The sequence below is a fragment of the Danio rerio genome, chromosome 20, assembly GCF_049306965.1.
Source record: "Danio rerio strain Tuebingen ecotype United States chromosome 20, GRCz12tu, whole genome shotgun sequence".
Classification (NCBI taxonomy): Eukaryota; Metazoa; Chordata; class Actinopteri; order Cypriniformes; family Danionidae; genus Danio; species Danio rerio.
The window spans coordinates 45,073,476-45,134,423 of NC_133195.1; the positions used below are offsets into that span (position 1 = coordinate 45,073,476).

General features: G+C 34.6%; 2 protein-coding genes across 13 annotated transcripts in view; both read left to right on the forward strand.

Moving 5' to 3' along the window:
* Window positions 1-20,661, forward strand: part of fam184ab (family with sequence similarity 184 member Ab) — a 250,893-nt gene extending 230,232 nt beyond the window's left edge. Inside the window, exons 17-19 of one of the 2 annotated variants that reach the window (XM_678210.10) lie at window positions 1,101-1,205; window positions 5,080-5,288; window positions 20,105-20,661. In XM_678210.10, coding sequence (XP_683302.2) covers window positions 1,101-1,205; window positions 5,080-5,288; window positions 20,105-20,186 — 396 coding nt within the window. In that variant the 3' untranslated portion in view covers window positions 20,187-20,661. The remainder of the gene's footprint in view (window positions 1-1,100; window positions 1,206-5,079; window positions 5,289-20,104) is intronic. The other variant, XM_005170195.6, reaches the window with a different exon arrangement.
* Window positions 20,662-22,818: 2,157 nt separating this feature from the next.
* On the forward strand, window positions 22,819-60,476 carry mcm9 (minichromosome maintenance 9 homologous recombination repair factor). Of its 11 annotated transcripts, none has more exons than XR_012395532.1 (14): window positions 22,886-22,940; window positions 24,557-24,911; window positions 38,181-38,497; window positions 42,102-42,183; window positions 44,413-44,613; window positions 48,410-48,535; window positions 48,667-48,786; window positions 50,448-50,622; window positions 51,316-51,518; window positions 53,312-53,404; window positions 53,493-53,696; window positions 55,849-55,931; window positions 56,030-56,175; window positions 58,661-60,293. XR_012395532.1 is itself a non-coding variant. In NM_001346160.1 (13 exons), the coding sequence occupies exons 2-13, from the start codon at window positions 24,590-24,592 to the stop codon at window positions 60,087-60,089; spliced, it is 3,408 nt and encodes a 1,135-aa protein (NP_001333089.1). In that variant the 5' UTR covers window positions 22,819-22,940; window positions 24,557-24,589; the 3' UTR covers window positions 60,090-60,476. The 11 variants fall into 11 exon arrangements, 6 of the variants coding, with proteins under 6 accessions (NP_001333089.1, XP_073788632.1, XP_073788631.1 ...); XR_012395536.1 differs by having other exon boundaries at window positions 48,414-48,535; XR_012395533.1 differs by having other exon boundaries at window positions 24,560-24,911.
* Window positions 60,477-60,948: the final 472 nt, after the last annotated feature.

Consider the following 60,948-nt stretch of genomic DNA (forward strand, 5'->3'; position numbering starts at 1 on the left):
TTTTTCTTCTGGAGAAAGTCTTATTTGTTTTGTTTCGGCTAGAATAAAAGCAGTTTTTAATTTTTTAAAAACTATTTTAAGGTTAAATTTTTTTATTTTTTTTTTTTGATAGTCTACAGAACAAACCATCGTTATACAATAACTTGTGTAATTACCCTAACCTGCCTAGTTAACCTAATTAACCTAGTTAAGCCTTTAAATGTCACTTCAAGCTGTATAGAAGTGTCTTGAAAAATGTCTAGTCAAATATTATTTACTGTCATCATGACAAAGATAAAATAAATCGGTTATTAGACATTAGTTATGAAAACTAATTAAAACTATTATGTTCAGAAATGTGTTGAAAAAATCTTCCCTCCGTTAAACAGAAAATAGGAAAAAAGAAATAATTATATAATTTTAATAATTAATAATTCTAATATATTATTAGGCTAATAATTCTATATATTTATATATTATAATAATTATTAAAAATGATTAGCCCTTATGTGAAATTTGTATTCTTTTAAAAAATATTTCCTTGTTTATTGAAGATAATATTTTTTACTTAATCATTTTAAGGCATAATAGATTTTATAATCAATTTCTAATAAATCGTTTGTTTTGTCTTCGCCATGATGTATTTCATTTTTAATAGTTATTTTGCAGGATACTAGTATTCAGATTAGTTAAGTTAATTAAGAAAGTTATTTGTACAACATGTGTTTGTTTTGTTCTTAAGAGTGCTAATTATATTATTGACCTTTAAAAATTATATTAAAAACCAAACAAACTCCTTTTATTCCAGCCAAACTAAGACTTTCTCCTGAAGACAAAAATAAATATAGCAAAAACTGTGAAAATGCCCTTGCTGTGTTAAACATCACTTAGGAAATTTTAGTAAAATATTTAAAATTTCACAAGAGGGGTAAGAATTTTGCCTCCAACTTTACATATAATGATGCAATTTTACCTTTACCAGACTCTTACATAGAAGCTTTGAGTTACATTTGAGTTAAACTTGCAAAACACACACTGGAAGCTTCTTGTGTGAAGTGCTCTTCATGTTCTGAAGACAAATGATACTCCAAGAATACAAAAACAACTACTTCTCCTTACAGGATGACAAAAAGTTTTACCAGCTGGAGCTTGTAAACCGAGAGACCAGCTTCAACAAAATATTCAACGCAAACCCCAATGTTGGTGTCATTAACCCTCTTGTCAAGGTAAGATTTCTCCCTAAACTGTACTACTGTCTGTTCTTGTGTGTTGCGCTGCTAGTTGGTTAGTTTAAGTGAAATTTAGTTGCTTTTCCAAAACCTAGTGATCTGATTATTTTACTTTGGATGCTGTCAGTTCACATGGGATATTCTCTTTTGATGTAAAATACCAGTCTTTCATAAATAAAATGAATTAAATGCATACTTTCTCTCGGCATCTCTTTAAATATACACAAAGTAAGCAGCTCACTAGGTATTGGAAAATGTGAGGTTGGTGCATTTCTGAATGGGGCTTGATAGTTTTTCTTCAATGTCATTTATTGCACCGTATCATAACCAGGAATAACGCAATAAACTGAAAATGTTTCATAAATTGCATTTTTACGTTGCTAATCGGAGTTCCCAATCAGCCATAACAGTGACAAGATACTGAGTCAGTCGCTTGGTTTCACAGTAAATTCTCAATTCTGTTGCGCTGATGTGTATATAAACAATAGATCTGCTCTTGAAAAATGACAATCATAAGAAAACGCTGAAAATTCGTAAAATAAAATCAAGTTGTTGTGCCTGGATATGATGCAGTGCTGCTGGGGTGCAGTTAAAGGCAAGACATCTGACATGCTGGACTGGAGTTTATGCTGGAGCACACACACACACAGAGAAAGAGGTTTATCAAAGGGATTGTTCTCCCAAAAATGAATATTCCAGTATCAATACTCACCCTAATGTCATTTCATGCCTGCATGTAAAACAGACTGTATTAGATTCTACTGAATGATTGCTTCCATGCATTTGTAATAAATGCTGTATTTCTATAACATGCAATACTAATGGATGATCCATGCGTAAATTAATAGTTTTGACATGCAATGTTGCTGTATGACCTATGCTAACATTTATTTAGCATTTAGTGAAGATTACTTTTGTATTAGCATTATATCTGTAATATTTATAAATGGCTTTTAATTTATTATACCAGTTTTTATTGGAAATAATTTTTTATCTGCTTTTGTCATAATTTTATTTATTTTATTTTTTTTTTACTTAAATTGGTACTTAATTTAAATGTACCTAAACTATTACATAGTTTATTTTGGATTTTTAATACATTTCAGACTTTTCATTTATTTATTAGACTATAAATAAACTAATAAATGATTATATATTCAGTGGGTATGAACAGTATTTAATGTACACACAGCACCCCATATTGACAGAAAAACACAGATTTGTTGACATATTTTGCAGATTTATTAAAAAAGAAAAACTGAATTATCATGTGGTCCTAAGCACGCACTCACACAATGCTATCCGAACTATGCCCTGGCGCGTTTCCTGGATCGTTTGAGAAGTGCCAGTGCTCTGAATCAGGCTCAGGCGCAGTTGAGTTGGTCAGCCCTGGCCTGGTTGGAAGAGGTGTGCCACTTGGGCCACTTGAGCGCGGTTCACTTGGGCTTTTGCTTGGTACTCTTGTAGTGTGAGTGCAAAGTGCGCTTGAGCCTGAAACTGAAGACGAGACGTGACTTTTGAGGGACTGCTTCATATGGATTTATTAATCATTCTTTCCCTCGCTGCACAGCAGCTGAACTTTCAGCAAACCTTCTAATACCTGCAGCACAATGACTTTTATGATTATTTATGAGCGTCAAAGTTGGCTGACCTGTTCGGCGACAGTTCAAGGCAACTGTACATAGTGTGAGTACACCCTAAGTGTTCAGACCCTTTGCTCAGTATTTAGTAGAAGCACCCTTTTGATCTAATACAGCCATGAGTCTTTTTAGGAAAGATGCAACAAGTGTTTCACACCTGGATCCTTCCATTCCTCCTTGCAGATCCTCTGCAGTTCTGTCAGGTTGGATGGTAAATGTTGGTAGACAGACATTTTTAGGTCTTTCCAGAGATGCTCAATTGGGTTTAAGTCAGGACTCTAGCTGAGCCATTCAAGAACAGTCACGGAGTCGTTGTGAAGGTAAACCTTTGATCTGGTCTGAAGTCCTGAGCACTCTGGAGAAGGTTTTCAGCCAGGATATCCCTGTACTTTGCAGCACTAACTTTCCCTTCATTGCAATCAGTCCTTCTGTCCCTACAGCTGAAAAGCACTGCCACTGCATGATGCTGCCATCACAATGTTTACTGTTGGGACTGTAATTTACAGGTCATGAGCAGTGCCTGGGTTTCTTCAGACATAATGCTTAGAAGGCCAAAAATCCATCTTGGTCTCATCAAACCAGAGAATCTTATTTCTCACCATTTTTGCAAACTCTATGCAGGCTTTCTTGTGTCTTGCACTGAGGAGAAGCTTTTGTTGGGCCATTCTGCTATAAAGCCCTGACTAGTAAAGGGCAGCAGTGATGGTTGAGTTTCTACAACTTTCTCCCATCTCCCGACTGCATTTCTGGAGCTCAGCCACAGTGATTTTTTTGGTTCTTCTTTGCCTCCCTCACCAAAGCTCTTCTCCCTCAGTTTGGCTGGTTGACAGCTCTAAGAAGGGTTCTGGTCATCCCAAATGTCTTTCATTTAAGAATTATGGAGGCCACTGTGCTCTTAAGAACCTTAGGTGCAGCAGTTTTTTTATTTTATGTATTTATTTATTTATTAATTTTTGTTTTTGTAACCTTGGCCAGGTCTGTGCCTTGCCACAATTCTGTCTCTGAGCTCTTCAAGTAGTTCCATTAACCTCATGATTCTCATTAGCTCTGACATGCATTGTGAGCTGTAAGGTCTTGAATAGAAATGTGTGAGGCTTCAATCAGTATACTCAAACACAGCTGGACTGAAATGAAGGCGTTGAACCATCTCAAGGATGATCAGAAGAAACGGACAGCACAGAGATAAATATATGAGTGTCACAGCAAAAGGTAAAAATACTTAGGACCATGTGATATTTCAGTTTTTCTTTTTTTAATAGCTCTGCAAAATTGTCAACAATTCTGTGTTTTTCTGTCAATATGGGGTGCTGTGTGTACATTAATAAGAAAAAAAAAGAACTTAAATGATTTTAGCAAATGGCTGCAATATAACAAAGAGTGAAAAATGGGTCTGAATACTTTCCATTCCCACTGTATATATTAATCATTGTAATAAAATACAATATTAGTAGCAAAAAAATAAATAAAAATGCTTTTTTTGTGTGTGATTCTAAATATTTAATTCTTGATTGGATCTAATTCAGGAAATATTAGTAAATAATTGTCATTCCTTGCTTTTTCTTTCAAAGCTATTATAGGAGTTTAGAAGATCTGAGAGTTTATAATAATATGACTACTCTTATCATTCTCTAACAATCCATTTGTGCCTACTTGAAAGCTTGCAAGTGCACAGAAAGCAGCAACTAGTACATAATTCAAAGTCACTGAGGTTTTGAAAGCACAAAAGAGTGAGTAGATGATGACCTGTTTTTCATTTTTGAGTGAATCCTCCCTTTAACACCCAGTTTCTCCAAAGCTGAAGAAGAAATAATGTTTGTTCCAATCGACCCAGTCCGAACGCTGTCATTCTGTTTGACCGGATATCTCACTGTTGCCCTCATCTGTGTTCTATAACTTCCAAGTGTCGCTGCTTACATGTGCATATATGTATGTATGTATGTGTGTGTGTGTGAGTGTCAGTGTCTTCGCGTTCTCTCCCTGTTTAGACATCCAGTTCTTCTTTGCTTTCCAAGCCATTCTTCTTTTCAGTCTGAAATTTTCAACAGCCTCTTCTTCTGACACATCTCTTTCGACTCATGCTGGTTTTGAGCGACTGATGCTTCCGCTGCTGAGTGCTTGACTTTTAGAGGGCGTTTGATAGAAAGCAACCAATAGGAGATCAAGAGAACTTTCAAAATGGAGCATCAAGCTTCCCCCTTTTTTTTGTATGCTTTTCTTGTCGTCCTATGTAGCAAAAGCGAAAGAACGACAAATCAGCCACCCGATTCAGCAGCTCGGCCAATCTTAGGGCCAATGTGGAGGCTTCGGGAACAGGGAGCGGGCAGCCCCAACCCAACCGCCTCGAACCCCTTCCCAACTCCCCCATTCACCAGCTGGAGCCAAACGCGAGCAAACCCTTGTCCCTGCCAACCCCTCTCACCGAACCCAAGAAAGTGACGAGGTGAGGCGCACCTCCTCAGGCCAGCGGACAGACACAGCAGCACACTGAGAACTCACCATCCACTGTTATAGATGTGGTATCCCTTTTATGTGCCTTAGAAATGCACAACAACACTTGTAATGTGTCTCCCAGGCTCCTCTCTGCCTAACAGAGAGCGTGAAATCGGGAATTATGGCTCTGGCCTTCTCTAAAATAAGTAATTAACTTCAATAATGAGTGCGCCGCCCTGGTCTCGGACTAGGTTCGTGTTAGATTCCCATTGGTAGTGATGCTATTTAAAGGACTCGCTGGCCTTCTGGGGGAATATTTTATGGGTGTGTTCACACTTGGAAGGTTTGGTTTGAAATGATCTTGTGAAAATGCTCTGTTACTGTGGTTTATCGGAATAAGTGAGAACCCTGCCGTCAGAGTCTCAGTGCATACCAATCAAACACTATGTCCCAAATGACATATAATACACTTAAGCCCTAACACACTCAACAGCATTGTATATGAATTTATTGTCGTCCAAAATGGAACACTAAAATTTTTTTAACAAAAGTTTTGGAGGCCGTGTGTAAATGCGATTTACACAACGTGAGGTCAAATTTATTTTTTGTTGTTTATTTTAGGAACATTTCTGGTGAAAGTTTTTATTTCAGTGTGCAATTACCTTTAAATTGGTTCATCTGAATAACTGTAAACATTGATGCCAAACCTTGGTGAGCACCAAACAAACAGACTGAAACGGCTTAAAAAAATGGAGCTCGATTCACTTTTTAAACAATCGCTTGTATGATTCCTCTTTTAGTTCAGTTGATCTGCGTGCAAAGCTCTCCATGCGCTTTATAATTAACTCTGGTACTATTGTTAGTTTAGTTTACCTGAATTTGGACCAAGATGCTTTTCTTTAGTCTGTGCCAAATTAACAAAGGGAATCAACAATGTTACAAGTGTGAACACATCCTAAGTAGCCAAGCAAAAAAAAAAAAGTATATACTGTAAATATATATATATATATATATATATATATATATATATATATATATATATATATATATATATATATATATATATATATATATATATATATATATATATATATATATATTGGCCAAAATTATTATACCCCAGGCAAATTCTGACTTGAATGTTTTGTTGAATAAAGGTAAACAAAAGCCGAGAAATATTTTGCTCTCCACAATGATGCCTCTTGTACATTTGTCTTATTAACTTTCAGGAGAAGCCTTTGTCATTTTGGGTAAAAAATAAAAATAAATTTCCCCAATTTCTGTGTAATGGAGAAAAGATTTTTTCAACACATTTCTAAACATAATAGTTTTAATAACTAATTTCTAATAACCAATTTATTTAATCTTTTTCATGTTGACAGTAAATAATATTTGACTAGATATTTTTCAAGTCACTTCTATACAGCTTAAAGTGACATTTAAAGGCTTTACTAGGTTCATTAGGTTAATTATGGCAAATTATTGTTTAACGATGGTTTGTTCTGTAGACTATCGAAAACAATGAAGGGGCTAATAATTTTGACCTTTTAAATGTTTTTTAAAAAACTAAAAGCTGCTTTTATTTTTGCCAAAATAAAACAAATAAGACTTTCTCCAGTAGAAAAAAATATTATCAGACATACTGTGAAATTATTATTTTTATTTTTTTTTATTTTATTATAATTTTGTGGCATTTCATTGTTAGATAAAACAATATATATAGAGAGAGAGATTATATTTTATAAATCCTATTTACACACACGTAAAACACAAACACACACACAATATCAGTGAAAGTTACAATAAAAAGATGAATATTGTGAAAATTCAGTGTGTAATTCAGTGTGAATTAACAGCTCTCCTGAAATATATATTCATAATAATAATAATTATCAAGCAACGGAAATAAACTTCTTTATTGTAATAAAATTTATTAAATTTCAATTATTATTCTATTATATTCTATTCTATTCTATTCTATTCTATTCTATTCTATTCTATTCTATTATATTATATTATATTATATTATATTATATTATATTATATTATTATGTTTTTAAAGGATCACATGACAGGATGATGCTGAAAATTTGAAAGAACAATAAACTGCTTTTTATATACATTCAAATAGAGATGTTATTTTAAATTGTTATAATATTTTAGGATATTACTGTTTTAAAGGTGCTGTATGTAAGATTTTGACTCTTCTAAAGCATAAAACAATGCTGAAGTCAGATATTCTGCTTTGAAAATGTGCTTTTCGTGCCAGAATGATATCTTTGTTTTGGTCATTTTAACCCACCCAATGCCAGTTTAGCCAATTACATTTCAGCACTCCAGGTTGCCTTGGTGGAAAAACCGGGTGTTTCATTTATTCATCCAAAATGGCTCTCAAAGCATGCATCCGTCACCAAAATGTGACCTCTGGTGGACAGTGGCAGACTCCGAAATAAGACAGATTCAGTTCCACATGAGGTTATTAATTAGCAAATGGTATAAATATTACAAGTGTAAACATGTTGAGCAGGTTACAATGTAACCCTGTGTCCTAATAACACGCTTCGTGACGAGATACGCAGTGATGAGCAAATTGGCTGTTTGCACCAGATGAAACATGACAGAAATTTAAATACAGCCATTCAGAAGCACAGAATATGCATACACTCACGAAATAAGGTCTATAATCTGTTTAATACATATTAACCCTCTTTAATATTATTAAATGTACATGCTTAATCACTGATATGCATTTACTTCTAAAGCTCAATTTCAAACGGTTTATTTAATGTCAAGATCTGAGGTGAACTATCTGCTGCTGCTTTCAGTAGTTTGGCAATAAACGTCATGTAAAATGGCATTCAAACTCACATTGTTAGGATTAACACTGAATAAAATGTCAATTCTAATATATCAATTCGAGGTGTTGGTTAGGACAAAAACTCCTTTTAATATGGAAAATATTCCTTCTATCCGGTGCCGTTGCTTTTAGTTAGAACGCGGTTTAAATCTCTTGCTCTTGTCCTCAATCTGGCAACCTGCGCTTGCGTTTGTTTTGATCCAGGAGCAATACCTAGTTCAGCCGCTGGGTGTCAAACTTACATACTGCACCTTTAAATGTGTTTTGGGTCAAATAAAGGCAGCCTTGGTCCACAGAAGATACTCTTTTTTTCATGTATCAATGTACAATTTAACAGTATGTTTCCAAACTTGTGATCAGTTTTGTGTACAAAAGTTGTGGATTGATTATTTAAAATGCTAACAGCAAGTCACGGTAAATTAAACATGCAACATAATGCAACATAATTCTTGCACATTGCATCACGTTTAATAAATAAGACTTCACACAGTATGCAAAATAATACCAAAGTAAATAATAGTATTCCATTCCGAAAGCTTTATGAGGCAAATAAAAGGGATACTTGAGCTTTTTTCCTAACACAATAATGTACAGTACATGTATGCATAATGTTACTTTCTGAAGTCCCATACATGAGCTTTGGAAATGGCATTGGAATGCAAATGGGAGCATGTGTCCCCACCATCGCAGTGCATGCTGGGGGTCGCTGTCTGTCCATGTGTCCTGTTTTCTGTTTGTGTTTATGGAAGTTATATGACTCATTTGTCATGTCTTTGACTGTGTCCGCATTACATTGAAGAGAATGAACATTTGAATTCTTTTCACGCTTTGCATCTCTTCTGAATGTTTTGGAGTTTATATGCTCTTCAACTTTAATCTTCTTGCTCTTTGTCTGTAATAAACCTTTGGCTGTGCTTTTTACAGTTGGCATGTTGTGAGCGGTTTATGCATGTTTTGGCTGATGTTGTTTGAAATGACATTGATGTGCCAATAAAATTAATGTAACTTCATTTAAAAAAATGAACGTAAATTTTCTAGAAAATGTCCAAAATACCAGATTAAGAAAGAAAATAAGCTCTGAAAACAAACATGTAATCTCACCCAATATGCTTCATTTTTTTTATATGTTTCAACTTTCAAAGATTCTTTTTTACATGTTTTCTTTACCTATGCAAGCTGCTTTGACATGATCTACATTGTAAAAAGTGCTGTAGAAATAAAAATGGATTGAATTGAATTTGTTTTCATAAATCATGAATCATGAATGTGAAGCAGCAGGTTCTGGGGGGTATTCCAGAAAGCTGGGTTAACTTACCATCTGCTAAAACCTAAACTCTCGGTTGATTTACCCAAAACCTGCTTACCGCGAGTATGTTGGTTCCAAAACAGGTGACAAGAGTTAGTTAAATCAACCTCCTGAAGATAACCGCGGGTTAATGCGCGTGCACGGCACACACCTGAAGGCATTTTCAGTAGATCGCCGAATTCACGAGTCACCATAGAAAGTCACGGTAAGAAAAAAAGGGCAACGCACTTTACAGAGGCGAAGCTGGAGGTTTTAAACACAGAGATTACACATCTGCTTCAACGAAGGAAAGAAATATAGAATAAGAAATAGATAAGAAAATAAAAAATAAATAATAAGAAAATTTATTAATTGATTAAATTACACATGCCACCCTCAATTTTATTGTAATGATAAATTAAACTACTCTTTAACATCCTTTTTGAGTATGTTGTGGAACCATTCATGCATTTAATTTTCCTTCCATTAATTTCTTAAGGCCACAATATGTGTATTGACTAATAAGGCTTATAGAAATTGTAATCTTTCTGGAGCTAGAACTCTGTCCAAAGTCATTAAAGACAGAAACATTATTATAAAAGGTAATATTTAATTACTGGAGCTCTTTATTTAACACTCTAGAATATGCTTTCTGACATGCAGCTAATAGAAAGAGGCCTGTCTAACTGCTGTGTCCTATAATAAAGGCTTTTCAGTGGTTGAGTTTTTGACTTAAACCACACACTCTGTCACTGTTGTAAGTGATTGTTGTCAGGTAGCTTTAGGTTCTTTTTATTTTGCATGCAGACGAAGTTCCTTCTGCCTCAACTAACAAGCAGTGTAAGAATTTTCTGCACTTTTCCATATTTGAATATTACTCTTGGATCACAAAATCTTTTATCTACATATTTAAATTCTAAAGTAGCTGTATAAGGTCCATCTTCAAATATAAAGTCACATGAGCATCAACTTAAGGTGAGAAATGTATATGAAACATATGTTACACGTTGAAACGTGCGTGTAAAGCAGTGTAAAAAATCATTCATTTTATTTCAGGAAATTAAGAAATGAACAGACCAAACTATTTGATTAAACATAGTTTTTTGACTAATAATATATTTTTTTTAGCACTCTTCCATCTGTTTTGTCTGCTTGGGTCACTGAGATTTCCTCTGGGTCAGGCTGCAGGTACGTGTCATCGTATAAGGCAGAAAAGGGTATCTTTTGTCCTCCAGCAAGTAACAATGTAGTGCCTATGATTCTATTGTATAATACAAATATAATAAAAATAAACATTGTGTTAAGCAACATTTGCTTTATAGTTTTTTTTTTTACTATATTTGTATTATACACTTGAATCATTATTTCCTGAAAATCAGCCATTTAGCCTCAACATATAGTGATGAGGTGGGGTGTGTGATGAGCTGGTAAGTGGAAGCAGTAATGAGTTTAATAGTTGAAACACCAAAAGATTAAGGATAGAAAATTAAGTTGTACCTGCACACTTATACTTTGGACAAATTTTATATTATCAGTGTCCTTTAGTGACTGATGGAGCTTTAAAATCGGCTGCAATTAATGCACACAATAGCATTTAGAAACCCTGAAAAAAAATTATATTAAAAAATGTAGGTGTGTGTGCGTGAATGTATATATATAAGAACGACGTCCTACATCTTTAATTATATATTTTCCTACAAAAGACAAAGCTGCCACTTATAATATTATACAGAAATGTGAGGGTGCAGAAGGAGAGAAAAAACACACAATCTTTATGTGAGATTCGAACTCACTCCGTTGTGCGCTCCGTTGTTCTTTATCGACGCACTGTCCACTACGCTATTTCCGTGCTCTGAATCTTCTGTATAATGATACGCAGTAATGTATGACCAAGGAACTGTACGAAAGTGTAAAAAGCAGTTCAGTGCCAGGCAGACTGTACAGGTGGTCCTACTGCCACATTGTACAGTTGCCTAAAATGCCCTGACGCGAATACAAAGAGCTGCACTGAATGTTTTTTATGGTAAGTGCAGACCCGGGGTTTGTCACATTTGATTTCAAAAAGGTTTGTTAAATACATTGACATTATGAATTTGGTTATGAAAAAAACTATGCACTTATAACCCTCTCACAACGAAAAAACTTGTATTTGTGTGTCCATATCCATAAATATTCCCATCAAAAGAGCATGCAATGCTCAGTAAACTCTCTAAAACAGACAAACTCTAAAACATAGCAACTTACTCTCTGAACATAACCTGCTCCGGAGCAGGTTATCTTCAGAGAGTAAGTTGCTATGGCTACTTAACATACCCAGAAGTTACCTCCGATTTTGGAACCAAAGTTGAGGTTATCCACCTACATACTCTCAAACTTACCCGGGTATGTCACATAACCTGCTTTCTGGAACAGCCCCCTGCTTACACTTTGCAAATATTTGTTTCGGAGTTTTGGGACAAACCTGCCACAGGGGCGGGAATAATGGTGGTCCACTCTGATTAGCAGATGATATATAATTGACATCTTTCTGTCATTGAAGTATATATAATAAAAATATCAATAATAATATTTATATAAATAATATAAATACTAATGATAATAATAATAATAGTTTGAATAAATAATATAAATATTATTATTATTATTATTATTAATATTATTGTAAATATTAATAATATAATAATAGTTTAAATAAATGATATAAATATTAATAATAATAGTTTAAATAAATAATATAAATAATAATAATATAGTATTTATATTAAAATATTAATGTTTAATATAAAAATAAAAAGAATAATAATAATATCTATATTATTTACATGGATAATATAAACATTAGTAATATAAATAATAGTATTAATATATATATATATATATATATATATATATATATATATATATATATATATATATATATATATATATATATATGATTTTTACATGATATATCATAATATTGTAAACATTAATATTAATATAAAATGTATATAAATGATATAAATATTATTATTTATATAAATAATTTAAATATAAATAATATTGTTTACAATATTTATAAAAAATAATATAAATGCAAATATTTATATAATCTATGTAAATATTATAAAGAGTAAAAATAATGTATTATTATTTATTTAAATAATATAAATATTCATCATATGTATATTATACTATTATTATTATTATCATCATCATCATCATCATTATTATTATTATTATTATATTTGAGCTTTAATGTGATTGAAGCATACTGGGGGAGCATGTTTTTTTGTTACTGTGTACTTTTTTCATTTTTAGATTGTTTTGCTTGTTTTGTAATGACGTATCTTGGTCATTTTTCTGAATAGTTACAGTATGTTCATTTTTTTATTATTATTTAAATTTTTATTGGTACAGATATAACTCCATACTGTTGAACCAAAATGTATGATCTGGTGTGAAGGGCCATTGAGTGTTTTTGCATGATGGTGTGAAGGTAAATGAGCTTTGAGTGTTGGAAGTGTTCCAGTCTGGAAGATTTAAGCACGGTTTTGTTCTCTTTTTTCTGGTTCAGTTCATGTCAGAGTGACATTTATTTGCTCATGCACTCCTAAAACTTTTATAGTTTTGGGAAAAAATTGATTGCCAGTCACAAGATGAATTAGATTAGTTTGTAAAAGAGTTTGTAGTAAAGTGCAGTTTTTAAAAACGCATGGAAAATGAAAAGAATAGATACATCCAATGGTCAAAAACATATTTTATAAAGATTATTTTATTTTATTTATTTATTTATTTATTTTTTTTTTGTTATGTTGCTTGTGAGTAATTTGACTCTTAAGATATTCGTTTAACCAGGAAATATCAAGCATAGTTGAATTTTTAACAATTCTGTGAAAATTAAAATGTTAAAAGTCCTTTAAACACAATTTATATAACAGAGGACCTATTTTAGTATTAACTATTGAATTATGGCTTTTACTTGATATGTTTTTGTTTCAAGGCCATTTATATGTTTTTTACACCTCAGAATTGACAAAAAAAAATATTAATTGTTATTTTATTAATATTAATATTATTTTAAATAGTCCTATCAGTAACTAGTTCAAACCTCTTGTTTTAATTAGAAACAACATTTTGAAATGTTTTTAGATGTAGAAATGAACACCTATATTCATCAGTAATATTCGTCAGTAATCTTTGGATGGATGGAGATTAGAATTATGGACAGATAATATTTATGGGTAATTCTTCAACTACTGGCACTTTTATGTCCTTTGATCATATATCCAAAAATATATATCATTTTGTTCACATTCCTCTTTCTTTGTCAAACTAACAATAAAACCTACTTTTAAAAAATTACTTGCTTTCTATTATATATTATATATTATTAAACCTCTTTTTACTTGCTTTCTATTATATATTCATATTATTAAACCTCTTTTTAGGTGTCAAAATCACTGTTTTCACCTTGCCACACACCCAGAGTTTTAAACTTCAACAATGAAAATAACATTATAAGATTATTTATCTGATATCTATTAATGTATCTTAATTGAGCACTGGTGAAATAATTTAAATATTTTATAGTTATTAATGTGAGACTACTAGCAATATTATTTTTATACAAATTATAGCTGTCGCACAGTAAAGTGTCATTTCCACCACAACACTGTAACGTCGCTTTAAAAAGTTTGTGTGAAAGATTATTTAGGTGGTTTCCATGAAAATGAATAGTAACATTGGAGAACATGTTCAAGATGAGGGGATCAACACTTGAAAAATCAAGGTAAATATTGCTTGATAAGGAAATACATTTATTTTACGTAATTTCCAAACATGTTGTACCTTCAAAGATGTTTTTAAACCAAACAAAATGAAGGAAAATAAGAGTGTTTTGTATACATGAAATTCTAGTATCAATTCAAAGCTAATCGGTGAAGCTATGTTTAATTTTTTTCACAATAAACCATTGAAATATCATTTCCACCACTGTTGTTTTCATCACCACACACATTTTTAAAAAGTATTTAAAAAGTTCTCATCACATATTAAAAGTGTATTCACAATGTATAAGTTATTTAATATACAAATTCAGTTTATTTATTTTCTAATAAGCTCTTAACCAAATAGAGTGTGACAAGGTGTACAATTCAGTATACAATTAATTTATTTACAGTAATTAACAAATGTATAATTATTATGTATATTGTGGAAAGTTTGGTTAAACTAGATACAAAAATGATCTAAAACAATGTTTGACAAATATAATTTATTTCATTTTGAAATAAGCTGTATACTGAGGTGTAGTGAAATTGCCATTTGTTGAGTTCACGATGGAAAAAAATGTTTCTCTTCTGATTGAAGTTTGACCTCTTACAGATCTTAAAACTAGACAAAATGTTTTAACTTATGAGGCTATACGTTAATTTTTAACATTTTTTTTTTTACTCAAATTCATAAGGCTAAAAGTGCCCGTAGTTGAAGAATGGCCCATATATGGATGGGCAGATGATAGATAGATAGATAGATAGATAGATAGATAGATAGATAGATAGATAGATAGATAGATGGATGGATGGATGGATGGATGGATGGATGGATGGATGGATGGATGGATGGATGGATGGATGGATGGATGGATGGATGGATGGATGGATAGATAGATAGATAGATAGATAGATAGATAGATAGATAACTTTTTAAATTAAAGTAACTTAAAACACAAGCTGTCATAACTTTTTATTATTATGTTTGTGTATGTGTTTTTTGCATAAGTTTGCATAAACCAATTATAAAAGTCAAATTTGCAATTTAATAAACAGTTAGGGTTTTAGTCAGCTTTTAGTCAGCTTGTGTTTGGTGTTCACTTCAAATAATTTTTACACACATTTTTGCACTACACTACCTAAATGCTGACAGCATTCATTTTCAGCAGTTTTTAAATGTACAGTCTGAAAACATGAAGCAAAATATGTTGATTGTTTACTGTTTATTTAAATGTTTTAAATGCTCTATAAAAGGAGAGGTAGGTTGATGACATATATTTGTCTTGTTCAAACGTCATAATTTATTATAAAAATTAAAAAAAACAAATAGCTAACATCTAAAGTGATTATCTTACGTCTAATGATTTATAAAGGAGAGCTGGGTTATTTTTAAAAATATATATGATTGTTATTGTTATGATTGTTTTTGTTATTAAAAATGTGGTGTTTACTGCATGAATAAAAATGCTTGATGCATCACAATAGTCAAATGTATCCCTCTGGCACATTTACATAAACCACTTATCAAAAACAGTTTAAAAGTACTTTCTAACCTGTCACCAGAATAGATATAAACAATGTGTTATTCATAATATTTGTTTGCATACTTAAAGAGTCAATTGAGTGTGTTTGAGGTGTGCATTATCCTGTGTCTCAGTGCAGGTAGAAGTTGCTGATGAAAATGCTCGATTGAGCGTTAAATTGAGTTTGCTGCAGCTCAGGCATCAGAGAGAAAAGCACATTGATTGCATTGGAGATATAAGAGAATAGAGATGAGATTTCAAGCCACGAATGCTAAAGATTGAGAAGTTTGAATACACAAGGACTGGTAGACTGAAAATATTACATATGTTTGTATGAAGTATGTAGTGGGTTACAGTTGCCTTGTGTGGTGGCTTAGCAAACTACGTTCATAGTAGAGTATTCCATGGCATGTTAATCCATCCGTAGTCGTTGCATTAAATGGCAGAGTCATGAAACATCAGATGCTGTTTTTTTTTTGTTTGTTTTTTTAAGTTTGAACAAAATGTATTATTGGAAATTAGAAAGAAAGAAAGAAATAAGAAAGAAAGAAAGAAAGAAAGATAGAATGAAAGAATGAAAGAAAGAAAGAAAGAAAGAAAGAAGAAAGAAAGAAAGAAAGAAAGAAAGAAAGAAAGAAAGAAAGAAAGAAAGAAAGAAAGAAAGAAAGAAAAAGGAATAGGTAGAAGGACTTATGGATAGATAAAGGGAATGGGTGAATGTACAATTAGAATGATGGATATATTTTTGGATAGATTTATGAATGGATGGATGGATGAACAGACAGATGGATGAATAGATGTACAATTTGAATGATAGACCGATATGTAGAATTGTAGATGGATGATGGATTGACAAATATAATGATGTACAGATAAATAGATTTATGGATGGATAGATAGACAGATAGATAAATAGACGGATGGACGGACGGACAGACAGGTAGGTAGGTAAGTAGGTAGGTACAGTAGATAGATAGATAGATAGATAGATAGATAGATAGATAGACAGACAGACAGACAGACAGACAGACAGACAGACAGACAGACAGACAGACAGACAGACAATTAGAATCATGGACAGATGAAGGATGGATGGATGGATGGATGGATGGATGGATTGATGGATTGATGGATTGATGGATATAGGGGGTGCCAATAGATGGACAGATTGGTGGCTGAAAAGATGTATGGATAGAAGAAAAAAATTGATTTATGGATAGATAAAGAGACTGATGGATGGATGGATGGATGGATGGATGGTGGATGTTTGGACAATTAGAATGATGGACAGATTTATAGATGGATGGAGTAAACAGACAGACAGACAGTCGGTCTCCTGTAGAACTCCACTCGTCTCTCTCTGCTTCGTCTTCTCAGAGCTGCAGATGGGAAATTGTAGTGTGGAAGTAAAAGCAGGAGGCTTCAAACTTTCAGTCAGTAAGAGAATGTCAGAAACACACTGCATGCTGAAACACTTGAGAGAAGCTTTACAATGGAGAGAAAGTCTTTCCTCTGACTAAACAATCAAAGGTTCGGCAGGAACACTGAGCTGTGTTTGTGCTCAGTCTTTTAAACAGCAGAAAAGTTAAGGAGAAATAAAATGTTTCTAACTTTGACCTGAAGGGCTAAATAATCAGGACTGAATGCAGGTTTTAGTCTAGAAGAACTTGAAAAAGAGCCCAAGGTCGACAACATCACCCAAACAGCACACTTTGCATTCAAAGAAGTTTTTTTTGGGACTTGTGGTGCTGCACTTGGTTGGAGTTTCTGTTCAGGGTTTGGACTTTCTGCAGTGAAATTTAAACCACACTGAACTGAACTAAACTCTCAAATTGGACTTTACTGGAACTATGTGAAGCTGCTTTGACACAAGCTATATTGTAAGAAGCGCTAAAAAAATAAACATCAATTGAATTTAATTTTAATGAGCGCACAGGAAAGATTTCATAGACAGAACTTAAAGCAGGGGTGCCCTAAGCTTTCCTTATAAAGGGCAAAAAAACAAACTTGAATGAGGGTGGTGAGCCAAATGTATTACATTAAAGTTGCCAAAAGTCATTTCCTAATTTATTATTATTTAAAAATGTATAATCATATAAATAATTATATATTTTTATAGTTTACAATAAACCTTTTAAAATAAAAGCAAACTATCTCATTTATTGTATAACACGAGTTGTAAATGCATTGTACTCTATCCATCAAGTAGCATATTACAAGTCAAGTGTTTACATATTAACATTTTTAAAGTTCTGATACATTCAAAACATTTAATTGAAACATTTATTTTCTGTTTACTTCTTTATAACTCAACAATTAACAAACAAAAAAGGTTAGATTAGAATTTTAAATTAAAATTGACAATCTCTGTTGAAGAAATTTGCCCCAACCTTCCTCATCGTTCTCCCTGGCATGCAGGTCAAATCAAAGTTTACCCATGGGCCAACTTTGGCCCACAGGGCCTAGTTTGGGCATCTGTGAATTAAAGGTTTTACAAAAAAAACTTGAATTTTATAATAAATTGGTCATTTTTTAAGAGAAATATATAAATAAATGAAAGAATAAAATGCTCAAATAACAGATTTTTTTTCATACCCCATTACTTTGTTAATGAGTTATCCCAATGTCCATAATCATCATATATTACATTCATTTTTTATTAATTTCTTTACTGATATTAATAAAAAAATTATTATGTAATATATATGGCCTGAAATATGAAAAACTAATTAAGTGTTTATATTTAATAAAATAACAACAACTACAATAATAATAAAAATAATAATAATAATTCTCACTTCTTTTATTCCAAGTTGTTGATTTGGTTTTAAATATACTGTTACTTTTGCAATATATAAGTTAGTTTGTCGTTTCAAAAGTTTTTCTTTAAATATTTACAGTTGAAATCAGAATTATTAGCCCCCCTGTTTAAACCCCCCCCCCCCTCCCAATTTCTGTTTAACGGAGTGAAGATTTTTTCAACACATTTGTAAACATAATAGTTTTAATAACTCATTTCTATTAACTGATTTATTTTATCTTTGTCATGATGACAGTACATAATATTTTACTAGATAATTTTCAAGACACTTCTATACAGCTTAAAGTGACATTTAAAGGCTTAACTGGGATAATTAGGTTAACTAGGCAGGTTAGGGTAATTAGGCAAGTCATTGTATAATGATGGTTTGTTCTGTAGACAATCAAAAAAATATATAGCTTACATGGGCTAATAATTTTGACTTTAAAAAGACTTTAAAAAAAATTAAAACTGCTTTTATTCTAGCTGAAATAAAACAAATCAGACTTTCTCCAGAAGAAAAAATATTATCAGACACTGTGAAAATTTCTTTTCTCTGTTAAACATCATTTGGGCAATATTTAAAAAGAAAAGACTGTATGTTTGTTTCATTTCATATACCTTTTTTTAATGGTGATACAATTTTAATTGGTATGGAATTTGCATAATACTTCCTAGTAATGCCATGGTACAGTACATTTCTGCAAATAAAAATACCCCATTGACTATAAAACACAGACACACTTGTACTGTACATATGGTTTATGACGACTCTCGATAGACATAATGCATTTTTAAGAGTTCACACATAGATATTTCTATGTGCTATTAGCAGGTTTGGCATGCTGAACCAGAGAAGAACCCTGACCTCAGAGACAATTGAGCCCAGGCATCCCGCCTGGTTCATTAGCATGTAAGGGGGTCCGAGATCGGGTAGATCTCAAGAGCTCCATCTGGTATGGAGGAAAAAGGAGGAGATGGGGTGGAAGGGGGGATTCTTCCATAAACGAACATAAGGCAGTAGGGTGAAATCGGTCTATTTATTTGGCAGGCTTGGATCAATCTTGGATTATCACTGATTACGGATAAGGGACCAGCTGCGATCAATCATATCACATGCATCTCTCGAAATTAGTTTATAAAACTTCTTTTATATTGTAAAAAACACTTATTACAAGGCCTTACCCCACCCCTAAACCCAACCCTCAAAGAAAATGTGGTTTAAATACATATGTCATTGCTTAAAGACCTCCTTAAGTATTATTTTTCAGCATTTTGAATTACGAGGACACAAAGCATGTCCTCCTAACCACCTTAATGGAGTACAACTAGGCCATAACCATGTTATTATACCTATCTAGAGTACTAGGTCATACCCATGTCACTATACAATGTCTCATGTCCTTATAAACCATATAAACAAGTACACACACAAATAATAAGACATTCCAGTGTTTAATGTTTTCAGCCCTAAAATAAAAGCAGTAGCTTATCTCATTCTGCGGTTTACCGTGGTTTTGTGATTCTCTCCACGTCTCTGACTGTCTTTCCTTCTGTTTTCTTTGTGTTTTTTCCCCTCTCCTCCGTCTCTGTGTGTTTTCATCCCTCAGCCCTCCTGAAGGAGAAGAATCAGCCTTGACCTCTCCGGACCCCCAGAGACAAGAGTGGTTCGCTCAGTATTTCTCCTTCTGACTTCTGCAATTAAAGAGCATGTCGACCAAACCAAAACAAAAGAACAAAAAGACAAAAAAAACGAAAAAAGTCAAATCATTTTACGACACATCCGTTCATTTCTTCTTCTTTTTGTTCTTTTTCTCTCCCCACTGTGAATGGGTTTCTTGTTTTTAAAGTGCTGATAGGTATGTCTGACATTTCATTTTACTGCAGTTTCTAGAGTGGTGCATACGCTGCTAATTACTATTTGTTAAAAGATTGAAAAACAAAAAAGTACGACTAAAACAACAGTATTGTCTCCTGTATCTAATTTTAGAATGCCACCGTAATGACTTTGTTACAGCTGCATTATCAATTTTGGTAGGATTAAACTGTTTGTATGGATGTCTCAACACAGATATAATGATGTCTCACTAATTTTAAAAACAAATGCATATTTTATATTTATATTACTGGTGTATGCGTAAGAATAAATAACTATTGTGACATTTAACCGAGCGTGTCTGTTATGTGAGTGAACTTTGACCATTCAAGGAGCTAAAAGCAGAGGAACGTATGATTGGAAATGCCTGTATTTTCATAAACATCAACACATATTGCCCTGAAAGAAGAAAAAATAAACACTTTTATTGTCATTTGGCGTTTTCTTGATATAAGAACAATGAAATCTACAGTGAAGCAAGATCAGAGATCAGTGATGAGAGGTAAGTTCATGTGTGATAATCCAGGGAAATTAGATTTATTTTATTTTATTACTATGGAGGACTATCGTCCTTTAACCTGATTCATTTTCAACTTGAGAAAAGCATGTTCTAAAATCTACTCAATTTGTTTATCAGTCACACAAAGGGGCTGAGGATGCCACAACAACATTACTGGACTTTGTGACAGGTCACTTGGAGGTTGACAGAACTCATGTGCGATTATGCTTTGTGGATTTCTCTTCAGCTTTTAACTGTATGCAGCCTCTTATTTTGGCCGACAGGCTTTTTCAATTTCCAAGCATTAACCTGGGCACGATATGCTCGCTGGTGAATTTTTTAACACTGAGGCCTCAGAGAAACCAAGTTAAAAACACACTGGCTGCGTCCGAAACCGCTTACTAGTCTGTAGGTACTGCATTTGAATTTAAACGTACTACTCAGCCGTTAGAAAAGTACGTTCTATACAGTATGAATGTGAAAAGTATAAATGGAATTCGGACTTACTACATCCTCCATTTTGACATGTTACGTGAGGTGGCTTGTTTTTTCCAGGTTGGAGGAAAATCCTTATTCTAGGTGGAGGAGTTCAAGTATCTTGAGGTTTTGTTAAAGAGTGAGGGAAAGATGGAACGCGAGATTGACAGCCAGATTGGTACAGCGGCAGCAGTAATGCGGTCAATGTACCTGTCCATTGTGGTAAAGAAGGAGCTGTGCTCAAAGGCAAAGCTCTCAATTTATCGGTCAATCTACGTTCCTACTCTCACCTATAGACGAGTTCCTACTCTCACCGAAAGGACAAGATCTTGGAAACATGCAGCCGAAATGAGTTTCCTTCACAGGGTGCTCGGAGTAGAGCCGCTGCTCCTCCACATCGAGAAAAGTCAGCTGAGGTGGCTCGGATGCCTTATGGACGCCTACCTAGGGAGGTATTCTAGGCATGTCCCACTGTGAAGAGGGCTTGGGGAAGACCCAGGACACGCTGAAAGGACTATGTCTCTGAGCTGGTGTGGGAACGCCTCAGAATCCCCCTGGAGGAGCTGGAGGAAGTGTTTGGGGAGAGTGAAGTCTGGAGTTCTCTCCTAAGAGAACTGTTGCCCTGGCGACTCGGCCCTGGATAAGCAGACGAAAATGAGACGAGTTTTTTATTTTATTTTATTTTTTTATGTATAAATGCATTGTTTTATTGCTTTATTGAATTACTTTTAAAATCACAATTTAAATAAACACATTTAATTATGTCAATTTATTTGTCGTCCATTTAAATTGTGATTTACTTTTAATTTTAATGCTTTAATTATTGAATTATTAGTGAATTATAGTGAATTATATATAATATTTTAATGGTAATATACTATTATTTATAGTAATTTCATGTAATCTTACAAAGTAAAAATTTATTTTCTTCCACAAAGTTGTTGTATTTTTGAATATATACAGTAACGAAAATAAAATAAATAATGTGTATATCTTTGTAGCTATTTGGAGTTAAATATAAATTAAATATCGATGATAAATTAATATAAAGAGCTAGAGATAAATGGAGAGAGAGGGTTTGTTTATGGTAATTATATATGAATACATTTGTAAACATGTTTCTGTGGGTTTGTTAATTATTATCATACACATGATATGTCATCAATATACAAACAAAAAATGTATATTCACCGTCGCCTTGTTGTCCTTACAGATGTTAATTGATAAGAGACTCTTATAATGAAAGAAAGAGGGAGACGCGGCAACGTGAAACGTCTCTTTGGGTTGTACCAAATCTTGAAGTCTAGGGGTGTTGTATTTCTTACATGTTCATATTATGTGTCAGCGCCACATTTATGCAGAAAATAACAATTTTAGACAAACACGTGTGTTAAACTTTCGTATCTAATACTTTACATAGTTTAGAAGGAGTTATCTTATACTGTAATTCAGAGTTTGTCTACAAGGCTTCCCCATACAATACCGGAAGATTCTGAATATAGCGCCAAATCTGAAAACACGGACAGGAAGAGGAGGAGGAACCCACATGTTGATGTTATTAATGTAGATAAATAGCTACTGCTCGTCCAAACAGGTATGTCGCAAATAGGGAATTAAGTGTTGGAAGTGTTATTTGTTATACCGTTTTGTAGAAGTTATAAGAGAGCAATAGGCTAATGCTTAGGACGCTTGCTGAATCCATCTAACGATAACCTTAATTCAAGACTGCGTTACCCGTCAAACTGTAAAGCTGCCAGTCTAACTTTTTTTAACAGCATTTTTTTTATAATTGATTATTCATACAATTGTATGTACTCAAATTAGACACTACATGGAACATTTGTTCAGTTTATAACGTTATTTTCACTGTAACTTTAGTACTTTGTTAGTGAAAATCGTTAAAACAATAACGTTAAATAGGTTGTGCAAACGTGACACGGTTATGGTTGTTGCTACAATATTTTTAATACTATTAAAATAACTCAAATACCTTAAAAACACGTGTTCTCATACGATCACGATAAACATTGCATTTAAGTCAGAGTTTCTTGCCATTCAAATATCATAAATTATATTTGGTGTCAAATTATTATTTTGTTTATATATAAATACGCCATAATTTGAGCTACTTTTATTGCAAAACAGTTTAAGGTGAAATCACATTTAGCCCTTTTAAGATGATGATTATTATTATTATTAAATTAAGTTAAAATAAATGATAATTATAAACAACATTAAAGTTTTTTTTGTGTATAACTTTTTTACAATAATTATTGTTTTAAAGTACTTTACAAAAGGTGCACATTATTGCATTACAGTCAAACATAAGTTATTACATAATTAGTTAACCTGCAGTTTTATTGCAAATAATAGGTAATGTATGTGTACATGTTTAATGAAGTGTATATGTGACATCAAAGACAAACCATCTATGTTCAATGCGTTATTTGGACATTTTGATTGTTCTCTGTACACTGCTTTTATGTTTACAAATTGCTGTAAACATTACAATTCAGACAATGTGCATAACTTCTTGCAGACACTGATATTCATACAGCAGACGCATTTCCTCTATTATTATTCAATTAATTTACTATTATACATAATAATTAAAAATATTATTAATTTCCACAGTCTTATTTGGTCATTGTCGTCAATATTATTCTCTTGGCATCGCTTTTAACTTTATAAAATGCTGTAAAATTAAAGTGTGCCTGTTTTACAATTCAGACAGTGAACATAACTGTTTGCAAACACTGATATTCATTCAGCAAATGCTTTTACTCTATTGTTATTCAATTATAGTAATCTTATAAGTAATAATTATGAATAATATCAGTTTCCACAGCGTTATTTGGGCTGTTTTATTCATGTCATTTTAAGCTGAATATTGGTATCTTGAAAAAAATCTAGTAAAATATGATTTGCTGTCATCATGGCAAAGATAAAGAAAAATCAGTTATTAGAAATTATTTTTTAAAACTACTGTTTTCAGAAATCTCTTTATAAAATCTTATTTCAGTTAAACAGAAATTGGGAAAAATTAACAGTGGGGCTAATAATTTAGGAGGGCTAATAATTCTGACTTCAACTGTAAATGCTTGTATTCAGTGATAATTATTCAGCAGATGTTTTTCTAAATAATGGACAAGTAAAGAAAAGCTGAAGTTCAGTTTCAGTCCTGTCCCATCATGCACCGCTGTCTTCCAGAAGTCTTCATGAACTCTCGGTGATCGTCTTCAGATGACCATGATGCTCAGTCCAGATCAAGTGTCTTTGATCGGACTGGTGTTTGAGACGTACGTGATGGAGCACCACAAGAGCGACATTCAGCAGATCCTCCAGGAAAACACAGAAGACCTTCACTATCCTGTAGTCGTCAATGCCATGACATTATTCGAGGATAACATGGAGGTCGGAGAGTGTTTCAATGCTTTTCCCAGTAAGGTGCTGCCCATATTTGACAACGCCCTACAGAGAGCAGCGCAGGCCATATCTCAGTCCTCCTCTTCATCACCGCAGGACACTTTCAGGCTCAAACACAACATGCATGTTCGGATTTCAGGTAAGCAAGTATACATTTTATTTTATTTTTTTTTACATTGACCAACATTGGCTCAACAATCAGGTGATTATCCTGTATCGCGCTCTTTGTGGGGTTGGTTGTGCAGATTCCTGTCTGGTTTGACACTGACACAGAAAAACAGGGCACTGTTTAGGAACCATGTTAAGATTTTTTTTTTGTATGTGTGTGTTTGTTAGGGTTTTTTTTGTGTTAGGGTTGTTAGTGGTTTAAAAATGACACTTCAGCTTTAAATATAAGAATTTTTTAATGTGTTTAGTGTAACTACAAATCAAACAATAAAGAGGAAACCAGAAATATATAATGATAAGCACAATCAGTTATGTTACAGTTACAGCAGGGGTTTTCAAAGTGTGAGGCGCGCCTCCCCTGGGGGCCGCCAGAGCATGTCAGGGGAGGCGTGGGAAAAAATATTATATAATAAATGTATAATTATTAAGTTTAATTATTATATGTATTTTTAAACGTTTTAGTTAAACAAAGCTAAAAAAAAAAAAAGAATACGTCAAAAATAAGAAAACCTTTTTTACCCAGAAGGCCATAGCTGTGAATTCGCTTCTGTTTTGCAAGCCCACCAATACAGGTATATGCCTGCTAATACAATGGAACGTTTTTTTGAGACCCTCCGATTCAAAGCCTTCAAGTTCAGGGCTTAAACCCAAAAGACGACGATATGATCAGTATTTGAGTTTAGGATTTACGTGGACAGGACCAGCTGATGAACCACGACCTTTATGTGTGGTTTGTCAAGATATTTTGGCTAACAACAGCATGAGACCCGCTAAACTTCGGCGACACCTTGAAACCAAGCATGATGAGGTAGCAGGAAAACCTCCAGAATTTTATGTGTGTGCGTGCGTGTTTGGGAGGAGGGGGGCGCCAATGGATAAGTTGTGTCAAAAGGGAGGCCCACTGTCGTAGACTTTAAAAACCCCTGAGTTACAGTGACCATTTTATATATATATATATATATATATATATATATATATATATATATATATACACACACACACACACACACAGTTGAAGTCAGAATTGACAGTATGTCTAATATTATTTCTTTTGGAGAAAGTCTTATTTGTTTTATTTCGGATAGAATAAAAGCAGCTGTGAATTTTTTTAAAAACGTTTTAAGGTCAAAATTATTAGCCCCTTTAAGCTATATTTTTTTGATAGTCTACAGAACAAACCATCATTATACAATAGCTTGCATAATTACCCTAACCTGCCTAGTTTACCTAATTAACCTAGCTAAGCCTTTAATTGTCACTTTAAGCTGTATAGAAGTATCTTGAAAAATATCAAATAAAATATTATTTACTGTCATCATGGCAAATATAAAATAAATCAGTTATTAGAAATGAGTTATTAAAATATTATGTTTAGAAATGTGTTTAGAAAATTTGCTCTCTGTTAAACAGAAATTGTGGAGAAAAATAAACATGGGGGCAAATAATTGAGGGGGGCTAATAACTCTGACTTCAAATGTGCGTGCGTGCGCGTGTGTGTGTATATGCTAAGTGTCTATATTCATTTATTTATAAAATGTATTAAATACATTTTAATAAATATATAAAATTATTTATTAAATAAAATAATACATATGTTAGTTTTATTTATTTAATTATTTGATAATTTATTTGCTTTATTAAAGTTTGTTTTATTTATTGTTTGTTTTATATATTTGCTTTTTGTTTTATTTGATTTATTTGTTTCATTTATTTGATTTCTTAGAATTTTTTAATTTATTTTATTTGTTTTATTTATTATTTATTTTATTTAGTTATTTATTTGCTTTTATTCGATTTGTTTTATTTTATTTAGTTATGTTTTATTTATTTTATTTTTTATTTATTATTTGTTTTGTTAGTTCATTTGTTTTAGTTTGTTTGTTTTATTTATTATTTATTATAAATGATAAATGAGATATGTATAGGAGAAAAAACCCTCCTCATTTCTCGGTAGATGCAGAGATACGGTAGGTTCAGAGAATAGTGTCAAACAGTCGTTTGTGTTTAGACTATCCTATCACAAAATTTGGTGAAAATCATGCACGACGGTAATAGTTTGACTAAGGTGTTTACATTCGGAGAGCAGCATTAACGGATTTTTCAGTTTATAATATTGTAGTGATATTAATGTACTGTAAACTTTTTTAAAAGAAGATGAGTGGCAAATCTGGATTTCAACATTTTCAGATGTGAAAAGCTCTCGGGTAAAAAATGTTCCTTACAAACGTATTTTAGTTGCGTGTCGGCAGACCACTGTAGTTCATACCTCTATTATAGTGCGAAAATGGAAACCAAACCTTCGTTGTTGCACATTAAACGCAAGACTGATGACCCATGTCTGCAAACAGTTCTTCTTCCATTTGTTTTTATTACAATTAACATTGTAGCAAGTAAAAGCAGTCTTCAAAGCTATCATGCAAATTAATGAAGTTGCGCCTCATACACAATAGAGTGCGCTGATTGGTTCGAAACGAGTCTTTCTCATGAATTAATGCTGAAAACTCAAAGTCATCACGTTGTACGGGCCGGTACAGACATCTAGTCTGCAGGCTGGAATTCACAATTTACATTTAATCGCAGTGACGCAGGTTCAAAATGTATTTTCAAACCAGAAGAATGAATTTGCTTGAAATAATGCAACTAAATTTTCATTTTTTATAAACGTGTGGCCTAATAGTGTTTTTAGCAGGGTGGGACACATATATTACTGTCAACATCTCAAAAAAATGTGTTTTGATGTTTTGTGACCCTTTAAACTTCTAATTAGCACAGGGTCTTGTGCTTGAATACTTCAATCTCTCTCAAGCCTTAAAAACAAGCAAATTATAAATTTTCACTCCATTATGGTTAAACTCTGTAGTGACTCCACAGTTCTGAACTGTGACCCCTGCTCAAATATAATCCTAACTCAATATTGAATATCTATGCGATGTGACTATTGCAGATGCATACATTGCGATATCGATGCTGAAACTATATATTGTGTAGCCCTAATGCAAACACACAAGGATTGTTTTTGATGTTAATACATACTGTACATACATTATATTGACTCTGCAAAATATCATGCAAGTCTGCATTATATATTATTTCCCTCTAAATTTAAAGAAAAAGCCCTTCAGTATTTTAAAATATAACCTCAGAATTATCTCAGATAAAAACCATTAGACGTGTTTGTTCACACAACAGTAAACAGCTCCTCTGTGTTTCCAGTATGACATGTTCCTCCCAGTGTTCAGCAGTGGTTTGTATATAATTGACTGTTCCCTTTGTGCTGCCATAAAGCCACAGAGTGCCTCCGACTGTCTGTTTCATTCGCTCCTGAAGCCTTGCAGCCTATTAGTTTGTCAGTGCAACACAGAGGCTGTGTTTTTTTTTTTTTTCCCTCCACAGGCAATTAGATGGTGCCAGACAGCTCGTTTGTCCTGCCGCGAACTCTTATCTGTTATCACAGCCTCCTCCTCTGATCTGGTGTCATATAACCTGCGCGATACTGTATGCTGATGTGTTTCGGTGTTGTTATGAGCAGGAGAGAGATCAGATGAGGTGGTCTGGTGTGTGTGTGAGTGCAAACACTGCATGATTTAACAGCAAGACGAGCAGCGCCTCTGCAGGAAAACTATTGATCTGAAATCTGAGTAGAGACCAATCTCATGGGCACTGTAAAAAAAAAAAACTTGTCGCCTTAAATTTTTTTGTTGAATCAAATTAATTTTTCTATTTATCTAAACTTGCATACATCAAACTGACTAGAAATATGAAGTTAAGCTTTGGATAACTTAAAATAGTTAAAACCTGATTAACTTATTAATATGAACTTTTTTCATATTTTTCACACACACACACACACACACACACACACACACACACAAGGAAAACTATGGTGTTACCTGTTTACATTTGATTTTTTAAATTTCTGTACCTAGCTTCACATAGAAGATTATAGAAAATTGAAACTATCAGTCCAGTTTTTAGTGTTAAAATTTAGTTCAGTTCAGTGTGGTTTAATGTTCACTGCTGAGAGTTCAAACACTAAAGAGCAAATCCATCGATGCGCAGCTCCACGAGTCCCGAACTATGCAAGCCAGTGGCGACAGCAACGAGGAAAAAACTTCAATTGGCAAAAGTGAAGGATTAAAAAAAACCTTTAGAGAAACCAGGCTCACTTGGGCACGACCAGTTCTCCTATGACCAAACGTCTTGTGCAGAGCTGCAGTCTTGGTACCAGAGGCTGGACATCCATCGTGGAGAAGCTGCAGGTGGGAGCGGTTACCAGCTGGTGTGCAGGCTGGCTCTACAGGATCAGTGTGAGGACTCGTCCGTCACTAAGGTCTTACAGGATTCAGTCTCATGCTCTCCACTCCTCCATGACCACCACAGCAACTGCTCAGGATATGGCATGGTCCAGGATTATGGAAACCTCGGGAAGAATTAAAAGAAAAAATAAAGACTAACATAAGTGTAGATGCTTTTCAAATTATGATGTCTTATGGGAAGTGTTCCCGGCTTCGGTTGCACTAAATAATGCAGACTAACAATCCTTTTGAGGATTTCAATTTAAAAAGCATTTGTGTTTTGTGTATGCTAATGCAAAGAGCATTGCAAATGCAATTAAGCAATTGGATTAAAATGTTTTAAAAGCTTATGGCTCATTTCCACTGACTGGTACAGTACGGTACGGGTCGGGTCGGTACGGGTCACCTTTATCAGGCTTGCGTCTCCACTACCAAGGGTACCCTTTTGGTGGGTGTGGTGTATGACTAAGTTTCAGTCTACGTCATTTTCGCTCGAGAAAATGTCTACAGTAAAGCTGCACAGGCCGTTCACATATCATATGAAAAGCACTTCTCACAAAACAGATGCTTTACACACATAAATACTTGTGTATAAATGTTTATTACTAACTTTTCTATAAACAGGAGTTGATTATAACTGCAGATCAATGACGGTGCAAAATAGCCTACTGAAACGTCTGTATTTATATTGAATAAATAAATAAATAAATGAACATATATGAACACATACAGACCCTTACAGTCTCCGATATGTTACCAACTACAGAAGAACTACACAAAGCAGACATTTCGTCGTTAATTAGGTTTAAAACAACACAAAGTGTCGCCGACAGTCAGAGCAAACCTCTCATCCGTGTCTGTAATCTTCAGCAGCACATGAAGCCTCTGTTAGAGAGTCATTCCATCATTCCCAGTTCATATTAGTCCAAAAGGTGATAATAAAGATCAAAACAAGGCAGTTTGTTCACGTTTGCTGAAGAAATAACGTGCTCCTTGGCTTCTCCTTTTTTCCCGCGCTCCACTCTCGCGTTCGTCCTTTTCTTTCTGAATGTGTCATTCTCGCGTTTGTCAGCTTCTCACAGGATCCGGTTTCCAAAGCTTGTCAATAATCAAGTGCATCTTATTATTATCAGCACAAGAAGTTTGTTATTTCAGATAGAGACGCGCGGCGAGCGCAAGCAAGAAAGCGAAACCACTCGGGCTTCAGACTGGCTTGTTAAAAACTACGCGGCACAGGGTGAATCTGCTCTTCTCCATGGCTTTGTGGCTGTTTATCATGACAACGACAGGGTTTGTTTGCAGGATCGACCATGGCTGCATATGTATTTATAATTCCGCTGTAATCTCTCGCTGTGTATTTCAAACATGGCGGGTCCTTTGTTTACATTATGGCTTGTTGAGTCTATGAATGATGTATCTCTGTAAACCAATAGCGTTCAGCTGCGCGTGTAGCTCCACCTTTTGGGACCCTTTCAAAAGGGTCCGGAAAAAGTGGTACGGTATGGTTTGGTTCGGTACGCCTTTTGTCAGTGGAAACGGCCAAAAAAACGTACCAAACCGAACCGTACCGTACCACTCAGTGGAAACGGGCCATTAGTTTCTCCCAACACTACTAAAATGTACTCTATAAATATGAGATATTTATAAACAACATAAAGCGGGAGTCCTTTTTCCCCATATTGTGACATCCGATATTGACCTAAAATTAGAAAAAAAATATAAAGCATGTTATCCGATTGGATAATAGGAAGATGGGTGTTGCTAACAAAATGGAGGAAGATTTATGAATGGACAAAAGCTGACAGCTCCGCCCTAAAGGAATTCCATGTGACCAGAAGTTAAGTCGTTTCGAGGTGCAGGAAAAGGTTATGGTATTTGATTAAAGATTATGAGAGAAATAAATTTGACAAAATGATGAAGTGCACAGATACATAGTTTATAACAAGCACTACTACAAACATAAAAATAAGAAGAGTACATTTTGATTTCATTCCGACTTTTAAATACAAGCACACCACAAAGCATTGGTCTGGAGATGGCTTTTGTATGGGTGAGCAGCACGTAAATGTTACCTGTCTCCAGATCTTAAATGTAGCCGAGACTCGAACTGCTGTAGGGAGCGTGTCAGCAATAATCATCTGACTGACCTTTCCTGTTCCCTCGATGTTTTATCCCGTTTGTGGACAAAGGAGGGTTATAAATAGCTGAAGTGCAGACTCCTCTCATACATCCAGCGTGTGCCGCTGTGAATATAAAAGCGGTCTGAAAATAGGACACACAACCATAAAAATTACACAGACCTCTGGCTGTAACACCTTGAAAAGTCGCGTCATGCATCTAATGCTTTTACACTTTGGTGAAGGTCATTAGAGAGTAAACTAATGTCTGAGGTGTGATGTACCTGTATCATAAAGAAAGACACTCATATTTTTGGATCTGTTACTAGCTGACCTCAAATCAGTGTCTGGGTTTATTTTTACAGCCATTTTTATTTATAGTCCGTTTGTCAGTGTTTTTTTTTTTTAATCATTGGAACATAATTAATGAATGCAATCAACAGACTTTTCTTCCAAAAATGCAAATTCTGTTACTCCACTTGTTTCAAACAAGTTTCTCTCTTCTGAGGAAAATATTTTGAATATTGTAAAGCAGCAGCCAATGACAGTATTTTTTGTTTGTTTGTTTTTTGGATGGATATCATTGGTTTTCAAACAAAAATACCTCCTGGCACGTATTTGGTGCTCTCCCGAAATGTATATAGCGGTGCGTTTTAAGAATGAGTCTGGGTTGGAATTTGTTCGGTGTTCAACAAAAGAAATACATGAACTTTTAAAACCACTTGAGCGTAAGCAAATGCTGAGGAAATTTACAGCCAAAATAACTTCTGTCAAATACGTCATATGTGTGTCAGATTCTGATTTCTCACAAATTCAGTTGTCCCTTCAGTATGATTTAAATCTCTTACAAAATTGGCTTTTAGGTAATAAATCAGTGCTTGATAAAACTAAGTCTTACATTATGGTTTTTAGTTCCAGACAAAAACTTAAATCAAAAAGTTACACCTATTCTATATTACATAGTGACTGTACTTCTTTGGATGAAATTGATAAGATTAAATACCTTGGAGTGTGGCTTGATTCTGAACTTGCCTTTTAATCACGTTAATCATATTGTAGGTAACGTCAACTTTGGAATAAGTACCTTATATCGGTCTAGGCATTGTTTATTTTGCCAATTTTTGATTATTGTGATATTGTTTATCCGAGTGCGTCGAAATTAGATCTTGCTCCTCTTAATACAGCATATAATAGACTTTGCAGAATTGATCTAGGTTGTTTTTTCACGCACATCATTGTTTCATGTTTGATCTGTTGATCATAAGACATATTCACTGGCTTCAATTTAAATTTATTCATATTGATTATCCTTATTATTTACAACATTATTTTGTATTTTTTTTCCCTTTAATTTCTAAAGTTAGACATTGTGTTCAGACTTATTTTTTTGTTCCTCGTTGTAAAAAATTCTTGGGTTAAAGAGCTTTTATCTTTAGGGATCCAATAGATTGGAATAATTGCCCTGCTAACATTCGATCCATTGCATCATTTATGGTTTTTAAGCAAACTTTATCATATTTTTTTTTGATACTTGTTTTTTCTGAGGTTGTTAATTTTTATTTGATGATTGGATTCACTGATCTGTATAGTTTTTGCACTACGTATATATATATATATATATATATATATATATATATATATATATATATATATATATATATATATATATGTATGTATGTATGTATTAGGGGTGTCAAAATTAATTGTTTCTTCGGTGCACTGCGATGCAGACGCGAACAATTCGGTATCGATTCAGTAATAACCATAACCAGTTATTATGTACTCATGTCATTTATCTCCTATGCGCTCTGTCGCGAGGGAGGTGAGCGCCGTTATTTACAACACTCAGCCAACTCAGGGCCGGCCCGTGGCATAGGCACCATAGGCAAATGCTTAGGGCGCTGTATATCCAGGGGGGCGCCAGAAATGAGCGCGCTTTAGTTGGTTTTGTTTTCGATTTTCCTGACACACTTTCCGTTATAGACGGCAATAACTCAAAAAAACGCTTACCCTAAAAAGATCTAAAGTGTGTTTCCAAAGCTGGTTATGTTTCACAGCTGTCTTTCTTTTTTTCGCTCGACATTACGAGCACTGCTCCGTTTAAGCCCTCGCAGTCTGCGTTTACTTTAGCCGGCAGAGCTCGCGCTGAGAGGAGCTCTCTGTAAGGGACCGTCGGAAAAGTGCTTATTTTTTTCGTTCTTTTTCGTTTTTCTGCTCCGTTCAGCGCGAGCTCTCCCTGTTGCAAGGGCTTAAGTGTGTTTGTTTGTGTGTGTGTGTGTGCGTGTGTGTGTTTGTTTGTTTGATGCTGTCTATGTTTGTGAATGTGTTTGAATGAGAGACAGTGTGTTGCTGTGTGTCTGTGTGTTTATACAGACAGCTTGTTATAGCCTCCCCCCTAAAATATAACACTATATATTGAAAGCATCGTCAATGCACCGAGATATCAAATTGAACCGAATAAATGGCATGATAATCGTAACCGAACCGAACCGTGAGACCAGTACAGGTTCACACCTCTAGTATGTATGTGTGTATACTTCTCCAAGCCACCCCCACCCCCCCTCCTTTTTTTTCTTTCTTTTTTTTTATTTTATTTAGTTTTTTATGTTATGTTATGTTTTTTGTATGTTGTGTAAGTTATGTTTTGTTTTGTCTTTTGGTGTTATTATAATGTGATTGTGATTAATTGTGGGACCCCCTTGAAAATAAGATCTCAAGGGGTTTATCCCAATGAATAAATATCACATTTCAAAACTTGATTTCATAAAAAGTAATACTGTGAAGTTATTTTTTTAATAACTGAAATATATAGTTTTGTTTTTTTTTAGTTTTTTTTTTAAGCTTATTATTGTAAGGAAAGCAATGGTGATGCTCATAACATTCGATTAACCGTTTACTGATAGGGTGCGTTTTTTAACGATTAAAAAATATTATATATTTTTTTGTAGGTTTGGCTGCATTAGGTGCCGATCACAGCGGACATGCTGTTTGCTTTGAGAGGAGCATCTTTTAAATGGTTTACTAACAGCCGTGAGTGTTTTGCGGTGCCCTGCGCACCTCAGTTTTTTGCCGTTGTACATAGTTAGAATAGTTACAATAGGACCAAAGACAAAAGTTCAAATAAACAATTCTTTATGGTTTTCCGCAGAGTCGAACCTTGACTTTTCCAAACCGTAGTATACCTTGAAAACTGTCATTGTCCCATGCCCAGTGGGCACACGCATTGTGATATTGATGCTGAAACTATATATGAAACTATATAAAGCATCATCACTTCGGTCTTACAGGATTCTTCAGAAATCATTCTGATATGCTGACTTGCTGCTCAACCATTTATCAGTGCTGAAAACAGGCTAATATTTTTGTGCTAATTGTAATAACTTTTTCATCAGAAGATCACAATTTTTAAATGAATGTAAGCTCAAATGATAAGTCATTTTACTTTCGTGTATTAATCGAATTTTCAAAAAGAACAATATGTAAGTGCACATTTTTTGTTTTGTTTTTTTTTTGGTTTATTTGATAGCACTTTAATGCAGTGATTATATGATAAAAATTTTTCCCTGTGTATAGCATATTATATATTAGCTTAGTCCCTTTATTCATCAGGGGTCGCCACAGCAGAATGAACCGCCAACTTATCCAGCATGTTTTACATAGCGGATGCCCTTCCAGCTGCAACCCAGTACTGGGAAACATCTATACACACTCATACACTACAGCCAACTTAGTTTATTCAATTCACCTGTACCGCAAGTCTTTGGACTGTGGGAGAAACTGGAGCACCCGGGAACACCACAGAAATGCTAGGGACCCCCAGCTGGGACTTGAACCAGTTAACTTTCTGTGAGCCGACAGTGCTAACCACTGAGCCACCGTGTCACTTATATTATATTATATTATATTATATTATATTATATTATATTATACTATATTATACTGACTTATAATAATTTAATTAATTAATAATTGACTTTAATTTTTCTTTTGTATGGTTGTCAAATGTGCACTGCACAGTAATTACTCAACAGTTGTTTTAAAAAACTATAAGACGACTTTGATCGATTTTAAAATGGCTTTATATGATTCATTTGATTCTGTCATCTACTGATGTGACCTTGATGATCTTACATAAACAAAGGTGCTTATTTAAATCCAGATCATGTATACTCCATTTTTCACAGCCCTAATCCGCTTGTCTAAACCCAGCAGCCTGCCATGCACTGCGAGAGTCTGAAGATTGTTTGAGATGACGTGTAGGCTGAAGGAGAGGCTTGTGTTTGATCCCTCAGGTATGTGGGATGGATGGTTTACATTGTGACGAAGCCAAGAGCTTTTCTCTCATGTCCTGTAGGAGATGATTGCCGTCACCTGTAATTACATGCTCTTCATCTGCAGCCCTGCAGATGTGACTCATCCAAATCAACACGCTCACAAAGCCATTTTCTCCACTGCAGTCTGTGGTTATACGGGGAAACGGGAAAAAGCGCTTGCAGGTTTATTATTGCCTAAGTAACTTTGACATTTTTCAGATTCTTCTTTCTTTTATGTTTTTCTATGATGAAACTGTGCCAGGCGGGGTCATATTCAAATATTGAATGTGCTCTGATTTGGTTTATTATGCAAGAAAATGCAAGAGGTTGTAACTCCGCTTTTGAACTTTTCATGAATGAGTATGCAGCGCCATCTACCAGTTGTAGATCAACACTACTCGAGCCGGAGCCTTGAAGGCTGTGGTGGAATAACACTGTCATCTAGTGTTTAATAGGATGCTTGCTTATTCCTTCAACAGAAATAGTTACCCAGAAATTCAACATTTGTTTTAGATTGTTAGAAAACTTTATTTATTTTTTTGCTGAAATTATTGCTGACGTTAAGTACTCAAGTAATGCAATTGTTTACCATGTTGACGTCAGCATAATGTATTTAACGTATTGAATTAAAAAATATTAAATTGTTATTAATTGTTGTTATTTGTTAAATAATAATAATAATATTTTCAGTCATAATTAAATTACTCTAATACCTTTTGTTTTGCCAAAGTGTGAAACTTATTTTCTGAATTTTTGTTTTAGCAAATTATTAGCACATTTTCAGTTGCTTCCAGTATTTGGCCTCCTTCCTGTATTTGTATAATGTCATTAGAGTCAGCAGTGCGACTCAAGCATCAAATTGCCCATAGTAAATGCGCATCCTGATCTGATGTAGAAGTTTGAGGCATTCTGTGTTGTCAAATCGTTGTTGTTTTTTGGCAGATTTGGGATGTTGCTGTCTATAGAGGATGAGGATAATTAGTTTTCCGAAGATGAACAAAGAGCTTGGTGGATTGAGATCATATGAAGGTGAATAATTAATAAGAGTAGGCATGAGATGATAACCGTGTTCAAGGTATACCACGGTTTGTAAAAGTCAAGGTTTTAAAACCCTGGGCCCGGTTTTTCAAAAGTAATCCACTAGGATTTTGGATAAGGGATTGGATCAAATCTTGAAAATGGGTTTTTCAAAAGAAAAAACCTGATTAACTAATCGGATTAGATCACATAATCTAATCTTGGTTTTGATCCAAATCAAACCTTTACTTTGGGTTTTTCAGACCTTTTTTGTAGGATTTGGATCACTTTGATCCAAAAAACATGGATTAAACTGATCTCATCAGAAGGGTGGATTTAGTGTGGATATATATTCATCACAATGGAAAATATTTTTGTTTTTAGAATATTTATTAGTGATGCATGCAATGATTACAGAATAACCAAAAAAAATGCAAAGAATGGCAATCACTGATTTTTGAAATCACCTTCAACAATTGCAAAAAGATACTGAAAGAGCAGAAGCACAGCTTCATCTGGTAGAGGAACAACTGACTCTGACCAAACTGCAGCAAACCAAGGCCAGACTTGAGATTCCTAAAGGCTATGAGGTTCCTAAATCAGATGAGGAAGTCTGAACTTATTGTGGAGTTTTTGACATTAAGTCTTTTTTATTTACATCTATATTTGAAACTTATTATAAATATCCTCAATGTACAGTATTTGTGTTGTAGGTCTCAGATGAGCAGACAGCTGGAAGAGGATGGGGTGGGGTTTTTATTGTTTTTATTTATTTATTTATTTTTTAAATGTGTGTGTGTTTTCATTTCGAATAAAAATAAAGTTATATTTACCCCACACTGGCTATTCTACTTGTTGCTCTTTACATAGGCCTATCTATCCATCTACATTGTGATTGAGCACTGGTAATCCAGATTTAGTGATCCTGAAAAGTTCCTATCCGGATCAGATTGATCCAATCCAATGTTGCTTTGAAAAACTGGCTCGCAAAAACAGGATTACTAAATCTGGATCATTTATATCCAGATTAAACCTTTTGAAAAACCGGGCCCTGGAGATTTTCTGCTATGCCGATCTTAAGGTGTGTGTAAGATTTTTTTATTTGCATTTTTTTTTTTTTTTTAGATTTTTTAGCACAGCAGTATCTCCAGCAGAAAAGATCTCCAAAGATGCCGTTTTAAATTGTAAAAATATCAGTGTTTTAAACAAATGAAGACAGCAGAAGTCAATTATTCATTTGAATAATTAAGCGTGACATGTTTACTGCTCCAAAATAATGTCTCCCAAATTAAAATATGTTGTATACAGAGGGGGGAAAGGTTTTGTTTTTTACCCAGACATTTATAACAAATATATTTTAGAGTAGTGAGCACAAAACCGGGAAACTGATATTTATATCTAAGGTTATTATACCGTCAGAATCTTATACCGACCCATGCCTAAATAATCATTTTTGGGTAAACTAATCCTTTTAATGTGTTTCTTTACTTGTTTGTAGGTTTACCTGTGTGTCCCGAGCTGACTAGAGATCATATTCCTAAAGCCAGAGACGTGGGCCATTTCCTGTCTGTCACGGGCACTGTCATCCGCACCAGTGTAACCAAAGTACTGGAGTATGAGCGAGACTACATGTGCAATAAGTGCAGACACGTGTTCTCCGTGCAGGCCTCCTTTGAGCAGTTTTACACCTTCACTCCACCGACCAGCTGCCCCAGTGAGGAGGGATGTGGTTCTTTTAAATTTACCTGCCTATCTGGGAGTGATGCCCCACCGGCCGCCTGCAAGGACTACCAGGAGATCAAAATTCAGGAGCAGGTGAGAGTTTTATTTTTGTGATTTTAGTGCTGTTTATTCAGGGAGAGTCACTCTGAAGCACCCTGGTGCAGGAAAAAATAGCTTATTTAACAATGAATATATTCTGTTGTATATAGATGAGGGCAATATTTTTTTGTCTACAAAAATAGCTGGTATCGAGCATGTTATCTTTGGAAAAACATATACTGTAATTCAGGTTCCATATTTAGACATGAATTAGTTTAACCATTAGTTTTTACCATTTTCAAGCAAAAAACATGTTCCAGATAAATCCACAGCTAAGGATTTGTGCTTCTCAGAGTTTTGTTCTTGAATGCATCTGTTTGTGAAGGAATCAGTTGAGCAAATGATGCAATTGTCAATTCATAAAGACAGTCACAACAATCGTGCAATGATTGTCTGAATGAATGATTCAGTAAATCACTTATTAGGACAGGTATTGGTCGCAGTCTACTTTGCCATTCATCTATCCATGCCAGGCCTAAGTCAGCCAGCAAAATTCTATATATGCTATATTCAGATGATTCTATGACTGCAGGTACATCTTGTGTCCAAGATGAACCTTCTTTGTATTCAAAAACAAAAACTCTTAATTATAATGACAAACATTTTCAATAATGACACACATGATATCAAGTATCTTAAAAAATAATGTTTGTATGACATTTTATTTTGAATAAGGGACGGTACGGTGGCACAGTGGTTAACACTGTCGCTTCACAGCAAGAAGGTCGCTGGTTTGAGTCCCAGCTGGGCCAGTTGGAATTTCTGTGTGGAACAATTCTTCCCATGTTGATGTGGAAAAGGCATCCGCTGTATAAAACTTACGGAGGAATAGTTAGCGGTAGGCATGGGACGATAACCGTGTTCAAGCAAGATATACCGCGGTTTGGAAAAGTCAGGGTTTTAAATCAGTTAAAATTTTCTGCTATACCGTTCCTAAGGTGAGTATGATTTTTTTTATTTCCTTTTTTTTTTTTTTTTTTTTTTTAGGACAGCAGTATCTCCAGCAGAAAGATATCCAAAGATGCAGTTTTAAGTTGTAAATAAATCTGTGTTTTTCAAACCAATTAAGACAGCAGAAGTCAATTATTCATTTAAATTATTTAGCCTGTTTTGCTACTATACCAAAGATTAAAATGTTTCCCAAATTAAAATATATTGTGTTCAAATGGGAATAAGGTTTTGTTTTTTACCTAGACAAATAGAAATAATATATCTTAGAATAGTAATCTCATTACCGTGATACCGTGAAACTGTGATATTTATATTCAAGGTTATTAAAATGTCAGAATCTTATACCGGCCCATGCCTAGTTGGCGGTTCATTCCACTGTGTCGACCCCTGATAAAAAAGGGACTAAGCCAAAGGAAAATTAATGAATGTTTATTTACAATTACATAGTAAATAAAATTCCCATTATTCCTGTTTTTTTGTTCTCTCTCCACCTCCTGAATCATACATTTAGCTTTAATTATCAAGACATTAATTAAGCCTAATTTTCATCTTTTTTGGTTTGTGTGCTTTACATCTCTTTTCTGTATTATTTGTAATTTCAGTTATAAAATCATTGTACTAAAGGTTTAGGATGCACTCAATAGTAGATCAAATTAAAATTAGTAAAATTATTTGTGAGTTCTGTTGTTGTGATTCATCCATTCTTTTTCTTTTTGGCTTGGTCTTTTTAATAATTAGGGGTCGCCACAGAGGAATGAACCGCCAGCTTATCCAGCATATGTTTTACGCAGCGGATGCCCTTCCATCCGCAACCCAACACTGGGAAACATTCATACACTCTTGCATTCACATTAATAATAGATTCTGTTTACCATACATTTTTCATTCTAATCCTTTATATTCATTATTGAAAATTTCCAAAAAAAAAAAAAGTATTTAGATGCAAATGTTGATCATTATTGCAGACCACTAGCTCCACTGTCATTTTTTAAATTTAATTTTAGAATATTTTACTACATGCTACAGTGGGTCAATCATTCGGTCACATCTGATTTACCAAAAGCACGCCACAACCCAAATCAAGTCTCACCCAATTTTATATTCGTGTTGACTAAAGCCTAGTTCACACTACAGGATTTTAAACATCAGCAGATCGCTGTGCCGTTCACACTACATGACCTGACTTTGTGTCTTTTAATCTCTGTGGTGTTCACACTACGCAACACTCCGTGAACGATCCACAAGAGGGGGGTCACACACTACATGATCTGACAACAACTCATTCCCCATCAGCTCATTCAAGCTACCAAACCACAGCCAATGAAATTTTGAGGGAGGAGTCGTCAGAAAAAGCTGAACACTATTGGCTGCTTGTGTGCTGATTACATCACTGACAGCGTTTCAAGCTTTGAAGAAAGCATTTAAAAAACATCGTCAAATCAGCTGATTTATGAGCGGATTAATTACTCATCTGCAGGTTCCAGTGGATAGATACACAGAGAGTTTTTAATTTTTGTAATTTTATAACTCTTTGAAATAAAACTAACATATTTATAACACCCTGCCGTTTTCTAACTATTAGTGTATTTCTTTCTGACATTGTTATTTTTTTTATTACAAAACAGTAAAGAACTGAGCATTTCTGCCTTAAATTACCATATTGATCAAACTGACAGCATGCATGTCTGATACTTTTCACTGTGACTTTAAATATGTGTGCATTTTCTTGCCTAGCAACTTCCTGCTAACATAAACAAAACTTTCTGATGGCAAAAACATCAATTTACTTCAGATATCTTTCAAAACAGCATATTATGTGCTGTTAAATAGCTCCTGTTTGAAAGTGAAAATGAAAGCCAAGCCTTTAAGTGTTTTAGTATCTTAACTACATATTTATAGGCTGCATTACCAAAAAAAAAAGATTATATTTTTAGGGTAATGGTGTCATTAAATATGATGCCAGACATTCAAAGCTTAATTTTAATATCTCAATAATAGCTTTGAATGTAAATATGTTGTGACAATATGGCGTTTTATATAAGAACCGTCAGAATGAGCAGTATGGTAATTCTAATAGTTACAGAATTCTAGTTCCACTGTTAATATATCCTCCTCTCATGTCTGTGCGAACACAGAATGAAGCCAGTGCACCGATGCCCATTCTGACCAATCACAGATGTTTCTGCTGAGCTCCTGAACACACAGGCACGCGGCTCATGCTGATCTGCTCTCTCATTGGCTGCAGCTCGTCACTACATCTGACCACACGTGGGGTTGAGTCGGCCGACTGCTCTGGAATATTTAGCATGCTGAATGTTGGATTTCCGTCTGCGAGGTGTCGGCGACGCGTCAGCGAGCCTCGTTGATGCGTTGCTCAGTAGTTCACACATAAAGAGCGGCGAGCGCCGAGCACCCGCAGATTTCTTCCCGATCACAGCCCGATCTGTCGGCGAGCTCGTTAACTTCCAAATCGGGCTCAAATCAGGCTTAAAATCCTTTAGTGTGAACTAGGCATAAGCTGATGTGCTCAGGTGTTTGTCACAAAAAAAAAGATTATAGCACATTCTGTTTGATGTTGACAGGGTCTTACTATGAAGCTGATGTAACTGAAAATAAACTGTAAATGTAAATGCACTCTCACCTACAGGTACAGAAGCTGTCGGTGGGCAGCATTCCTCGATCCATGCTCATCATCCTGGAGGATGATCTTGTGGACAGCTGCAAATCAGGTTAAAAGCAGAAATAGAGTTCAGTCTGTGGTTTATCCATGTACAATACAAAAAATGTTTTTTTTACTTGGAGTTTTTGTCTTACTGTATGTCTTGTCCAAATATCTATAAATTCTGAAATCAAGAAGCGTTTTCTGGACTAGTAAAAAACATGTTTGTTTTCATAATTAAATCAAAATGAAGTGTTTTTTTTTATTTATTCATGTGCTTTTTACATTTTACTTCAACAAAAGAGAGGGGAAAAACAATACAATAATAATACATATAAAATACAATACATACAATTAAGTGTTTTTTTTTTTTCTTGAAGCAAAATAATCTGCCAATGGGTAGTAAAATATCCAAAGTAAAATATCCATGTTTTCGCAGATCATTTATGTTGTTTTATGGGTAAGACTTCTTGATTTAGGTAATTTTAGATATTTGTACTAAAAACAAGACAAAACTTTAAAGAAAAACACTTTAACAGTGTACTGCCCTTTACAAGTTGACAGTAAAGAAATGATTATTAGTATGTCATCAAATCACATATGTTTTAGTTGTTTTTTTTGTTCTAAGTATTATGTAAACTACGCTGTAGAAAGCAATTCGTTTTTAAAAAAGAAAGTAAATCCGATTTTACTTAAAAAAAAAAAACAAGTAATTCTGTTTTAACTTCAATTATTATTCATTCATTCATTTTCTTATCGGCTTCGTCCCTTTATTAATCTGGGGTCGCCACAGCGGAATGAACCGCAAATTTATCCAGCATGTGTTTTTTACGCAGTGGATGCCCTTCCAGCTGCAACCCATCACTGGGAATCATCCATACACTCTCATTTACACACAAACACTACGGGCAATTTAGCTTACCCAATTTATCTATATCACATGTCATTTGACTTGTGAGGAAAACCAACACGGGTAGAACATGCAAACTCCACACAGAAATGACAACTGACCCAGCTGAGGCTCAAACCAGCAACCTTCTTGCTCTGAAGCAACAGCGCTACCCACTGTGCCACCACACAGCAATTATATAATATGTTCTAAGTATTTTTTTGGTTTGTTTCAAGTATTTTTTTTAACATTAACTACACTGTAAAAAGCAATAATTTTTTTTAAAAAGTGAGTTAATCCATTGCCTCAAAAGTTTATTTTACTTAATGTAAGTAATTCTGTTGTTACTTAAATTCTTTTTTTTTTTTAATTATGCACATAGTTTATTTACTTAATAATTACTTTAAATAAATACTTTAATAATTTTGAGGCAATGGGTTTACTCACTTATTTTAAAGGTAAAGTCCACTAAACAATTTGTGTACTGTTGCACTGAATTAAGTTTTATGCAGTGTTTATGATAAATCATAGCATAAATTCATAATTTATATATATATATATATATATATATATATATATATTTATATATATATATATATATATATTTTTTTTTTTTTTTGCAAAAACGTGAAATTAGGCCTGTCACAATAATCAATATATCGACTTATCACACAAAATATGGACATGACCTCAATAATTTTTGGTGATGCAATATATGTTGCCCATTCATAAAGAAACAATACTAGCTACTACTCTTTAGCTGATTGTGCAACATCTCTATCTCTGTTAGCAGTAAACACTATAGTGTTAACTATAAAATTACTATAGTATATTTTGATGTGGGAGTCTGACAACAGAAAATAGATCTGGTAGCAGATATTGCAGTCTCTGTTATTTTTTACTTTGCATTTTTTTGTTAACGTTTATTATTGTTTAGTTGTTTTCACATTCTAATTTCAATGCCTACGTATTACATTGTTGAAAAGGCTTTAATAAAATTAAATATTCTTAAGAATAAAATAAGATGTGTTCTTTGGAAGAGTGTACTTGCATTGTGATATTTTATTATCATTCAGCATTATATAATGAGTGACACAAATTACAATAGTATCGTTTATCGCAATATTTTTGGTGCAATATATAGTAAAACAAAATAGATATCGTGACAGGCGTAGGCACAATCAAATGTAAAGAAGAAAAATATTTAAAGCTTTCTTAGAGTTTTATTGTTCTGAATTTTTTGTCATGGTAGGATTTGATTGTTCAGGGTGTTTTTGTTGGGATTTTTTTAATCACAGCGTGTTTGCTTGCTGTTTATGTTTACTTCACTGTTATAATAATAGTAGCTTCCCTCAGGGCGTCATCACATGTCTTTTTGACTCGTGTGATGCTGTCATGTGTATCTTACAGGAGATGACATCACAGTGTACGGAGTTGTGTGTCAGCGCTGGAAGCCGATGTTTCAGGACTGCCGCTGCGATGTGGAGATCGTGCTGAAAGCAAACTATATAGAGGTCAATAATGAGCAGTCCACTACAGCACTGGTGCTGGAAGACATTCAGAAGGAGTTTGAGGAATTCTGGGACAGTCACAAACATGACCCCATTGCCGGTACACAGTCTCTGTCTTTTAAAATAGTGATTCTGAGAAATGCAGTCTGGGTGGAAATAGGTTATTGTAGTAAACAAAGTCTAAAAGTATTGGTCAAAAAACATTGTCCTGACATATAATACAAGATTTTATAATAGACTAATAACTAAAACTAAACCAATCTAACAACAGTCACTGAAACAAAGTTATTTTAGTAAACAAAGACTTGAAATATTGGTCAAAAAACATTGTCCTGACATATAATACAAGAATTCACAATAGATTAAAAGCTGAATCAATCTAACAGCAGTCACTGAAAAACTAGCTGAAATAATATAATAATTAGCAAAAATAATTAGCACTCATTCTCTGGTAGAAAATCTGGCCTGTAGATGGTTATATACAGAAACATCTTTAATATATAAACATAAAACATGTTTTACCTATTCTTCATTTGGCAAAACAAAATTTAATTAGGCATGTTTAACTAACCATGCAGTTTCATCTTTAATATGAAGATGCTTCTCTGAATTCTTCATCAATTTTACTTGTATTCATTGCAGTTTTGGATGCAGTGTCTGATCTGACAATTATTTTTTGTTATACTAAAAAGTTTGCACCAGAGTTAACAAACATTGCAAACATTAAATTTTGCTGTGGTCGACACTGGGCATGTTCGGTTAACTAAAACTAGATGTATAAAAACTAAATAGAAATGTGTGTACAAAATAAAAATGAAACTAAAGCTAACAAAAACATGAATGAAGCAAACAATCTAAAACTAAGCTGAAATGTATAGCAAATGTAAAAAAAAAGAAAAAATAATGCCCAAAAACCCATTTAAACAAATGCAAAACTATATTAACCTTTGGGTGAACAGCAGGATCTTTTACAGCATCATGTCTCCTTGGCATATAAAAGGTTTTTCACTTTCCTATTGCTATCCAAACTAGATTTTGGTTCCTGTAGAGAAAGTTTAGCTGATGAAGACCATGAAACTGTGTTGTAATCTGTTGCCACTAGTGTTTGCTGACGCACAATATCACTATTAGGCTGCCATTGCTTATAAAGTTATTTGAACACATCCCTAACTCCAGCCACCATATTTAACTTTGCCATGTAACTCATGCTGCATCTTTTTTTTTTTTTTTTTTTTGAATGAAACCTTAAATCACATTTTAAGAATATTACATTTCTAATCAGTCAGATACATGAGTTCAACATGGTGAATATACAGCAAAACAAACATAAATAAATAAGCAACCACCTACTCATTTTCTGCAACCACTCCTTGTAACCATTCTAGCAACTGATAATAAGTACTTCTTAGCAACTTATCAAACCATAATAACCAGTCCAAAACTCCCAGTATAGAGTTTTGCTAAAAGGGATACAGCTGTGGTTGGAGAGTCATTTATAATTTATTAAATTACCCATTTATTGTACTTTTACAGTACAGTATAGTACCATACTATTAATGTCTTCCTAAACCCAACCATCACAGTAATGTAAAAACAGTAATTATACCCTTGATGGCATGGGTTTTGTTTTGTTTTTTTTAGGAGGAAAAAACTATATTTCACCCTAATTTTTGGGTGCTTGGCGGTCCCTTATAATGGATCAATCATAATATGTGCTCCCCCTGGCCCCTCCACCACTTGTTGATTTATTGCCTCAGGGCAACAACGTGCTATTAGGGTACTAAAGGTTTTCTGTATATTATTATATGTGAAATGAGGTACAAACAACCCATAAATACATTAGAAAAAATTTACGTAAACATTATCAATAAGTAATATTTCATCAAAAACTAGCCATAAATGGTGTATTGTGTGTTCCTGTGGGGTACCGATTGAATGTACTTATTTATTAATATTTATTATTCATTGTGGAACCTCAGAAAGTTGTTGAAGCAAAGGTGGGTGCCATATTTTGGTCAATTGGCTTTAGGTCAGGGGTGCCCAAACTCAGTCCTGCTGGGCCGGTGTCCTGCAGAGTATAGCTCTAACCCCAGTTAGACACACCTAAACCAACTACTCAAGCTCCAACTAGCATAGAAATGTATTGGCAGGTTGACAATTAAACTCCGGAGATTAACTTTGCAGGACACCGGCCCTCCAGGACTGAGTTTGGGCATTCTCCTTTAGAAGAACCTTTGCATCTTGGTACTCTGTATCTCTTTTTCTGTGTATCCATGACCATAAATTGGGCTGAATCCAGATGCACATCAAACTCCGTTCCAAGAGGGCAGCAGCCCTGCAGAGTTTAGTTCCTACCCTACTTCAGCACACTTACCTGTAGGTTTCAAACAAGCCTAAAGAACTTGATTAGTTTCATCAGGTTTGTTTAAACAGGGTTAAAGATAAACTGTGGCTTTTTGCAAGTTTAATTTGCATCTTTGAATGGAAACATTGCTAATGTGACTCCTAAAGCTCGCTGTCAGAAGCAAGGAGCCTAACGGTTCAATCTGGTTCTTTACCTCTATAAAATGTTTCAACTTCCATTTCCTGTAATACTTTACAGTAAAGCAATTTGTCATCCTAAACCAAATCATTTTAGTATATAGATAATAACAAAGTGTATTTTCTTAATCAAATATGCTTCTTCACATATCCATGCACATCACACATGTTTAATATAAAGATATTTAAATTTAAACATGTTAAAAAGTTAAATCTGTTACATTCTGCTAGCAGTGTACTTAAGCAGGCTGTGATTCCTAAAATAGTGCTATTGCCCCCAGAAGACAGGTCAAATCCTCACCTATCTCAAATTTCTTCTTATTAGACTTTTTTGTAATGTTTTAACAAAACCCCCCTTTTAAAAAAATTAAAGGGGGGTTTTGTGGACCAAAAAACTGGTTTGTTGCCTGAGGGCAACACCAAGCCATAGAGGGTTATACTAAGTATTATTTATTGAATTAACCATTAAATTGTATTTTATTAAAGCCTACCCCGCACAGTAATGCCGAAATATTCATTATTGTTGTACAGCGTCACAAACATTGTTATATTGATGAGAGTATGCACAGCTGTATCTCATTTAGTATTTACCCCAGAATACTCTGTATACATTAATATCTTAAAACTGTCTGTGTTCTCATAGGATGCTTTAGAAATGTCTCAGAAGTGCAGTCTATTATCATGTGTTGGTGCTTCAGTGTATTGGGACATTATTATGGTGTTCTTTAATGGTCGCTAGAGTGTTGTGGTTGGTTGTTAAGGTGTTTTGAGAGGATTGTGAGTTATATTGGGAGATTAAGATGCCTTGAGTGGTGCCTGTGGTGTTATAAACTTGAGAACTGCTAGAATGTTCTGAATTGTTTCTAGGGTGTATTGGGATGTTGCTGAAGTACTTTGAGTTGTGGCTGTGGTGTTCTTAGTGGTTTATACCAAAGTCCCTTTAAGGCAAGTCACTTAACTCTGCAGCCGTCTTTGAAACCCCTCTCTGGCATTCTGTTTGAATGGGGAGTCAAATCCTCGGGTCTTAGCTGGTCAGGCTAGAAGATGACCTGTCATAACCAGCTATGTCCAGCATAAACCAGGCTGATCAAGTGGTTTTAGCTGGTCATTTTCCAGCCTGACCCACTAAGACCAGGCTGGAAATGGCCAAAACCCCTCTAAAACCAGGTATTTTGCGCCTCTGGTTCCTACTTAGCAATCATCTTTACAACCTAGCAACAACTCAGTCAGAACCTTCTAGCAAGCATCCATTAAACCCATACAGCCACTCATAATGTTTGAATCTCATGGGATTGAGTGTGTTTTTGGGGATTCATATCATCTCTTCTTCTTCTCTTTCTCTTGACATTTTGAAGGCAGGAATGAAATCTTGATGAGTCTGTGCCCTCAGGTGTTCGGCATGTACGTCGTCAAGCTGGCTGTTGCTATGGTTTTGGCAGGTGGTGTGCAGAGAATAGATGCATCTGGAACCAAGGTGAGAGGTATGTGTTCGCACTACACATAATGGACGCTCTGACATTTTGGCTCATCGTTAAGGCAAGATTGAAACCGTATAACTCATGTGAACAGATCTGAATAGTTGTGACTCAGTGGATGTGCTGTGTGGGTATAGGAGAGTCTCATCTGTTGCTGGTGGGTGATCCAGGCACTGGGAAGTCACAGTTTCTGAAGTACGCTGCTAAGATTACACCACGGTCTGTGCTCACGGCAGGAATCGGATCAACTAATGCAGGTTCCACATGTTCTTCTTCTGAACCTCATGTCAACGTCTCATTAACATTCTGGATATGCTTTCTAGAGCGATGTTTTGAGAAGCATAGTAGTGTTGAATTGAATTTGTTCTGTGTGCAGTATGCAGGTTTTCTGAATGCACGTTAAAAATGAAGTAAAAGTAGACTATTGGTTTTGACTGTTGTGACATACTTTTATGAGTAAGTGTAACTGTCAAGTATATGTGTATGAAAGTATATTTTTCAGCTTTTTCTTTCATTGTTAATTAATTTATTACTTTTTTTATTCAGTGTAACTTCGACTTATAAGAATAAGAACAGATTTACTAAACCTTTAAATACATTTTAAATGAAAACATAAAATGTGTGATAATCAATTGATGAAACTACAGTTATATCATTTATATAATTAACATATTAACTTTGTTATATTACAACATTTTATGAATGAACATTATTATATTAACTTAATCTGTCAGTCTGTCTGTCTATCTATCTATCTGTCTGTCTGTCTATCTATCGTTCTATCTATTGTTCTATCTATCGTTCTGTCTATCTATCTATCTGTCTGTCTGTCTATCTATCGTTCTATCTATTGTTCTATCTATCGTTCTGTCTATCTATCTATCTGTCTGTCTGTCCATCAATCTATCTATCGTTCTGTCCATCTGTACGTCTGTCTGTCTGTCGTTCTATCAGTTTATCTATCTTTTTATCTATCCATCTATCGCCTCATCTATCTATCGTTCTATCTATTGTACTATCATTTTATCTATCTATCGCTCTATTTATCTGTCTGTCTGTCTGTCTGTCTGTCATTCTGTCTATCGTTTTGTCATTTTATCTATCCCTCTTTTTGTCTATCGTTTTATCCATTGTTCTATTTATCTATCACTCTATCCATCATTCTATCTATCATTTTATCTATCTTTCTGTTTATCGTTCTGTTTGTTCATCTCTCCGTCATTCTGTCTCATTCTATTTATCGTTCTATCATTTTATCAATCGTTCTGTCATTGCATCTATCGTTGTATGTATCGTTCTAACATTCTATCGCTCTATTTATCTATGGTTCTTTCTATCTATCGTTCTTTTGCAGAACGTTCAGCTTTACTATCACAAGAACAAATAATAAATTATAAAAACAAATAAATTATAATACAAATAATTTTACAAAAGACAAAAAAGAATTTATAGTGTACTACATTAGTTATACTTCATTTTTAAATACATTCGAGACTATTGACTGTAAGCATTTAAGCATTAGTTTCAATTTTGGATATTTAAATAGCAAAATTAATCATATTGGAAACCCCTAACATTTAGATTAGAGGTTAAATAACAAGGTGTTATATATGAAAATAAGTAGATGTAATGAATGTGGATGCTATTTACATTGAATTACATTGAAATGGCTCCATAATGTTTAATCTCTCATAACTGCCTCAATAACCCTCCTAAGATGGATTATACACAAAAAAATATGCAAACTTTATGTAGTAATTTCTAATGCGCACATTGTCTCATCCACTTCTCATAAATTTCAGGATTGTTGCACACTTTTTTAAATTGCTGTGTACACATACTGTTTTTGAAAAATGCATCAGTTTGTGCCATGCATTGGGCATTTATTGCTGTCGTGTGATTATGAAATGTGACTCAGGTTTGACGGTGGCGGCTGTGAAGGACTCTGGAGAGTGGCATCTGGAGGCTGGAGCTCTGGTTCTGTCTGATGGAGGCCTGTGCTGCATTGATGAGTTCAACAGCATCAAAGAGCACGACCGCACCAGCATCCATGAGGCCATGGAGCAGCAGACTATCAGCGTGGCCAAAGCCGGGTGAGTGCTGGAGCTCATAACCCCACATGCTATCAGATTAGAAGATTTCCCCATTCCATTTGATTTTGATTAGGCATGGTAAATGTGCAGAGCTGGTGGTCCTCCAGGAACGTGGTTGAGAAACACTGGACTAGAGCAGCAATACACAACATTTTGAAACATAAGTGTGTGTTTGACCGCTCTGATTGCAATAAGCCATAAAATTGAGGGAATTAAGCATGCTGAGGTTTGTGCCACAGAAAGAAGAAAGATGCCTCATACTACTTTAATGACACATCCAACTTGCTCCACTTTTTCTTTATGTTCATCCATATTTTGTTGCTGCTCCAATGCTACTTTAATGTTTTCTCTGCTGCACAGATTAGTTTACAGATAAACTATATACAAATCTCTGAATCTCTTTAGAAATACAAATCTCTGGCAACGAACATTAAATATCAGCCAGCCCTACAGCACTGTCCCTGATTCTCTAGCTTTTGTGCTGGGTAGAATGTACAGAATATAAAAAAGAAATTAATCTATAGTGTTTGAGTAACTTTTTGACCACTTAAATTATTTGGGGAAAAAACAAGACATTTTTTTTTGCCCAGTCTTACTATGTGCCTGAGTAATATATGACTGGATAATTCTTTACCATTTTTTATTAACCAGAAGCATGAAAGCATCATTAAATATCCCTCTTTTACATTTTAGAATGGTGTGCAAATTAGACACAAGAACCACCATCCTAGCGGCTACTAACCCAAAGGGCCAGTATGACCCTAATGTGTCTGTGTCTGTGAACGTGGCTCTCGCCAGCCCCCTGCTGAGCCGCTTCGACCTCGTCCTGGTTCTGCTGGATACAAAAAACCCAGACTGGGACAAAATCATCTCCTCCTTCATCCTGCAGAATAAAGGTTCGTCCCAGAGAAGAGTCTTTTGTTTTTTTTAGGCTGCATTTACACTGCATGGTTAATTGCAGTGTACATTAAAAAGACTGAAACTTGTAATTTTGGCTATTCAAATGTACAATTAATGTAAACAAAAGACAAAAACTATTTAAATTTAAAATATAATTCATTATTAAAATTTTTGTTTAACTTGTAACACAGATTTCTTCATGTAAACAACATACCCACAATAAACCATCAAGATCCTGGCTTGACAGCCATATTTATTACAGAAATAAAAACACAGGAATGTTAATGCTATTTGAATTTCAAAACAATCAATACCAATAAAGAAAACATTGATTTCCAAGTTAGATTCTAAGTGGACTGCAAAAAAAATGCCAAAATATAGGCATTGCAAAAATGGAAAATTTAATAATAATAATAAAGTATTGAATACAAACAATTGTACTCATTGAAAAGTTGTATTGGTGTGAGTTGAGAACATTAATTATAAAGCAATTACAAAATAATTTTGCTTAGTCCTTCTTTACATTCAGACAGTTGCTAAGACAGTCCAGTCGGTTGACATTATTGGGGGACAATGTGGATCTTTTGTTTTGAATGATGTGAGCTGAGAGTGAGAACAAGCAGGATTACTGAATCAGCATATGAATTTCGGTGGCTATTTTTGTGGACGCTGGTGCTGCGACAAGGAAGCATCAAGCGATATATCAATGGCACATACAGGTAGGTGCTGTGTCACACCAAACCGCGCACACACCGCGTGCAGGACAGCGCAGCTGGAGCGACTCCCTTTAGATTCAACACGCATGATCACGTTCCTAAAATTTGTTTAAACTAAGCGTTCTAAAGTATGGCTTTATTTCACAAGGATTCTGACACAACAACGCGAAGCACATGCTTTACAAAACTTTAAAACTACAAAACGTTACAAAACGTTAAATCGGGAAACACGTCCAACTTAATGAAACATTGGAGGGCGCGTGCTGAAAGGCAGAGGAATGCGCTGACTTTGATAGCTCATTAATTATTTATACTGAAACTTGCCATAAAAAGTGCTTCCTTGGTCTTATCCATATTTCTTTCCATGTTGAACTCACCACGGCCACAACAGGAAATAAAAAAACTGCAACTGCGTTAATTGCGGATTTTTTTTTTTTAACGCGTTACTTATTTAGAATTAATCGCATGTGTTAACCACTTATTTTGACAGCAATAAATATTATATGATATTATTTTATATTATATCATATCATATCATATTAAATTGTATCATATATTATATCATATTATATTATTATATGTATGTTATAATTATATTTATTATTTTATTTTTCAGAATTATGTATCCTATATGAATAACAATATTTAAATAAAATCTTTTATTACGTTTTAAATTGTTGTTATATTTTATTAAAAATTAATAATTTATATGTAAAACTAAAAATCCTTTATGAAGTAATTTTATACATTTATTTATAAAATGTATAATGGTAAACATTTTGTAGGTTATATTTCACATGCATTTAGAATATATAAATTTTTATCTTAGGAGTATGTCTTTGCACAATAAATTATCTTATTTTATAATATTTATACTTATTTCTATGTCATTATATTTTTGTTTGCTTTAATTCTCATTTAAATAATTATATTTTATAGTATATATTAACTGTACTGTTTTACCATTTTGTGAATCATTAAAGTGTTATTGAATCATACGTTCCATTCATTATCTATGCCTACTTCTCCATCATGGGATTTGTTGCATTTTCAATATTCATTATTTTCCCAAGCACTGCCACTCTGGAAGGAAAACCTGTCCCCTTGAGTCCTGAATCGCCTCTCATTTGCCTGAGATTCTCTTTGATACTCACTAGAAGTTCATGGTGAAGCCTTGCCATTTGTTGCACATTTATAAAATATTCATCTTAACATTTCTCTCTAACTCTCTTCTCTCGTGTTTTTTCCCCTCAGGAGCGCCGAGCGAGTCTTTGTGTTTATGGAGCATGGAGAAGATGAGGGCCTATTTCTGCCTCATCAAGACTCTTAAGCCTCGTATAACACCGGAAGCAAACACTATCCTGAGCCGCTACTATCAGCTGCAGAGACAGAGTGACAGTCGAAACGCTGCCCGAACAACCATACGCATGCTGGAGAGTCTCAGCCGCCTCGCTGAGGGTAAGATGTTAGCACCTAGCATAACAACTGATCTCATTAACTCTGATTTATGACTAAATTAATCTACTATTTAAGTTTATTCATCTTCTGAGACAAAATTTGGAGCTTAAAAGTTACAGCCACCACAGCATTGTTTATGAGGCTTATCTGAATGTTTATGCGATATGTTTTTCAACTGATTAGACTTGTGTTGTTGTTTTTTTATGGGTGATTAAAATCTATAACCATTATCTGTCCATCTATCTATTGATCACTAGCAAAAAAGCCTAGTAACTAGTCTAGTGCTTACATCTGTGCAACATGTTAACAGTCAATCATGTTAGAAGCATGCTAGCAACAAGCTAATTATTGTGTGCAAATTGTAAATTCATGCTAACAATATGCAATGAATGACAGAAATACCAGCACCATACTTGGCTAACACACTGATTTATGTTAAGATTTTTCAGACCTGTGTCAATATATGCAACATGTTAAATGTATGTGATAAAGTTTATAACAGGATAATGCTAACAACACGTTTATATGAAATGTTAGAAAACATGCTGTTGACATGCTAACAACATGTGTAACGTTTTAAAACATCTAAGTTTATACTAGTGGTGTCATAAAACATAATAGTCAACCTGTTAATTCATCCTAGAAACAATTAATTAATTAATTTAAACAACATGATATACACACTAGAAATGTGCTAGTAACATGCTAATATGTTAGTTTTTTTCTAAAACATGCTAACAGCACTCTAAAATATGTTAACTATTTTACTGTTTAGCAAAAATGCTAATGTAGCTAACAAAGGCCTGTACTATGTTGTTAACATGCTAAAGCATGCTAGCTGCAAAATTGTAAAACATAGTGACAATATGTGCTACAACATGCAAAAAACATTGTAATAATCTGCTTAAACAAGCATAGTAACTAGTCCAGTGCTTACAACAGTGCAACATTAACAATTAATCATGTTAGAAGCATGCTAGCAACAAGCTAATTAACGTTACCAAATTGTATATTCACGCGATATGCAATAAATGTCTACAAAATGCTAATTAATACCAGCAACATAGTTATTTATGCTAACAATATGCTACCATGTTAAATAGCAACCAGTTCAATCTTTTCATGTTACCAATGTTAAGTACTTAAAAAAATGATACTGATTCATGTTAAGATTGTGCAGACCTGTGTGAACATGTTAGCAACATGTTAATTGTTGCAATGTGGTAAACAACATGCTAAAATGTATGTGATTTTTAAAAAAGTTATAGCAGAATAATGCTAACAACATGTTAATTAATGTTTACAAAGTTATTAGAAATATGTTAGCAATCTAGCTAATGTGAATTGATGGAAGCACATGCTAATTAATACTAGAAACATGTTAATGCTAGTCATTTATGAAATACTAGCAGACATCCCAAGTCTACCGGAAGTTCCGGGAGTCTCCCGCAAATGCATAGAGACTACCGGATGCCCGCAAACGAATGATAATCTCCCAGAAATTCTTAAATTATCCTTTAAATACGGCGCACACCTCTCTCCACCGCATTCCTATCAGCTCTTCAGGTAGGTCGCGCGCAAGCCCCACTGCCTGTTCAGGTACATCGAACGCACACGCCCCCACCGTCATTCAGATACATTGCGCGCACACGCCCCTACCGCTCTTCAGATACACCCCACAGCTCTACAAGCACCCACTCCTGCAAATTATCCGCAAATCATCTCCAACTTGGGATGTCTGTACTAGAAAACATGCTAACAACATGCTAATTCATGCTAACATCATGTGTTAAAACATCAAAGTAGAGCTGATAACACGCCCCTATTGCTCTTCAGTTACGTCGCGCGCACACGCCACCACCACTTTTCAGATACGTTGCGCACCATTACCCACCACCCATGGCATTAACATGCTAAAGTATTACAATATGTGCTACAACATGCTAAAAATCTGCTTAAACATGGTAAAGTAGTACTAAATCAGTTTCAAACTTGTTAACAAAATGAAAAGTCATTCCAGGAGCATGCCAAAACCAGGCTATGATTTTTCAGGCAAGCATTACTGTATTTCTGCAATGTTGTCCTATGTAGTTTTTTGCTAAAAGCCTTTGCATGATTGACTTGACTGTCAGTGTGTGTGTTTATGTTTTAGCTCATGCTAGGCTGATGTTTAGAGAGACTGTAACAGTAGAGGATGCTGTTGTGGTAGTGTCTGTAATGGAGTGCTCCATGCAGGTACTGCTATTATTATGTACATTAAATTCACTGACATTACTCCATTAACCTAAAGTAATATTACTCTTTTGATGAGCATTTGTTTGTGTTGGCCACAGGGAGGCGCTCTGCTGGGAAATGTGAATGCTCTGCACACCTCTTTTCCTGATGAGCCCTGTGAACAGTATAAAACACAGTGTGAGATTGTACTGGAGAGGCTGGGACTCTCTGATCTCCTACAGAGGGAACTACAGAGACTCTCAGGGTAAAGCAAAATGGTCATTTACATAGTACTGTTTGTTTGTGATGTTTTTGAATAAGACATAAACGCTGTTGTTTTGAAATTATTTTTATTTAGCTAAAGCAAATTAAACTTATTATAATTGTTTGTGTTGTATTCAGTAAGGATGAATTACATTGTTCAAAAGTGACAAGGCATTTTTAGTCATAAGAGAATCGAAGACATTAGCATGGCTTTCTCAAAATATTAAGCATGCTGTTTATTAAAGTTTTTATTTAATTCGTTTTGTTTAAATGGTAAATGTTTTACATATGATATGAAATATTATATAAATATCTATAAACTTATATTTTTTAAAGACGTTTCATTAATGTGTGTTTGTATATTATATTATTAAATCATTTAATTAGCATTTTCCATATTTATTAAATTTACCGTTAGAATTTAATTTTATAATCCTTAACAATCTGTTATTTGTAATCCTATCGATCAATATTTAGCTCTATTTTTGCCTTAAAACCACTTTGTGGTTTGATACATTTGATAAAACTTGTTATTTTTTTAAGTTACATAATCTAATAAAATCTGTAAATTGTAATTATGTCAATCGATATTTACTATAATTCTATTTTTTAAGCTTTAAAAACACTTAGAAAATATACATGACCAATATCACACAAGTACCAGTGCATATCGGCACTGGTGGGAGGCATGCGTTGACTCAAGGCGGCAGGCCGAGTGCCTTAGTGTCCTACCAGGGACGATATATAAATCCACATCGCACTGCTACAATTCATACACATCTGCAACTGGCGGTCAAAACAGCAGAAACTGTTGCTTAAAAACACAACGTCACTTTAGAGCTAGTTTTTGAATGATTCTCTAGCATAATGTCTAAAGTGATGACAAAACAGGTGATTTAGCCGAAAAAGCCAAAGCCCAGCAAACACTACCAGATAACTGTTATAAATACAGCACTACAACATACAAACGAAAGCGATAGACTGATGCTGCATTCACACCAGATGCGGAACGCACCGATAAATCGTGCTATTCGCGCGTAAATAGCCGCGTGAACATTTAAGGTTACTCGCTTCATTTGCGTGTCAAACCCCGCTTCATTCGCGCGTCAAATCCACCTCATTCGCGTGTCAAATTCACTTCAGAACAGACGCGGATTGGCGTGATGGGCAGGGCTTTTGTCTGCCCGGTGACTCTAGCTTCATAGCTAAATGGCTAACATGGATTTTATTGAGAAAATAACACTGTTTATGTGCTTTATGAAGACAGAAAAACAGCTTCGATACGTTTAGGGCCGTGTCTGAGTCCACTAGATTATTTCAGAGGTGCATCCAGCTCTGTGAGCAGATAAACTCCTCCAGAAACTGAACCTGGATGACGGAGGCTTTCAGCTGTGCTTCTGACTGAGCCAAGCCCAGTTTGATGTCTTGTTGTCTGTGTCGGCTGGAGGATTTTCCCCGGACACCATCAACAGGCGATACGTCACAATCATGCCCCCACAAGAGCAAGCTTCTGATTGGTTAAAGCGGCGCGAATGTCCGCTGAAGTTCAGATTTTCGAACCCGAGTGATTTGCGCGAAACGCACGTTAAGGGCGTCAAACGCACAAAATGCTTAATTCGCGCCCCGCCATTCGCGTGTATCGATTCGCAGGATGTCTATTCACACGTTTGCATTGACTTAACATATAAATCACTAGAGCTTGACGCGCGTTCCGCATTTGGTGTGAACGCAGCATTAGAATTGCCCTCACCTGTTCTGTAATAATTTGTTCAGCTGTTGTTTAAAACTTATGCTAAAAAAAAATGCTGTTCTCTGTCACCATCTTGTGGCGGAACGTCAACCGTCTTTGCGCTGCTCAGTATGGCAAGCTGATGGCTGCCAAACTCTAAACTTATAAATATTTTAAAATAGCACTGTTGTCATAAATAAACTGCATAGTTGCAATCTAACTACATTCTTACCTAAAAAAAAAAAAGCCTCAAAAGTAAAATATGTTGCCCAACAGCTGTAATATTTGTCAAACTGTGGAGTGTCCTCTACTTGCCACTCGTGTAGGTGGAGTAAAACACAAGGGTGAAGAGGCTGTATGAGTGCTGATATTACTTCAATATCTTATGGTTATCAGCTAATCAGATTTGAAAACCAGACAGAACTGTTGATCAGAAATACTCTGATAAAACTTTCTAAATATATTTCAAATTTGAATTAAATGTATATATAGTCTGGTAATTTTCTTGATATCAATTAATATTTAGTTCTGTTTTTGTACAAGCTTTAATACCACTTGGAAAATGTTTTACAAAACACATCTAAATTAATCCACTCATAAAACTTTCTATATTTATTATGTTTAAAATTTCATTGTTTATATTATAGAATCCTTCCTATAATCCAGTCAATCAACATTTACTTTTATTTAATTAAAAATGCATCTAAATTGATCACAAGTTCTCTTACTCAATTAAAGCTTTAATATATCTCTCCAGGCTGCAGAATGGTAGACCAGGATCCCCTAAAAGTCCTCAATCACATAGTGAACACAGAAATGAAAACACAACCAGTACAAATCACAGTAACCAAGAACTCGGCCTGAACTGGTTCCACTCCTTATCCAGCTCATCCAACATCACCTCCAACAATCCTCCAACACCAGTCATTACCTCAACACAGAACGCCACCACACCACCAGATATGACGAGCAGAAACCAACAGCAGCAGGCTTCGGTGTGGGCGAAAAGCGCAGATGTATCTGTGGAAGAAGCTGTACAGGAAACAGTCTCCAAAAAGCTCAGAGGCAAACGACTGAAAGAGATGAAAGAGACCCTCCTGCTGAGCAAAGACGACGATTTGGAGGACATCTTCTCTCATAGTACACCCATGAAAAACTCCAAACGTAAAAACATGGCAGACACTTACCAGGAGAGTGGAGAGGATCTACACGACAAATTTACAAACTTCACTTTCAAGCCCAGAGAGAAAATGAGTCACGCTAATGCAAGCACAAGCACAAGTGCTCCTGAAAAACAGAAGAGGAAGATTGAGACAGACTCACATCCTCCAGCAGAGGGCGGTAGAGCTAATAAAACTCTCCGAATGGAAACCCACAGTAAAAACAAGACTTGTATAGAATCTGAAAAGGATGCAATAATCCCTGAAGCTCCTAAAAAGCAGGGTGTTAAAAAAAACAATTCAAGCTTACGTCCTCCAGCAGAGGGCAGTAGAGCTTATAAAATTCTCCGAATGGAAACTCAGAATACAAACTTGACACCTATAGAATCAGTAAGAGATTCAATGAAGCCTGAAGCTCCTAAAAAACAGGACGTCAAGAAAAATGAGTCAATCTTATGTCCTCCAGCTGAGGGCAGTAGAGCTGATAAAACTCTCCGAATGGAAATGTATAATACACCCAAAGATGTTTCCTCACAGCTCTTGAATGATGACAGTTCAGCTCAGAAACAGATGTTTGAGGATAAAGAACATCCCCAACAGCTGCTGTCGAGACTGAATGCTCTTTCTCCAGGTGAGAACGACGACGGCTCTAATAAAAAGCCACTAAAGACGGACCACCCAAAGGCTAAAGTCGCCAGCTCGACTCTGGCCAAACTTTCCAGGTTTTCCTTTACGGGCTCATCTGAGGAGCAGGCTGGACATAAAACAGTGCAGACTCCACCGGTGGCCGCAAATGGCGGTGTTAATGTTGTGGCAACAGGTTCTGAAAAACAGGAAAACATGACAAATATGAGTATGAGGAGAGAGATCTCTGACAGGCAGGAGGATGATGGAGAAACCGCTGGAAGGAAGAGGAGGTGTTTTGAACTGGGCTCTGGAGGATCTGCTGGACTCATTAAAGGGTTTTCACTGTTCAGCTCGTCTGTCTTAGATGATGAAGATTTTGATGATGTCTGGAACTGGTAAAGCGAGATGTGGTTGTTGTGCAATAGCATTATATTTCTATTTTTAATGTTTGTTTGTTTGTTTGTTTTTGAAAACGTGATGTTTTAATTACCGCAAAACAATATGTCACATATATCAGATGAGATCTGACGTCACAATAATGGCAGTGTAAAGAAGCTATGTGCACTTTTTCTTTTGTTTCAGTAAATTTCAGTTATGTTTTTATTTCTGGTTTCAGTTGTTTGTTTTTACAAATTTGAATATCTCCATTTGTTTTAATGTGGTTAAATCGAAATGTTTATTCTTTAATGTAATCGTCATTAAAAAAAAAAAAAAAAAAAAACTTTTTTGATTTGCCCAAATTTTAAACAGTCGTCAAATCGTGAGGAGTACTGCACTAAAGCAAAATAAGAGATTGAGCTGGTATTTTCACGCTGCCCTGGCTGAACCCGTTTACACCAATACGTTTTAGTTTTACAACAGTGTTTTAGAATGAAAACGATCCACACTGGCGTTTCTAAACAACTTTCCGTCCACTATACCGCTGAAAACGCACATCACGTGACCACACACACACACACACACTCTGGCATGCACTGCAGCGATGAGAACTGTGTACGTCAGACTGCTCATCAAGGATCTACCGCTGGATCTAATCTCACTATATTTGTTAGGTGTGATGTTTAATTTATCTCGTCTCTAACGACATATTCCCCCACCTTGGTCTTTTGAATCTTTTACTTGTTCTCAGGTAACGTGTTTTGGCTGTGCACAAAGATAAGTTAATAAATTAGTTAATGTAATCGTACAATGATTCTGCACATGACTGATTGCTTGCATTTTTTTCTTGTAGGTTATACTTTTATAATGGCCAATATTG

What these genes read in the sequence shown, in the direction of transcription:
- mcm9 (NM_001346160.1), top strand. Translation starts at nt 24,590, where the DNA reads ATGACCATGATGCTCAGTCCAGATCAAGTGTCTTTGATCGGACTGGTG. An exon ending in CAAACATGACCCCATTGCCG is followed by an intron (nt 44,614 to 48,409) that starts GTACACAGTCTC and finishes GACATTTTGAAG; the next exon opens with GCAGGAATGAAATCTTGATG. An exon ending in GAACTACAGAGACTCTCAGG is followed by an intron (nt 56,176 to 58,660) that starts GTAAAGCAAAAT and finishes ATATCTCTCCAG; the next exon opens with GCTGCAGAATGGTAGACCAG.